The sequence below is a fragment of the Rattus norvegicus genome, chromosome 2 (assembly GCF_021556685.1).
Source record: "Rattus norvegicus strain SHRSP/BbbUtx chromosome 2, alternate assembly SHRSP_T2T, whole genome shotgun sequence".
NCBI lineage: Eukaryota > Metazoa > Chordata > Mammalia > Rodentia > Muridae > Rattus > Rattus norvegicus.
The window spans coordinates 234,293,594-234,365,682 of NC_141535.1; the positions used below are offsets into that span (position 1 = coordinate 234,293,594).

At 40.7% G+C, this 72,089-nt stretch overlaps 1 long non-coding RNA gene across 1 annotated transcript; it reads left to right on the forward strand.

Annotated features, from left to right (window-relative positions):
- The first annotated feature begins 2,122 nt into the window (after window positions 1-2,122).
- LOC147996587 (uncharacterized) lies at window positions 2,123-25,132 on the forward strand. The gene is made up of 3 exons (XR_015672596.1): window positions 2,123-2,309; window positions 20,174-20,246; window positions 24,459-25,132. It is a non-coding gene; the product is annotated as an uncharacterized LOC147996587 (long non-coding RNA).
- Window positions 25,133-72,089: the final 46,957 nt, after the last annotated feature.

A 72,089-nucleotide genomic window follows, 5' to 3' on the forward strand; every position in this document is an offset into this window, starting at 1 on the left:
CACAAACAATACCTATTACCCTTTCACCCAGTGCAAAAATGGACCAAAAAAATGATGTAATCTCCATCAGGAGATGACGCCTCCCAGTGACCGACACTGTACTCATTATGCTGAGATGCATCGTGAGAAGCATTCCAGAGATCTGAGGATTTCAGGCTGAGTTTCCCCGTGGAGAAGCTAATGTTTGCTCTCTGGTCCCTAAATCCTATTAAACAACTTTTTCTTAGCTCATTGGGTTTTATTCAAGATGCTCCCCTTTGACTCTGAAGTTCAGGCTGTCAGGTGTCTGAACTTTCTGGAGGACAGCAACAGCCACAAGTGCATGCTCAGTCTTTTCATTTCTCCTCCCAGAAAGATCCGTGCTTGCCGAACTCACTGGCAGGGAGAGCAGAGACTGATTTATAACTTTGTGCGTGTGTGCATGTGCGTGTGTGCATGTGTGCATGTGTGTGTGATATGCACACGTGAATAAAGACACACATGTAGCACTGTTTCCTTATGGAGGGCAGAGCACAAGGCTGGGTAGTCTATTCACACTTCCCACTTGGATGGAGGCGGGGTCTCATTTCGGCCCCTGTGCTATTTACATTTACTAGGTAGCTCATGAGCTTCTGGGAGGTTATCCCTCTGTGCTGCCCATCTGACTGCAGGAATGCTGGAATTACAGATGCACACAGCTGCCGTCAGCATTTTTATGTGGACTCTGGGGATCTGGACTTAGGTCACTAGGCTTGTGTGACAAGCACTTTCATCCAGAGTTATTGCAGCCTCAACTTATAAGCTCTTTAAGAAAGGAAAGTAAGAATTTTCTTTTATTTTTGTATGTATGTATGTATGTATGTATGTATGTATGTATGTATGTATGTATTTATTTATCGCTATCCTGACTCTGTGAATCTATTGCTACAACATAGACGGAAGCTTGTAGGGAAACTGGTGACCTAGCTGTGTGCCATACATTCCATGGTGCTCTATGCCCCACAGCTGATTCAACCCCTGCCACGAACTGGCTATGGAACAAGTGCTTGTTTGGTTTCACCTGTGAAGAAAAGAGAACCAGGGAATTTCAAAGCACATCCTAGAAAGAAAGCCACCCACGTGGCTGACCCCAATTCCCATCCCTGAGGGACTAGTACACGAACAAACTCGTACTGAGGATTGAACCGAGTGTCTTGTTCTTGTGAGGCAAGTACCTCTGAGTTACAGCCCCAGCTCTCCTTTTCGTGCCTCCTTTTCCTTCGAGAGAGGGTATGTCTAATAAGGTTTCCCAGGCAGGCCTTGAACTATTTTTAAATAGCTGGTATTATAGTCTTATGCCATTAAGCCTGCCAAAAATGGTCTCTAAACATTAATAATAGAGTTCTCAGGGAGACTATCAAAAGTGAAAGGAGATAGGAATGGTTTTAACCCGAAGTCAGTTTCTGGGGTTTCTTTTTGCTTGTTTTGAGAGATTTTTGTATCTCTTCAGGTGATGTCATTGGAATAGCCCTGCATTTGAAAATGGCTTTGTACATTTGCAAAGCTGTAAATCCCCATGGGAACAAAACAAACTTTTGATAGTAACGTGAATGAACGTGTTGCCAGGATATCCTAGCTGTATACAAACCCTTTCGCTGTCATGTCTGGGACTGCTGTATGCTTCAGTTATAGGTGCTTGGCAAGTGTGTGAGTACATGTGTGTGTTTGTGTGACTACTGTGTGTGTTGTGTGAGTATGTGTGTGAGTGTGTGAATGTGAATGTGTATGTGTGTGTGTATGTGTGTGTGTGTACATGTGTGTGTGTGTGTGTGCACGCATGTGCGTGTGCGCTCCTGTGTGCACTCGTGCTTCTGTGTATGTGTTGGGCAGGGAGAGGTTGAAACTTACATACGCTGCCTTATTTAGTCTAAGCCCTTCCAGGGACCGTAAACTTTCAACTGAGGCTAGAACCTGGCATTTGTCAACTTGCCAAGCAAGTTGTGAGAACAACTGGTGTTTGTGCAGATGCTGAATGCACGCAGGGAAGCTGAGCCCTCCACTCCACTCCACTCCAGTTCATACTCCGTGCCTCAGCCCCTTTTTGTTATACTGGTTACATAATCTGCAAAGTTAAGACAGCCAAATGATTTCACCTGTCTCGCCTGATTGCGTGGTTTGCAGTAGGGCTGCCTTTCATGGTAGGCAGTTTTTAATTCTCCTTCAACATGGAGCTATAAACTACAGGAGAAGCAACCGTTGAGACAATCAGGGAGAGTGAGGGGGAAGAAGGTTCCAAGATACAAATGGAGAAAACAGCCCGTGCCCTGGATCAGAACTTTACTGTGTTACTGGTAAGCTCACAGTTGGCTTGAACCTCTTGAAAGCTTAGTTTCCGTAGCTGTAAATGGGGTTGATGAACAGCTCTGAGATTTGGGGTGGATGTGTGTAAAGTGCCAGCTAGCATCTAGGAAGTCCCTGAGGAACGTCAGAGATGGCTATGATTTTTATTTTACTGAAAAATGAAAAGCACCGGAAGCCACCCTGTGGAGAATTGAAAGCAGGCCTCGTGCGATTCGAGCTGCTGATAGCCTCTCTATGCATTTTTCTTACTGCCTTGTCCTTCTAGCGTCCTCTGTTTACTTCTGGTTAAATTAATGTTTCAAACTCACACTTATCAGCCCCCCCCACGCCCCCATTTCTTTTCATTCTTTTGATAAATTCAAACGAAGCTGCTGGAGTTGATCAGACAAAATAGTTCCAGGCTTTGTCTGGAAGTTACGGTTGCCTTTCTTCTTTTTGCCCCTGCTCTGCCTTTCTTCCTTCTGGTCGGTACACTCGCTCCTATTGGTAATAAAACGTACGGTGAGACAGATTACCGAATGTTTCACCTTGACACCTCGGTGAGCAAAGACTTAGATTCGGGTAATAGACTTAACCGGAATGTCTTCCTGCGGGTGTCTGTTATTAACCAAACAATTGCTATCCCAGAAAATAACTGGTAGGTACAGGCCCTTTAGACGGAGTACAGGCCTTTAAGATGTGGGCCAAGGAAGAGCTCTCCTGAGAGATTCATTAGATTCTGATTAGCCTCCAATACATTTGCTCTGAGCAGCACGGAGGATTTCTCCCCCTGGCCAGGCTGAGATTCCAGCTGTGACAGAGATGGACATTTAATTTGTTTGTGATTGGGTCGTTAACACTGGACATTTGTCATCTGACATTTCTTCTTTGTTCCTTTTCTCCAAATCTACCCACAGCAAGGATGATTTTAAGAATAACTCCGGTTAAAAATTGACGTGTGGATGTAGACGACGTGGGCTTCTATTTTATTTTACTTCACAAAAATAGTAATTTTGGGATTCCGTGACTAAAATTTCCATTGATGTATGGGCAAAGCTCACAAAACACCCACGCATCTACGGCCTGTTTCTCAGAGAAGATTTAATGGCAGGCCTGTTCACTGAGGCTCATACAAGTTCATTACCGTTATAAAACAGTATATAGGAACTGTGCCGGTGTCCAACACACTGCCATTAATGGTTTTCAAGTACACATATCTATCAAAGAATGAAAGGCAGTCTGTCTGTGTTTGCCTTGCTTTTCCTTCTCCTTGATAATTTGCTGAATTTAAACACTGACCACCCAGGTTATATTAGTGCCCCACAAATGGGTTGCAGCCTTTCACTGGCCCTGGGGTAAAGGCTGTTCTAAGCCTTCAACGTCGTCTAAGTTGGAAGCTATGGGCTTTTTGGCTTTGAGTAGAATTTCAGCCGAGACTCCAGCACTGCTTCCAACATCCACGCTGCAGTGCAGAGGGCCAGCTAGAGTCCTGTGCCTCATATCCCATTCTCCCTGGCAACTTGGGCTGAAGCAATGAGAGGCTGAATTGGTGTTTAATGTCTTCTCTGCCCTCTACCTTGGGTTTCTGGTAACTTTATGTCGTCTAGGTGGTGGAGCACCATCGCTGAAATATTTATATGTTTGTGGAGGAAACTGAATTTTCATTTGCAAGTGGTTATCAATTAGAGGTGGTTCCTGGGTCAGGGATGGAGGCTTGCGCCCACTTCTCCCTTTAGCTCTAGCACCCCAACTAGTGCAGACCTGTGCAGTCCCTGCGTATGCTGCTACAAGGTCTCTAGGTTCATACGTGCGCTGACCCCATTTATTCAGAGAGCCTCGTTTCCTCAGTGTCCTCTATCACCTCCCGTTCTTAGACTCTTTCTGAATTTTCTTCTGTAGGGTTCCCTGAACCCCAAGGGGAGGGATTTGATGGAAATGCCCCATTTAGGGGTAAGCTCTAAGGTCTCTTACTCTCGGTATAACGTCTGGCTGTAGGTCTCTGTATTTTCATGTTTCCTCATCCCCAGCAGGAGGAATCATTTCTGATCATGACTGAGCAAGCTATAATAGAACGTTATTGAGAATCATTTATTGCTACCTTTTCTTCCTCTGAAAACAGTTGTAGTTGATTTTCCCCTAAGCCTTTGGGCTATCTAGTCTCCAGTTTTTGGTCACCCCAACACTGTCAGCTGTATGCAACTCATGGAGTGGGACTTAAATCAGACATTGGTTGGTTACTCTAGTAAATCCTTGGCACTAGCATACCTCACTGGTGAGACTCCATTGTAGATCAAAGGTTTTATGTCTGGGTTGTGTTTATGTCTCTCGTTTGTATCAGGCCAGTACTTTCTATTCCAGAGAAGGCTCTGTGTAGGCAATAGCTCGACTTCTCCATATTCAATGTGTTTTGTAGGGGGTGGTCTTTAGCAATGAGGCCTTGCTACCAGTGTGCGGAGAGCAACCTATGGTTGTAGCAGTTTCGGTTGTTTGGGGATTCCTGTGGGTTCCTCTTTGACCAACAACTCAATGAGATATAACCCAATTTCAGTACTGGAAGCTTCATTTGGTGACAAGAGATCTCTAGTTGGGGGGGCTGTGTCTCCCACATTCTTCGACAATTTCATTTAGATCACCTTCATATATCATAATTGTATATGCATATGTATATGATGTATGTATTTTAGGAAGGCTTCTACTCTACTCTTCAAATGGCCCTTAATTTTAGCTATCTCTCCCTGTATTTCTTCCCTTCTCAATCATGCTTTCCACTTGATCTTCCGGTTCCAGCCTACCCCATCTGTCCATCATTATCTGTTCTATTTCCCTTTCCTAGGGAGATCTAGTTCTCCCTACCCAACCACATCCTTCCTCTGCCCCTCACCTTTGTAGTTCTGTGGACTATAGCTTGGCTATCATTGACTTAACAGCTAGCATATAAGGGAATGCATACTGTATTTCTCTTTCTGGGTCTGGGTTACCTCCTTCATGATGATTCTTTTTTCTAGTTCCATTTGTTTACCCATGAATTTCATGATTTTATTTTTTAGTGGCTGAGGAATGCTCCACTCTGTAAAACAATGCAGCACATTTCCACCTGTGGAAGGAGATCTCGGCTGCTACTGATTTCAGGCTACTGTGACTAGCACAGCGATGAACATGGTTGAGCAAGTGTCTCTGTTGTAGAATGAAGTTATCTGTGGGTGTATGTCCAAGAGTGGTATAGCTAGATTTGAGACATTAATTCCCATCTTCCCGTGGCCCCGCTGCACTGGTTTCCACAGTGTCGGTGCCTGTGTACACTCTCACCTGCAATGGAGGAGTGTTCCCCTTTCCCCACATCCTTGTCAGCATGAGCTGTCATGTATTTTACTGATCAGAGTGATGGTGTAAGGTGGAGTCTCGAAGTTGACTTGATTTGCATTTCTCCTCCGATGACTAAGGATGTTGACTCTAAGTGCTTTGCAGCCATTCTAATTTCCTCTTTTGACAATTCTGTTTAGATCTGTATTCCATTTTCAAATTGGATTATTTGGGTTTTTGATATCTAATATTTTGAGTTCTTTATATTTTTTGGATATTAGCCCTTTATCAGATGGGTATTTGGTAAGAAAATCTTTTTTATTCTGTAGGCTGCTGTCACTTTGTCTGAATGATAGCATCCTTTGTGTGCAGAAGCTTTTCAGTTTCATGAGGTCCCATTTATTAATTGTTGATCTTAGTGCCTGTGTAAGCAATGTTCTGTTCAGAAAGTCTTTTCTGGTGTCAACGAGTTCAAGCCTATTATCCGTTTTCTCCTCTCTGAGGCTCAGTTAAAGGTTTTTTAAACGTGTGAATTTGTTCAGAGCCTTTATCTTTTATTTTCTCTCTCTCATACTTCCTTTATCTCTTCCTATGTGTCTCTCTTCAGTTTTGTCTCCATCTCTTTCTCTGTCTCTTTCTGACTCTCTGTCTCTGTCGCTCTTTGTGGAGCCAGTGTACCCAATCAGGTTACACTCAAGGCTCATAATATTTTAGGTCTACGATTTAGGTTTGGGCATATTCATAGCTAGTCTTGTTCCCATGAGGCCCATGGTACACACCACAAGAACAGTCTTAACCCTGATCTTCAAGAGGGTGAGAGATTGAACACACATGGAGAAAAATGAAAAAAGAAAGAGCATGTATCACAAAGGACAATGATGGGTAAACATACTGAAACGAACACCTGTGGGTGCTACCATGAGGCTTTGTGCACTCTGGCTTCAGGGCAATTTCTGCTCATGATGTGGCAGAGAGAATGTTCTAGCTGAAGAAGGAAGGTTAGTCCTGGCTTTGTTTCTAAGTACCTGAGTGACCCAATAAGTCATCTCATCTTTTGAAAACCCAGGTTGCATGTCTATCAGTGAAATTTCTGGATAATTTGCCAGTTTTTTTCCCAGTCCTAAAAAATAATCCTATGACTCTCATAAAAGGATGCTTTATTTGATTTTGATGTTTCATTTGGCACCTAATTCTGTACAGATGTCTTAACTCGGGGTAACTTGTGGTTCTTAGAGATTTAGTACATGAAATTTATCACTCTGCTAATGTCCCTTGGAGTGAAATGCTTGTCTGTGTATCCACCCACCCTCACATTTGTAATACATATTACATCGTTTTAATGTCCATCATGAGAAGTGCCAACGGACGGGAATGAAATATTGCTAGTTACATCCATCTCCACCAACTCCGTCAGGCTGCATGAAGTAAATAAGAAACGACATGCGTTCCAGAAACCACATTTGCCATTTTCTCAGGCGTCTGTGCGCCGCGCATAAACACACAGATCGAATCTGCTTCCGGTTTTCTTCACTCAGAGTCAGAAAAGTTTCTAACTTGAAAATAAATTGAAAATCAAACAGACAATTTGATTCTGAAATGCCTCACCATTGTCTGTGGTAGACAGCACAGCTGGGCTTCCTTAGTCTCTTTTGACCCGATTCTGGTGATTGAGCAGGTGAGCTGGGGTGAGTTGGCTCTGAGGAACACAGGTTACAAGAGTTTGAATAACGGAGAGAAGGACTGAGGATCAAGCAGGCTCTGGGGACTTCTGAGGATAGAAAAGGCAGGCTTCTTTGATCTTCCACTCCATATATACTTCAGAACATTTCACTTTTTTCCCCTTTTCTTTCTGTCCTTTTTTTCCCACTGCCAGCTGTCTGGATAGCTCATCTTACTCCTCTATAAAGACACTACAATCTCTTTTGGAAGTCTCATTTTAGCTTGAATGTTTCCGGATTTAAATGGTAAATTCACACCCAGAAAGAATTCTGCCTTGACATTTTTGCACATGAAGAATAGTGACCACAACGGGCAGGGGCTAGGGAACAGGACATGGGTGTCTAATCTGGGAAGCGGTACTTAAAAGTTTGCATTGGACTCATGCCTAGGACACGAGTTGCCATTTATAAAATGACTTGGGGTTTTAGAGAGTTTTTGTTTTGCTTCGCTTGGTAACACTCTGCTGAACTGCAAAATGACTTAAACAGGAAAAAGTGAACAAATCATAAATGGATACGGATTCGTGAAAGCACACACACTCTACACACAGACAGACAGACAGACACACACATGCTACACACACACACACTACATACACACACTACACACAAACACACACTACACACAAAACACACTACACACACTACACACAAATACAAACACACATACACTACACACAAACACACACACTATACACAAACACACTACACACACATACCACAATACACACTACATACAACCACTATACACAAACACACACTATACACAAACACACACTATACACATACACAGACTACACACACACTACACACACTACACACATAAACACTACACACACACTACACACACACTACACACACTACACACATACACACATTACATACACACAGTACACACAAACACACACTACACACACACTACACATACACTGCACACACATTACACACACATACCACAATACACACTACATACAACCACTATACACAAACACACACTATACACAAACACACACTATACACATACACAGACTACACACACACTACACACACTACACACATAAACACTACACACACACTACACACACACTACACACACTACACACATACACACATTACATACACACAGTACACACAAACACACACTACACACACTACACACACACTACACATACACTGCACACACATTACACACACACCACACACACACACTACACACACACACTACACACATACACACACTACATACACACAGTACACACAAACACAACTACGCACAGACTACACACACACACACTACATACACACAGTACACAGAAACACACTACACACACACACTACACATACACTGCACATACACTACACACATACTACACACACACACACCACACACACACACACACCACACACACACACCACACACACACACACACACACACACCACACACACACACACATACACAGTGGACATTTTATTTAATTTAGAATGCCTTCACCACTCTGTAGGCTATTTTGTGATATTTCTAAAATATAAGTTCACCAATTTATGTTATCGTCTCTTGTAACATGTGTAGAAGCAGGCTTATATAGTTAAATACAGAGACATTCGCTGTGAAAAGTTTTCTGTGACAGTTTTAGTTTAAAAAGCACCAACTGAGCACCAGAACATGCCTTTAAATGGGTTCTGATAATTGCGTGTGTACCATCCTAATATCAGAGGAAACTCTAACCTATAGTTATTTTATATTTTATTTTTTATCGAGGGTCATGGCAAGATACAGCAGAATCCTAGTCATATCTCTCACATCTTCACACTCAACCTCAAAGTCCATATTTGTGATTTTGTGCATAATGAGGTGATTTATCATGGCGTGTCGGCCACAGAGAGTCCGGCATAAATGAATTTGGTTTCTTTTTTAAATAGGTGTTTATATCTATAAGTACTTTTACAATGATCTGACATTGCCCTGAAAGGCGAATGCACGTTACTGTGCGATTTGCATATGAAGAAAGCGTGCATTACTCTTACTTGACTGACTGTCAGCTTCGGCCGCTGCACCTGGTGGTGGCCAGGCCGGTCATTGTTTCCCTGGTGTGGCTCATTTTTCAAGGGTTAATAACATAGACCTTAACATTCACTTTGGGTTGAAACTTGGCAGCCACTATGTGCACGCAGCCTTAAAGAACTGATTTTAAACAAAAATGCTTTAAATTGATTTACCCTTTTCAAATCAGAGTATGCCAGAATAATAGTACCTGACGTCACGTCTAATGCTTTGCGCGGTTTCATGTGCAAAGCAGTTATTCCCAGGTGGTGGTTTGGAGGTGGGCAGTGGTGGTCCGAGTTAAAGAGAGATGGATTTCCATTGAGAAGTCTAAAAGGAATTTGCCAATTTTGACTCTTTCTCTCACACCCTTGCTATTTTCAAAGAAGTATTATAGGCCTTCCCTTTAATAGAAGAGGACATGTGTCTGCCATTTGAAAAGAAGCTTAAAGGTGGCGGAATTCTGTGCTTAATTGCACAGTGTCCAGATCTTGGGAAGGACTCTTTTTAGCTCGGCATCCTTTAGAGCTAATTGAACTGGGTTAATTTGGGGGGGGTAGAGTTACTCATGGCCTTCAGTTGCTTGGGTTTTATGAGCTTCACATAAAAAAGAAAGGTCAGTCTGTGTTCCCCTGTAATACAGTTTTTGCTACCCCATTCAAATTTGCATTTCTGTTTTATATTCATTTGTGAAAATACAAACCATTCATTCTCTTTTCTGAGTCAACAGAAGTTAGAACTCCACACTCATTCTTCTTGCTTTAAAATTACTGGGATGTCAGCATATTTGTATGTCTAATGTACAGCTACATTCTAAAGAAAAAAATGATGCTGCTGGGCTGTTCCTATATTGGAGATACCTTCTTGAGGAGAGGTGAGCTGGACTAGTGAGGCCATAAGCCTGTCAGATCCAAACCATGATCAACTTTTGGCTGGGCATGATATAGACAGAGATTGAGAGAGGATGTTCTCATATTTTACTCATGGCAAGACTGGCTCTTATGTCAAGCTACAACTAGATTCTCGTACTGAACAAAGATATGACTACAGAGTAAGAACAGCCAAAAGGTAGTAGTTATTGGGGAGTAATTCTAAAGAATTGGAGACTCCGGAATGGAGAAGGGTAACCTAGTTGTCGCAAGGTGTTAAGGCTAAGGTTCTGAAGTCAGTTTTGAGTTAGTGCTGTTTTTTTCCAATCATCAGATATATGTATAACCTTGAGCACACTGATTGGCTGCCTTTGCCAATTCTCGGTAAGGTATGAATGGTGACTGTCTCCCTATGTTCTTATGTGAATGAAGAGTATTTGGCACTTAGTAGTTGCTTAGTAAAAAGGTTGCTGTTATCTTGAAAGTTATACATAAGCATTTCAAAAACAAACTTATGAGTAACAGAAAGTTTCTGCTGGTTACATTATCCCCATTTGTGAAGACCCAGAATATCTATACATATGCACTTATTCTTGGTAACAACTACTTTATATGTCTCTGTATGACTGTCACGCTCAAGAAAAAGACACATTATTCAAATGGCCTGAGAAGTGGTAAAGAGCAGAGCTATACACAGGGATATGTGTGGATCTATGCAGATGGCACTTGGCAGGCCAATCTGAACCTGAGGGAGACAAGCAAGAAAGGCAGAAGATAGATGTCATTCATAAGCCACAAGGAAGACAGTGAGAGGCCATGATGTCGTAATAATCAACTGATCAAAGAAGACAGAACCACTGTGAACAGCTGGACCACAATGATGGCAGAACCAGTGGGCCATGAACCATAGATAATTCTAGAAGGGAAACAGTGACCAGCTGTGGATCTGCCTCTACCACCCACCATTAGCATTAATGTTGATCTAAATATTAATATTGATATTAATATTAATAATGATCTTCTTGCCAGACTTGGCTTCTGATTGCATCTACATGATTTCTTGTCCCTTACTTTACCATTAGAGGTCTAGTCCTAATTTTACAGGTAACTTGAGTACATAATCTGAAAAAGTCAAGCAAAGATCCTCAGTGTTTGAGGTGTAGATCAAAGACACCTAGAAAAACAGTCCTAGCCTTGACCCTTGAGTCTCTGAAACATGGTTACATATAGCTCTGTGATCTTTGTGAGAAATGGTTTTGGACCACAAAATACAAGTCAGAAGGTGCGAGAAGTAAAGCTGTGCACAGAGAGCTCTTTAAAGAAAGCTTGAAATGGGAAGGAGGTTGACAAGCTGCTGGGGGAGCAAGGAAATGATTTCCATGAAGGAGACTGGCAAGTTCAGACCCTCAGGCATATCACCCTGGTGGTTTAAGTTAAGAGAGATAGGTGATAGGTTCAGAAACTGGGCAGGGTTGAGCCTCTGTGAATACTAGAGGTTGTTCACTGCCTGTAATCCCAGCAGCAGGAGAGGAAGCCCACTGAAAGTAGATACATTGTCACAGCCACAAAGAGGAGACACTGAGAAATGAGGAGTGGGTAGGGTGTATGAATTTTGTTTCAATGCTCAGCTGCTTATAATTAAGTTTACGTCTCAAGTCACTTCAGTTTTTCATGTACGTGTGCACATCACATTTTCTTTGTCGAGCTCATTCAAAAGGCAACTTTGAAGGGAGAGTCTTCATGAAAGCTCCACACAAGATAGTGGCACTGGCCTTGGACACCATAGTGTTACTCTAAACCCTAATTCATCCTTAGCTTGGTTTTACAACTCATGCCATCGTCTATTACCAAGCACTGATATTTTGTTTTTAGCTAAAGTAAATTCCATTTCAAGGGATTCATTTTTTGGTTTTGGAATATTTTGGGTCACCCAAGGACAAAAGTCTCTGATGTGACACTTGTTTTCTGACAGAAAATACATCCAAGCACAAACATCCAAAGCGAGTGTGTTTGCAGCGCCTCACACTCGCCTGTCATATGGTCAGTGTCTGTGTTAACTTCCAAAGAGAGAGAGGTCATTTTCCAGAAAATAAAAGCTTATCAGATTCGGCACCTCCAGCTCCAGTGGAAGGCCAAGTAGGTTCAGGCTCGACACCCTAGCAGAAATCTTTTAGTATATAAATGGAACTCTTGGCTTCTCTGTCGGCTCCCCCACCTTCCAGCTTGACCTGGGAGGAACTGTCAAAATGGCTGTGGAGGAGTTGCGAGGCAGCAACAGCTCTTTTAGCAGTAGAGAATAGAAAGATCTCAAAGTGAAGCCTATTGTCAGGAGACTCGCTTTGCCCTGGCTCTCTTCCAGAAGTGAGGGAGTTTGGATTCAGGTTGGGTTGAGTAGCATTTAATCTCTAAAGTGGAGACGGGAACCAAATTGTTAACCTTATGAAGTTTAACCAGGAAAAAAAGAAAGCAATGGTGGTGAGCTTTTTTTTTTTTTTTTTTTTTTTTAAACGTTAGCTAAGAATGTCTGGTTCGTGACAATCGTAATGGTACATATTCTCAGATTTCCTGCATTTAGAACACCTTTTAAAATTTTTGTCTGTAGAATATCATTCAGATTTTTTATGTGTGGCTGTCTGGAGATGGAGTTCTGAGCTATTTTATTATGAAACACTTTGCAGATGCCCGTGTCACTTTTATATATATGATTTGATTTGATTTGAAACTGTTTACAAATAGTTTCCCTCTAGATTTCAGTTGGCACGAGACTTATCTCTACTAGTCTTACAAATGGACTGACCAAAGCATCCTGGTGATCTATCGCACAAAGACTAACCCAGAACAGATGAGTGGCTGTCACATAAACATTTATGAGCTAGTGCAATAACTGTCCTCATTTGAAAGCAACCGGTATCAACTTGGCCCATGCCACAGTGGGTGTGAAAATTGCAAGGTAAAATAAAACAGATGAGACCATTTAAGTTTGAAATGGAAGAACAGATCACCAGCAACAGCTATTTACTTTCACAGTCACTAAAATAGGGTGTTTTGTTGTGAAAACTATCAATACACGGTGATGGATACCCTGCTTAAAGTGCCAATATGATGCCATTCTGAACTGCAAAACGATTTCATTACAAGTGTATGGGGAACCCTTAAACATGACATTACGATGCGACTATAATGTAAGATAACAATGGAAAAACAATTTCAGGGTAAGTATGAGGAGACCGTAACCATGCAGCTAGAAGGCCACTGGAATGTGAGATTATAATAGCGTAGCATTAAAACACCGAGAAAGACGTGGTCAATTGAATCCCTTTTTTCTTAAACTGAGGAGTAATCTAGACACCATTTATGCTCATGAATAGTGAAGCCGTAGACTGTGTTTGGAAAGGAAGAAGCTCAGCTCCAGCATATCCAGTTCTTATTCCCGTTCTGAGGCACAGTCCGTCCCTTTTCCATTTCCTGGGGTTGGGTTGGAGACAGTTTTTATCTGACCTTATCATTTTCCTTTGTCCGTACTGCTTTTGGGACTTGGCTGCAAGTTCTAAACCTTTTCTTCCACCTAGCCCCATGACATGGACACATTAGGCACACATGGGGTCTAACTGAAGGTCACCTAGGACAGCTGTGTGCTGTTCATTGTACCTCCTAAATCCCCGGCTGTCACTGGACTTCATTTGAAATCTCAGAGTGAGAAATTTGTTTCCTTGAGTCTAAAAGGAGTTTTCACTTTCAACAACACTTAGAAAATTAAACTCGAATGAAGACATAAGTCAGTAACAAGCTATTTGCCTGTTAAAGGGATGGTACATGTAAGAACATCACATTTAGACAACCCCGAGTTCAGAATCTATCTCCTCTACTTACTTGTGAGTGAACCTCTCATATTTAATATGAGGTCATTAACAGCAATTAGTTCTTAGGGTTAATTGTCACAGGGTCTAGGCCATGTGAGCAGTTGGTAATTACTTTCTCTTTATAGAAATAGAGAGGGAAAACCTGTGAGAGTCCCTAGCTTTGATCCCCAGGACCACCGAAAACAAAAAGTCTGAGTCACAAATAAAACAACAGCCAAAGGAATGGAGAGTAAGAGAGAGAGAGAGAGAGAGAGAGAGAGAGAGAGAGAGAGAGAGAGAGAGAATGGGGTGTAATGTGTGACAGTTATGTGAACATTTCTTCCCAATCTCAGACTCTCTTCTGAGCCACTCCAATTCAGTCTGACGAGACAGTCACTGTCTTGATCATCTAAGGCATGCTCACTCCAGTCTTCTCATCTCCTGCTGGCCTTCTCCACCCTCAGGTAAATGCGTTCGCTTATAGTCACTGATTCACGTTGTGCTGCTCTTTCTGTGGTTTCAGAACATTCTGTCCTTGTGTGGTGACTATTACTGTGGCCTCAGTGAGCATCCGGTCCTGGGCCTCTTGCTTCTAAGCCTCTAGTCTGCAAGTTGAAACCTTAAAAAAAATCTCTCAGATCATACAGTGACTGTTGCTTTGTTTCCTAAGTGCTGAGGTTACACAACCGCATGCAAACATAAGTGTTGTCAGAACTCCAATCCAGTTTTAAATCTATTCAGCTATGCCACATTTAAAGGACCGGTCCATTGAGATTAAACACAATTCTGTGAGTATAGAATAATAGCTTGTCTCCCTAGATGCTGTCTTCTGGTAAGGGTCTTGTTTTTAACTATGGTTAAAATCCAAAGCCTTAATAGCATCACAAAACATTCTCATGAAGGGGTAACTTGGCTGTTAAGAATACATTCTTGTATCACTCAGATTTAATGGCCCCATTCACTATCATGTGGGGTAATTTCCTTAAAAGTCCATCCACAGAGATGAATCAGCAGGGGCCATGAACTCCTTGGAGCAGGATCCATGGTGAACACACTTTCTGCTAGCAGTGCCAAGCATTGAAGTTGATGCACAAATTATTTGGGGAATGAATTTTAATATAGACTACAAACCTGTCCAAAGCACTTAAGGCAGTGTGATCTGAGAATGTATGGAATTCAGGGCTGCAGTGTGATTTCTGGGCACACAGTCTACAGTGAGTATCAGCTGTGTAGAAGACATGGCAAAGAGCATTAAGGACCCATCAGTACTTTAGACATAAAGGATAACTGTACTGCAATCCATAGATTCAAAGAAGCTAAGAAAGGAGGGCTCAAGGTGCGACTACTTGAATCTCACAAAGAAGGGGAAACAGAATAGACATTGTACTTAAATGGGGTAGGTGAATGGATAAGGGTCTTGGGTGGGGATGGGAACAGGAGGGATCATGTCAGGAGAGGACAAAGGGAAGAGAGTTCTGGGAGATACAACTGGAGCTCAGGGGCATTTCTGGGATGATCTAGAAACCTAGGGCAATGGAACGTCCCAGGAATCTTTGAAGGTAACCCTAGATAAGATTCTTAGCAATGGGGTATATGGAGTCTGGACTGGCTATCTCCTGTATTCAGGCAAGACTTCCAAAGTAGGAATGGAGACACCAACCTAGCCATAAAACCTTTGGACTACAATTTGTCCTGCCTGCAAGATGTGCTGGGATAAATGTGATGTAGAAATTGTGGGAGTGGCTAACTAATGGATAGTTCAGCTTGAGTCCCAAACCATGAGAGAAGCCCACCCTTGACACTGCCTGGAGGTCCAGGAACCAGAGGCTGGATAGTCTAGAGAGCCACAATACAAAAAAATACTAATGGGAAAAAATCAATGAAATGAATTCTAATGTTATTCTGCTATACTCATAGATTGGTTTCTAGCTCTATTATTATCAGAGGGGCTTCACCCAACAACTGATGGAAACATATGCAGAGACCCATATCCAAACATTAGGCAGAGCTTGGGGAATCCTATGGAAGAGAAAGGAAGGATTGTAGGAGCCACAGAGATCAAGGATACCTCAGGAAAACTGGCAGAATTAACCAACCTGGGTCCATAGTGACTCATGGAGACTCAACTGCCAACCAGGAAGCCTATATGGTACTGACCTATATGTTATGTGGTACTCTTAACAGAGGGAGACTCTGTTGTCTGCCTTTGAGACCCTTTCTTCCTATTGGATTGCCTTGACTAGCCTTAGCAGAAGAGACAGTGTCTAGTCTCACTGCAACTTGCTATACCATTGCATATTGATATTCATCAGAGGCCTACCCCTCTTTTGAAGACAAATAGAGGAATAGATGAGGGGAGGGGGAAAGAAAGGTGGGAAGGAGGGGCTGGGAGGAGAGGAGGAAGGGGAAACTGTGGTGGGGATGTTAAAAAAAATAAGCAAACAAATGAATGAATAAATAAAAGACCCACCAGGAAGGGTTTGGGGAACAAATACATTATAAAAATATGCGTACAGTATGTTGACTTCATAGACTTTATACTTAATTCATTTAATCTTTAAAATAACTGCACAGATATTGTTATCAATATTTTAAGAGCACAGACTAGGAGAAGTTAAGAGAGTTTTCTGACGTGACCTAGGTGGGAGTGTTCAATGGGGGCCTTGGACATCACCATGTGCTCAGAGTCCTTTCCCATGTCTTCTCTTTCACACAGCTTTTCATGTGTGAGAGGTTGCAACCCAGTTCTCTTAGTTACGTTCCTCACTTCTGTGATGAAATGCCAGAGAGAAGCAAGTTAAAGAAGGAAAGACTTATTTTGGTTTAAGGTCTGAGGGGATACAGTCTTTACAGTGGGGAAGGCAGAAGTGTGAGGTCACATTATGTCTTTAGCCAAGAAACAGAGATAATTCTGATGTCTTTCTCCTTTCTTTTTAGTCATGACTGGATTCCAGCTGTGGAGGGTGATACACATACATTTAGTGTGTGTGTGTGTGTGTGTGTGTGTGTGTGTGTGTGTGTGTGTGTGCGTCTTACTTTCAGTTAAGGTTCTCTGGAAATGTCCTGACAGACACACTCAGATGTATGTCTCCTTGATGTTTCAAAAGTAAATCAAATTGACAATAACTATCAGCTCTCAAACCACTAAAGGAGAAGATATGAAAGAAAGGCTAACAGAGCAGCCTATGATGAGATGGGAGTGCTGTGCTGGAGTCAGAAGGCAGTGACTTGGAAGACTAAGGAAGAGTAGAACACCAGAAGTCTCACTCTGTAGAGCTCTGGGACTAGAAGCTAGCAGTTTTAGAGACCACATGAAAAGAGCGGCAGGGTTTGAAGGAGTATACAATGGTTTCTGCCTGGCTTTCGTCTTCATTTGGTGCATATATCTGTTCCTTCTCCATCTGCTCTGTGGAGATACTATTTTCTCCAACTGGCATGCCTCTCAGTCTACACAGCAGCTTTGCCTAATGGAAAAACCCGTCCCTTGGACTCGTTGCTATTTTCCAGAACCCTCTAGCTTCATTTGTCTTCTAGCCTGGATGACCCCTGTTCTCTTTCCACTGAGTGTTAACAGCCTACTTACTCTTCAGACCATGTCAGATCCATTCTCTGGGAACTTCTCATTCAGAATTAGCCTTGCTTTCTTGTCTTTCTCTCTGTATCTTGGTTATGTGTCTGGTTGATGTTTGGTACCCACTGTCTGCTATAGCATAATAGCTCAAAAGTAGGTTTATACTCTTTTTCTTTTTGATTTGGAAAGTTCTGGGCACAGCTATTATACTACTAGGTTAGAACTGATAGAATGCACTTACCAGAGATCTCTGAGTGATATTAATGAGAGGCCTGTTTGGGAACATGGAAAAACTCAGTAAGAGAGAACTTAAAATAAGGCTATATTCAAGTAGTAGAATGGTGGGGTTCCCTTGAAGTCCAGCCTTCCTTCTGTCCCCCATGCAGTTGTGTCTGAGGCAGAACACAGTATGAGTTCCAAGAAGCTACAACTAAAACGTGTGAGAAATGTCATCATATAAAATCTCTGGAAGATTTTGGGGACTAGAAGGTAGCGTTTATCTACTCAAAAATGTCTGAATGTGTGTTTTTTTTAAAGTAATTATTGTTTTTGCTTTTTCTTTTTATAATTTCACATATGTATGTCTGGCATATTGACTCCTCTGATCTACATTCATACCACAGCTGTCTTTTGCTCTCTGTGAGTTAATGACTGTGGTGGTTGGGCTTTCAGAGTTTCATGTAGTCAAGGCTGGCCTGGAACTCGATACATTACCAAGGATAAACTTGAACTCCTGATCCTTCTGCTTCAACCTCCCAAATGCTAGGATTACAGGTGTGCTCAGCTTAAAACACCCTTTTAACCTTAAAATGTTTCTTATACAAAACTTGGTGCTGTTTTATATCCATAAATGTCAAGGTATCCTATAATACAAGTGACTATGAATTAATTAACTCTTACCAAATTTATGTATATTTTGTATAACAGTCCATGCATATTTGAAGGAAGTGCATTCATTAGGGACACATATTCCATATGGACAATGTACAAATGGAATTGCAGACTTCCTGCCATGGAGTCTTCTGTTCTCTCAAAAAGCTTTGGGTTCCTTTGGGTGTGGTGCTGCTATGCTGAAGCCTACAGTGGCTAAAACCAGACATGCTTACCCCAGCCCAGTGCTCTGTGGGTATGGAACCACAAGAAAACCATACTCAAGAGGTGAATACAGAAACTTGTAGCCACCCAAGACACAGAAAACAAGTGACAGATGTAGGCCCACCCCTAAACAAATCACTCACACCAACTCCTTTAAAGCTAATGGAAGAGGGGCTGAGAAGTGTGTCAGAGCCAAAAGATGGAGTAAAGGGCAACACATCATTCCTTAGGCTTGCAATCATTCATCAACTGAAAATACCTCGGTCCACGTAAGACCAACCCTACTAAGAAAGGAAGAGGGACTCATAGGTCCTACATCATACCTCCAGATGATTGGCTATCAATAATTTCTAAGAGAGAAAACTGCTGTCATTAGTTGTGTGCCCTCTACTGAACCTACCCAGCTCTGAAGGATAGATCCAATCCTACAGTCACACATATGGCCCTGGCTGATCTCAGTGCTTCATGAAATAAAAAAATCAATAAAAATGAGTGAATGAAAGGGATTATTGTGGAGCAAAGACATGGAAAGTGATGGAAGAAGATGGGCGAGGATGGAAATGAGAATGACGTATATACTGAATATATGTATAAAATTGTTTAATGAATGAATGAATGAATATAATAGGAAAGAAAATAAGAAGCCCCAAATATTAGTGGGGAGTGAATGTCATCTGGCAATGGTAAAAATTTCCACGACACTGACCAGCCCCATATGGACTGGTCTTTTTTTTTTTTTTTATTCAATATACAAATACTGGTGCCCAGCATTTATTGGGTCGATATTGAACGAATGAGTAAATTTGAGACTGGCAAATGTCAACCCCTTCTTGCAGTTGCCTTCTGATCCATTGTGTAGTTTCCTAAGTGTAGAACAGTTTTCTTGATAATAAAGAAAACGGTTTACCAGTTGTCATTCAGTCCGCACGTAAATACAACAGTTTTCTTTCAGTGCACTACTCTGTAGCTGAGTCTTTCTCTTGGCATTTGAACTCGTTCCCACTCAGCAAGTCAGTTGAGGCAGGAATTGTGATTTAATTTTGTTCACTTCACTGGTGGCTGTCACAACAAACTCTGATGTTTTACTTGCAAGAACAAGATGACCTGTGTCGTTTCCTTTCTTAGTTTTAAAATGTGGTTTGTAGAGAGTTTTGATTGGAAATAAAAATATCACACCATTGAAATATTCTCGGAGACTGTGATTGTTGGTTTCGTCAGTTTGAGACAATCCAGAATCACAAGGAAAGGGAGTCATGGTGGGTGGGGATTGTATAGATTAGGTTTGTCAGGTATTATCTTGATAATGTTAATTGTGGGGGGGGGGATTCACCTATTGTGGATGTATCATTCTCTAGGAAGGGAGTTTTGATTTGTATGATAGTGGGTGAAGAGAGTTAATTATAACATGCATGCATTTATTGCTCTCTGCTTTTGAGTATAGATGTGATGTGACTTGCAGCTTCAAGTTCCTGCACTCCTGACTTCCTTAAAATGATGGGCTACAACATGGGATTGTAAGTCAAATTCTTTCTCCTTTAAGTTGCTTTTGTTAGGCTGCTTTATCATAGCAACAGGAAATGAAACTAAGACTGAATACTAGGAGGAGGTATCAGCTTTGGCTATAGATTGAAACTGATCTCTTAGTATACTTCCGTAGGTAGGCCAGATATCTTACTCTGAACTCCGTGAGTATGATCAATGTTGGCTGCTCGGCTCCCTCCCCCAAACCCCTTTCTTTTCTTCTTCACTTCTGGGACTGTCAATTCCCAGAAAAACCAGGCAGACCCTTGATTGATAGGCACTCAGCGTGCACACATGCTACTGAAACACCATGGGAGAGACAATAAGAAGTGGAATCATGAAACTCAAAGAGAATCTCAGATGGTTCAAGACTAAAGGGAGCTCAGAGACCATCACAGTCCTATTTGCTCATTCCACTTATACAGCCCAAAGTATGAGACTTGTACATCAAAGGTCTTGTTAGTGCTAGATGTACAACACCAGAGGTTTTTCTGCTTCATCATCTCTCCTTGCTGTGGTCTTCACATTTTAAGTGTAAGTCCAATGCTACCTTTTCTACTGTCAGGTGACTGAAAGACTCTCTATGAAGAGGTTCTCTATTGGTTCCCCTAGAGCCATGACCTGCTCCAGGAAGCTGATTTTGAATAGAAGGTTCGGTTGCTCTCTGTCTGCCTTTCAGTTGCTTTGATTTAATCAATTGGAGACTTTGGCAGGACACTAGGAGACAGGAAGAACTTGAGATCAATGCAATTACTAGTCTGCACACCTGGACTGCAAGTCATTTGGGGCTATTTGCTCCTGAAATCCATACATCCTATTTGATGTAACAGTCAACATTTGGGGCTACAGTGCTAAAATGGTCATGGTGAAGTGTAATGATCTCCAACCTCCCTCTCATTTTGAACTTTCTGAGATTCTCTGTGAATTTCATGACTCCATTTACTCCTGGTTTCCCTCCTATGGGTTCAAAGGAGAGTTTTTCCTTCAGCTATGATATGAGAACTGCAGTCTACTCTCTCCATTCATCCTTAGGGGTAGTAATGGAGCATCAGTGTGCTACCTCTAGGCTCATACACTCTTGTTTGATTTCCTTGATGTTGTCTACACCTTTGAAACAGTCTCATATCATATCTTTACCCCATTCAATACAACATTTTCCCTTCAGTAAATATGTTTGTAATTGGAAATAGATTTTTTTCATGTAATATACTCCGATTATGGTGGTTTTCCCTTCCCCAACTTCTCCTAGATGCTCTCCACCTCTCAGTCTCTCAGTCTCTCTCTCTCAGTCTCTCTCTCTCTCTCTCTCTCTCTCTCTCTCTCTCTCTCTCTCTCTCTCAAACAGTCATTTAAAAATAAAAGTAAGATAAAATAAACACAGACACTAATAGGACAAAAACCCAAAACAAACAAATAAACCCCCAATTTCCCCAGGGAAAAAAAACAAAGACAGGAAAGAGCAAAAGAAAAAGTACAAGAATCACATACCATATAGATGCAGACAGCCAGACAGACAGGCACACATACACAAACACATACACATATATGTACACATTTTTTCATTCTTACTATGTTTTTCCCTTCCCCACCTTCTTCCAGATCCTCTCCATCTCCTCTACCACCTGTTCCACAGAGTTATCCGAGCCCTAAGATAAGGGACTTGATGGAGCCATTCCATTTAGGGGATTCCAAGGTCTCTTACTCTCTGCATACTGTCCAGTTGTGGGTCTCTCTCTGTACTTGTTTCTACTGAAGAAGGAAGTTTCTCTGATGATGGCTGAGTGGGTAAGACACTGATGACTGAATGTAGCAGAAAGTCACTAACAGTCATTTTGTTGCTATGTTCCTTTAGTAGAACTGTGGTATTTGGTTTTCTCCCAGGTCCATGGCCTATCTAGTCTCAGGTTCTTTGGTACTACAGTGGTGTCAGGCATCAGCTTCCTCTCATGGGGTAGGTTTTAAATCCAGCCAGATAGTGGTTGGTACTCCCACAACTTTTGTGTCATTTTTTCAGGCAGGTGGCCATCATAGATTGAAGGCTTTGCAGCTGCAGATCCATTTTTTTGTCACCCTATTTTTTCATTATAGCAAAAATTACAAGCCATACTCAACTGTAAAATCCATTTATTTACTTATTATCCAGCTTTCTCAAACAGGTGTTTCTCTTGATTACTGTTGTGTCTGACCCATAGTAGGGCCCCAATAACTCTTTGTTGAGTAGATCTAGGACAATAAACTTCTAATTCTAAATTATTTCTAAGATCTGTACGTGGAATGCTACATTACAATGGTGAGAGAAATTGAAGAAGACACATGTAATAGAAAAATAGTTCACGCTCATGGATGTACAAATTAATATTGATAAAATTTTCATAGTTCCCAGAGCAGTAGTCAGATAAACTTCATAAAAATACCAATAGCATTCATTACAGAAAAAATATTAAAAATTGGTATAAAATCACGAAAGAACACAAATAGCATTTCTAGAAAGAAAAAGAGACATCATTTCTTTTGTTTTAAGAATATCATACAAGCTTGTAGTAATCAAAATAGTATGGTGCTATCATAGAACAGACCTATAAACCAGGAGAAAAGAGCCTAGTAAACAGCCAGCTCATAAATCAATCCAGGCATATATAATCAACAACACTTTGGCAAGGGTACTAGGAAAACGATAGTGAAAACAAGTCTCTTCAATACATGGGGCTGGAAAACTCGTTGTCTACATAAAAAGAATAAAAAATAAAAGAAAACAAAAAACAAAAAAAGAAACTGAACTTTTATTTTGTACCGGTCTTAAAATTAACTCAAAGCTTCCTGTATTCTGGATTTTTCTAATACCTTTAACAGGAATAGGTGTTGGATTTTATCAAAGGCTTTTCTCTGAGTCTAATGAGATAACCATGTGATTTTTTTTCTTTTGGTTTGTTTATATGGTGGATACGTTGATGGAGTTTTGTATATTGAACCACCTGCATCTCTGGGATGGAGCCTATTTGATCTTTTGTTGGATGATGTCTTTGATAAGTATTTCTGGATTCGGTGTGAGAGAGTTTTATTGAGTATTTTTGCATCAATGTTTATAAGAAAAATTGGTCTGAAATTCTCTTTCTTTGTTGATTCTTTGTGTAATCTAGGTATCAGGATGACTGGGGACTCATAGAATGAGTTTGGCAGTGTTCTTTGTGTTTCTCTTTGTGAATTAGTTTGAGGAGTATTGGCATTAGATCTGTGAAAGTCTGGTAGAATTCTGCACTAAAACCATCTGGCCCCGAGCTTTTTTTGGAAGACTTTAAATGACTGCTTCTATTTATTTAAGGGTTATAGAGCTGTTAAAAATAGTTTACCTGATCTTGATTTAACTTCGGTAAATGGTATCTGTCTAGAAAATCATCCATTTGTTCAAGATTTTCCAATTTTGTGGAGCACAGGCTTTTGAAGTAAGACCTAATGAGTCTTTGAATTTCCTCAGTGTCAGCTGTTACGTCTCCCTTTTTATTGCTGATTCTGCTTATTTGTATACTGTCTGTCTCTTGGTTAGTTTGGCTAAGGGTTTGTCTGTCTTGTTGATTTTCTCCAAGAACTAGCTCTTGGTTCATTGATTCTTTGCATTGATTTCTTTGCTTCTAACTGATTGATTTCAGCCTTGATTTTGATTATTTCCTGCTTTCTACTCCTCTTTGGTGTGCTTGCTTTCATCCTTTTTCTAGAGCTTTCAGGTATACTTTTTACATAGCTGATATGAGAAATATCTAATTTTTTTATGGAGGCACTTAGTCCTATGAACTTTACTCTTAGCACTGCTTTCATTGTGTCCCATAAAGTTGGGTATGTTGTACCTTAATTTTCATTGACTTCTAGAAAGTCTTTAATTTCTTTATTTCTCCCCTGACCCAGAGTTGAGAGTTGTTCAACTTCCAGAAGTGTGTAGGCTTTCAGTCACCCAAGAATCATTGGGGGCTGACCTTAGCTGTAACTCACTACATTGGGGTTATGGAACCTGAAGAGGCCATTATTGTAGCCAGACAGAAACAACAGTGAAGAAATAGAGGCATCAACTCACCCACAAAACTTTCAACCCCTAATTTTTCCTGTCTATACGAAATGCAGGCACAGGGGATGGAGAAGAGACTGAGGGAACTTGAGGGAACTTGTACCAAGCACCAGTCCTCTACACTACTAATGATACTCTGTTATGCTTGCAGGCAGAAGAAAGTTGTCCTTTGAGAGGCTCCACCCAGCAGCTGACTCAGACAGATACAGACACCCACAGTCAAACAGTGGATGGAGCTTGGGGACTCTTATGGAAGAATAGGAGGAAGGATGGTGTGCACAGAAGGGGTCAGGAACTCCACAGGAAGACCAACCGAGTCAACAAACCTGGACCCTTGTGGCTCTCAGAGTCTGAACCATCAATCAAAGAGCATACACAGGCTGGACCTAGGACTCCCTGCTCATATGTAGCAGATGGGTAGCTTGGCCTTCATGTGGGTCCTGAACAACTGGAGCAGGGGCTGTCCCAAATGCTGTTGGGATATGTTCTACTAGTCGGGCTGCCTTGTCTGACTTCTGTGAGAGAGGAAGGGTTATAGCTTCACAGAGGCTTGAAGTACCAGGGTGAAGAGGGGGATACCCAGGGAGTCCCCGCCCACTCAGAGGATAAGGGGAAAGGCATAGGGGAAAGGATTGTGGAAGGGGGTGACTGGGAGGGGCTAGTGAGTGGAATGTAAAGTGAATAATTAAAAAATAAAATTAAATAAAAGTAACTTAAAGTGGAAAAAGTACCCAACTATAAAGCTGGAAAGATTTAGACAATGATAAAAAAAAAAACAAAAACAGAAGCTTAGATGAGAAGCTTCCAGACATTCATTGTCCCTTGGTGAGGATTCTTTTTAGATATTGTACCAAAAGCTTGGACTACAAAAGCAAAAATAAATAAATAGGACCACACCTTGCCAAAAGCTTATATTTAGTCAAGGAGACAACATACTATAGCACCCTGGGACATACATTCATTAGCTGTATAGTTGATCAGGAATCAACACCCTAACTATAAAGAATTGAGTCAATCATAGACAAGCAAATGATCTGATTCAAAATTGTTGAGAGATCTGGAAAGACATCTCTTTAAGAATTTACAGGTGACCAACACACACACTGATGTTCATCATCATCAGTTACCAGAGAAATAGAAACAAAACACTGCAGAAGAACACACTTCCCCAGCCAAATGGCTCACTTGGCGAGAGCACTTGATGATAAGCCTTACAAGCCATGGTTTGCTCCCTGGAATCTGATGTGGAAGGAAAGAACCAACTCCAATGAGTTGTCTTGTGATCTCCACACTTGTGCTTGCTGTAGGTTGATGTCATTATGCAGGTGAAGGCAGGTACAGGATAGAACGAGGCCTGTCATTGGATGAGAAGGAAGGATGGGCAGAAGAAAAGTTTTAAGGAGGCAGAGGAGGCCGAAGGAGGTGGAGAAGGCAGCTGAAAGAACATGGCGGTGGATGTTAAGATTCCTCTTTGCACACATTACAGGTTGTTATGACTCTTCTTAAGGAAGGGGTAGATGTGTACAGGATTTTGTTTTGTCTAGATGGACACATTATATCTTATCTAGGTTGGTGGTTTATATCCTTATCAATTGGTTGTACGTTTATTGTGTGGATGTATTGTAGATTGAGAATTAAACATGTAAATCTGATTGTCAGGTTACAGTTTATTGAGTTTTGATTTTACCAGGTGGCTGGAACCAGAGAGTTCACCGTTAGCAGAGAGCTGCTGGGAGAGGCACTAATCTGAGATGAATTAGCGCTACTTCCAATGGCCCATTGGAGCCTGAACTAGTGACCTCCAGGGCACTCACGGGAACCAGTTCCGCCGTGCTTTTTATTTTGACTGCAACAGCTTGGCATAGACTTATGTCCTCAAATAAATAAGTAAATAAATAAATAAATAAATAAATAAATAACAATGTGTATTTATTAGTATGCTTATTATAAAGATGAAAGATAGAAAATGCTGACAAGAATATGTAGAAAAGAGAAAAGCAGAGTTGAGTCTTCCGAGCAAATTGGAATTAGTATTCCCAAGGTTTCCCAGAAATATTCTTTTTGTACAAATACCAAAAGGATATGGAAAATGATCTCAGAAAGATATCTGCACTCCACACTCACTGAAACATTACACAAGTAGTGAAAATATGTCCTATATTGTCAATAGATAAGAAACCAAGGCATATATGGACAGTGGTATATCATGCACTTTAAATACATATTGGCGTTTGCTAAAATATGGAAGAATCTCGATATTATGCCAAGTGATAGAAAACAAATCCAGAAAGGAATCCATTCCCTGAACACATATGTGGAAGCTCTTCTTTTTCCAGTACTGGGTATTGAACTCAGTCTGGTACATGTTAGATAAGACCTGTACTATATAGCACATAATACATTTAAATTTGCAGACAGAGAACAAAGTGGTGGTAATCAGTGGGCAGGAATCAGGGTGAATAGGTGAATTAGCTTAGCTTCTTTGTTTCTGCAGTAAAATATTCTGACCAGAAGCAACTTGAGGAGGAATTGGGTTCTTCTTAGCTTACAGTTTGCAGTCTATCATCAGAGAAGCGAAGACAGGAATCTAGAGGCAGGAACTGAGGCAGAGACCACGGAGGAATGCTACTTATTGGTTTGTTCTCCATAGCTGTTCATCTTGATATCACTATCTAATATCTCTGTCTCTATCTATCTCTATCTATCTCCCCCAAGACTGCTTACCCAAATGTAGCATCACCTATAGTGGGCCAGGCTTTCCCTACATCAATCATGAATCAAGAAAATGCCACAAGCCAATATGATGAAGATATTTTCTCAGTTGTGGCTCTCTCTTCCAAGATGACCCTCGCTTATGTCAAGTTGACAAAACATGAACCAGTATAGGAGCAACTTGGGAGATGTAGTTCAGAGGATCCATAAGCAAGTAGCATAAAGATGTCTAGAGGTTGCACACACCGAGGTTGCAAGTAAGAAAATTATACTGTTTTGGGAATTCATGCTAAATGCCTAGATGTGATCTGTCCTTTCCCAAAAAAGTGAAGCTGGTAATAATTTCGATGATAGATGTTAATTTGCTTTATTATTATAATCTAGGAGGTTTACAACACACACACACACACACACACACACACACACACACACACACAGCTGTATGTCTTAAATAAACACAATCAAATTTATTGTGGAAAACACTTAAAAGTCTTAGACCAGAAGTGTACCTCAGTGGTTGAGTACTTTCCTAGTACCTACAAAGCCTTGCGTTTGAGAACATTTGTCCACAATAGGATTAATTCCACTGAACTTTTAGGAATAATTCTATGTAAAGAGAAATTATAATCTATCCTTACTCTAGTATGGGCTGCATAAGGTTTGTGTCCAGTCACAACTATTTAATCTGCTGTTTCTAGAGCAGAATATGCTTTAGATCAATCTCGTCGGTAGGGTAGAGTTTCATGACGACAGGGACTGGTGTGTTTTGTTCACGGTTGTGTACCCTAAGCTTTGTTCACTCCAGATTAGAGTGGATTCTCAGTGCTCTGAACACTAAGTTACACACTGGTGGCTTGGAGACACATGTACACAGGACATCTGCTGAAGGGCTCCCAGTGTGAGATAAAGGGTCTGACACACAGACAAGCCAGCTGCCAGGTGATATAGGAACATGTTTCCATTGTTTCAGGATCATTGGAGGGGAGAGCCCTGGGTGGCCTTGGCAATTAATGAGGGTGGATGGAGGGAAGTGGGCCTTCTTTTAACATCTTCCTCCTTGGAAATTGCTTATTTAGAAACATAAGTTCAAAAGGATTCCCAAGTGAGGTTTTTGACAGCAGCCATCTAATGGCTGAGTGTTTGTTACAAACACAAAGCCTTTTGACTTCTGTAGAGTCATGTTTGCCCCCTTTTAGCCCTTTATTTTATTCAGAAAAAAATGTGAAAAAAAATTAGAAATTGTTTTTGCATCTGGATTTTCTGAATATTGGTTACATTTAAATTATAATAAAATCCATCGAAAAGGTGACACAAATCTGGTTATTCGAAAATAATCATTTTAGGCCATCAGGAAACTTAGCTGAAACTGACTGCAAGGAAAAAAGAAAAGAGGAAACAAAAGAGGAGGAGGAAAAAGAAAGAGAGAAAGAGAAAGAAAAGGAAAAAAGGAAAACTTGTTACATTCCCCACCAGAGGGAGACAATTTTTTCCATTTGCCTTCAAAACCCTAAATTCCGTGTGAGGCAGATTTGAAGAGGCCAACGCACAGTTTACAGGGGTTGATTAATGTCCAGAGGGAGAAAACAAAGTTACAAATCTGATTTGTTTACTTGTGCCTTTTGATATCGCATTATTTTTGAGATCTGGTTCTCTTCTGCCAGCAGGGCTGATGCTGTTTGGCGTGCGAGGAACCTTAAGGGTTACTTGCTTTTTTTTGCTGTCGACTTTATCTCTAATTATGTTAGTATGGATTCAGATAGGACACTGATAATATAACAACATGGAATAACTTAGCATTAATTATTTCCTGTAGTAAGACATTTGCAAATCAACCCTAACCTAACAGACACAAGGGGCATGATGCTGGGAGAGAAAGGGGAAGCGATAGCAGTGCGTTTCCTTGATGTTGGAATAAATGACAGCTCTTAAAAAAACATTAAAATTGGCTTACAATGGTTACTAATTTAGAAAAATATGACACACAGGCTAAAGTTCTTCCCCATGGTGTGTCTGTGCTTAGGATAAGTAAACACTTTATCAAAACTGTGGAAAGTTATTTAGAGGTTCACAAGGCAAGACCTATTGTAGTTTTCAGGCAGACAATATCATGCCCAGTTTAATAGTGAGTGTTACATCCACACGTCCCACATAATTACCTGGCTTCTTCCCAAGGGCTCTTTACGGAAACCAGTTCAAACCTGACCTTGTAGAAATGACTAAAATTACTCCAAATAATTGTACAAATTCAATTGGTGCATGGCCGAATCTGAGCTCCGCCCTGGTGACAGGAAGTGCTGCTTAAACAGCCTTAAGGCTCACTACAGTTTCTACCTCCTCAGGTTCCTCATGTCCGGTGTGTGTCCTACCAAATGAAATATGCATTAAGTCCCAGACCGTACGTCCGAAGGTGGGCTACTGTGGCAGAGTCAAGTATCCGTCAGGTTAGGAGCAAAGCATCCGGATTCCGGGAGGGTGGATGGATGCTTTGAGAAACCATGAATGATACTTAACTTTCACTCGCCTGAGGTGTCGTTTAATCAGCAAGCACACTTCATAATTTTGCTTTCCTATTTGTCAAGATCTCAATATTTTTTCAATATGAGGTCTGCTCTAGTGTACTTTACATGACACTTTATAATTAGTGATACTTGAGAATTTGTCAGTTTTAAAAATTCATACAACATTCCTAGTTACAATTTATAAATGATTTTAAAGTATAATTAGCATTCATCTTTACAAGTTATATGCAAACAAATATGCAAATTTCAAAATAAATATGCAAACATATAAAATGTTTTTGAATTAAGTAGTCCTTAACATTTTTAATGAAATCAATATTTTATTCATATTTTGCACACAATTTTGAGTACTCGCTGATTTGGGGGGGTTCCTCCGCATATAGGCGTTTGCATACTACATCCTGTAACTACCAGCAACAGGAGGCAAATGAGAATGAGTCGCCCATCTCGATGGAATTCACAGAGAAATATGATGGGTGCTGTCAGGTGGATTGGTGATTTGATTAAAATAGCTTTGTGCTTCTTTAACTCTTAAACTTACAGACCCCAGGGAGGTAGGAGGTAAAGCTAAAACAGCCAGGAGACAATCCTTAACCTCTGTGCTGATGACTGATATAGACTAATAGGTTGAATTCATGGCTATGAATATTTTAATTATATTTCTTATTATTTACAATTTTTTTAAATTTAAGTATTTTTTTATTACATGGTTCTCCTCCAAGGCTTTCCAGATCCTCCCCTTCCCTACTCATTCAACTTTTAGTACTCTCTCAAAGAGAGAGAGACAGAGAGAGAGAGAGAGAGAGAGAGAGAGAGAGAGAGAGAGAGACCCAAATGCAACAACAAAACCAAGGAAACAAAATAAAGTACACCCAAAAAAGGGGAAAAAAAGGCGAGATTATAGGCTCAATGTTCAGTTATTATTTTTAATTTAAATTCTTCCAATAAGTAATTACTCAAAGTCTTCGGCCAGTCGTTCAACAGTACTCATCCTTCAGTCTTGGCTTTTTGTCAGCCATATTTCTTACTACCAAGGCTTTTTTTTTCTCTGAATGCATATTGTATTATAGGTTAATCAAAGATTTGTATGGGCATTCCCCGTGTTGATCATTCTCAATAGTCAAACTACCCAGAATGTTGTTTATGTAGGGCTTGATCTGAGATCCATAGCCAGTCTTTTATTATTTTCAAATATTTAAATTTGTTTCTGAGACATAGTATCACCCTCGTTTGTCTGGTAGACTAGGCTGGCCTTGAACTCACAGAGAAGAACCTACCTTTGTCTCTTTAGTGTCCCGACTAAGGCTGTAGACCACCATGCCTAGCTTCTATCTAGGATACAAAGAACATCAGGTTAAGACTTAACCACTATACTTGGTTTAAAGTCTAAAATGTTTATAATTTTATAAATGCCCATCATTAATCTTTTTAAATAGCAAAATCATATTTTTGTATTTTTGATTTTTTTGACAAGTTGAGATTTTAATACACAAGTATTGTATTTATGCAGTTTTCTCTCACCTTCCAACTCCTTCTGTGTCCCCATCCCATTCTGTCTCAAATTCTTTAGCTTGTCTTCTTGATTATTATTGTTAGGTACATATTTATGTATAAATACAACATGTCAAGTTTATTTAGTGTTGCTCACATGTATATGTGCTTAGGGCAGACTTTGGGATTAGATAATCTGCTGGTGCTTGTCCACAGAGAAGACAGATTCTTCTTTAATAGTAGCCATTACTTTTATGTAGCTTTTGATCTGGGGTGAGACCTTATGAGGTTTCCTCAAGCCACACTGATATGTTAGCTGATGTTATCATTGGGCTGGTCTTGTTTAGGAAGCCATATTGTTGAGGTTTCATGGGTGCAGCTTTCTTGTTATGTATAGAAGACACTATCTTGCTGCAGTCATCTTGGATATGTGTTCTCTCTCTCTCTCTCTCTCTCTCTCTCTCTCTCTCTCTCTCTCTCTCCCTCTCTGTTTGAATGAGGTCATTTTACTTGAGATAATAATGCTTTCCCAAGGAAAATCTTTTGTGCCAGGCATCTAAAATATTCCTTCAGGTTATTGTTCAGGAAAGTTCAAGAGACTCCCCAGATATCATAGGCTATTAGTATTGTCTTTGGTTACCTCCTAAAACTTGAAGGTAAAGGTAAGTTCCTCTTTTGAAGACAACACAAGCTTCAGACACAGGACATGATGAAATCTATCTGAAACTGACCTGTACACCTCTTCCCCATGGACTAGCTCCCCTAGAATCTGAAGGTGCCAATGGAGAAAAACAGTACATAGTCCTACTTACATTCAAAGCTTGTGAGCAGCTATGGCCAGCATGCCAAGGTATTCTGAACGATGCAATATTGGCACCTAGATCTTGGGGATACCCAACACTTATCTAGTTGGACTTAGGGTCAACTGAGTAAGAGGGAACTTGTACTTGGTTCTACAAGCCTAGATAATTACCCATGGTTGGTGAGTTCATAAACTTTAGAGGAGAACCTATGGGTATCCTTTTTCTAAACTAGTATAATTCCTAACTCTATTCTCCACACTGATCCTTAAATGACAATCTTGAAGGAAGAGTACATCATTTCTATAGAGAAAAGTTTGAATAAGGTTCTAATGAGTTAATGGCTATTTGCTGGGATGCTTTGTGGAGAAGGGTGCTAAGCTTGTGTCATGAGTGGTACTACCCATGACATTTTTGTTATCCTTGCTTTCCTTAGAATTGGAATGGAATAGTGATAGGACAGTAAAGGAGTTTTTATACTGGGGGATGAAATCTTTGCAATTCATCCACTTTCCCCATTTGAGATTATAAAAACTCAGTGGAAGGTTTTGATATCATTTTCTCCTCATTTATTGTTTGATTTTTTTCTTTTATTTTGGGTGAACATGTTATTATACTTTAGTTTGTTTTGATAGTCAGCCACTTTCAATCTTTTTGAAAGAAACCAATAAGTGCCTATACTCCTTTCTATAAACTTTATGGTGCCTAGCGCAGTCCCAGTACCCCAGGGAGGCATAGAATAGATGAACTTTCATTGCATGGAGAACACAGAGCTTGATGTGGTGGAGGAGGTGTCATGGAAAGTGCAAAATGACCCATGAACGAGTGAGTGAGTGAACGAATGCATTCAGAGGGAACTCAGAGCACAAGGAGAATCACGATGGGACGTGATTTATCAAGGAAAGCACCAGGCTGGGGAGGAATCCTGTCTAATGTCTTGCAAAAGGCATAGAAGGATGATTGCAAAAGGTAAAAATGACGTGGAAAGAAATAAAGATTTAAGAATTTAAAAAATCACAAGCCATAGTGTAATAATGTTTGACTCCTCGGCTTGGGCCAGTTTGCTTGTGTGGTAAGCAAGATTTCAGGGAATAAGAATTGTTTTTTTGGTGGGGGAAGAAAAGTATTAAAATTATCGAAGGACATACATTTGTGTAGCTGTTCGCGGTTTATGAGAGGGTCTTTTGAGGTTATTTGATGATCTAGCTAAGTACATTTATTCAAATTCAAAATAAGAAAATAGGATCTGATTATTTGAACTTGCTGATTTAGGGAGAAATAATTCGTTTAGATGCACCACAAATTAATCTTCTTTCTAAGAATCAGAATAAACAATTGAAATTCCATTTTGCAGTGAGCTGTTTAGTAATGTCTGTGGGGACCCATTTGTTTATTTGCTTCTGTATGAGTCTTAGGTAAACAGCACACAGCCATATCTATGTGTGTCTGGGTAGCCTTACCCATTTTTATTGTGCAACTTAAAAATTAAGAAACTAAATCTGCTGTACTTAGCAGATCGGTGAAATCACACACAGTGTAAAACACTCCCTCACCTTCTTGCCAAGGATCCCTGGCCTTTGAAGACCGTCCCCGAACAATCAGTCTCTTCTGTATGCCTTTCATTCTTACTGTATTCCAGGCTCCCCCCGTTCAATGTTTTGTTTCTCTGGGTTAAATTTCATCTCAGTTGATTGCCCAATTCACTTTTCATTCAGTCATAATTGTTTTTTTTTGAATTGTCTTAAATTCTCCAATGGATTATGACAATTTGAAAATTAACAATGGCGCCTTAATTGCATGGGGCCTTGCGATCTGCAAAACCCTGTTGGCGAATGGTTTCCCCCTCCCCTCCATCCACCTGTAATTTTTTTTTCAATGTGAAAAGGTAGGAACACATACAAGCATAATACACATGTGGTTGTGATTTATAAAAACATGTGACTTTCTAATATTTATAACTCAACCACAGATGGCAACAATGACCATGCCAAAGACCATGGCAACAATGAAGAAAAATCCAATTGTTTTCAAAATTTATTTTTTTTCTCTTTCTCTCTCTCTCTCTCCCCCCTCTTTTCCTTCATTCCTTCCTTTATATTTAAGAAAAGGATATATATATATATATATATATACATATACATATATATATACACATATATGTATATATATATCCCTTGTTGATTTGAACCTCTCTATGTAGTTCAGGCTGACCTTAGAACTCACAGAGATCCCCCTGCCTCTGCCTTGCTAATGCTGGGATTAAAGAAAGACATGTGCCACCTCACCTAGTCCTCAGTTTTCTTTTGTGGCAGTGGACACATTTACAGAATATCTTCCATATGTGTGAAGAAATAAGACCAGGAAAAGTACCACTACGCTGAATTACTTGCATCTGGGTTCTCAGTGGTGTGGCATTCCTCTTGCCTCTCCCTGGTAACCACTCCCTGGACTTCCTCTTCGGGTAGCTGTTTCAAACCTTTGAACTCTTGCCTTTCCTCTCAGGCTGGTCGCTCCTAGCCTTTAGCCTTGTTTCCAAATTGGCAGAGACTACAGCAGCTCTGAATTGGCCTTTTGAACTTTATATTCAGGTGAGATGGAGCTGAGGGTGAGAGTTGTAGGGAGTGCATTACACCACTCTGAGAGGAAAGAGAATATGAATGTTCAGACGTCATCTGCGATTGCCCGGTTAACTCTCCGTGTTGTAAGGATTAGTCTTGCTGGGGCAAGTAAGCAGGAATCAGGTCATGGAAGGTCACGTGATCTTTTCAAATTTTTTATTTATTTATTTATTTATTTATTTATTTATTTATTTATTTTTTGGAGATGGGTCTGCTGTAACCCAGGGTGACTTCAAACTCACTATATAGCTCTAAGGATGATCTTGAACTGATCCGTCTGCTTCTACCTCTCTAGTGCTGATCTTATATGTGCTACCAAGCCAGGCTTTTGGTTAACCTTTCGTTGCTCAGCATTGTGAGCAGCAGGTAAAGAATGAATGCTGTTTGCCTTCATGGCCTAACTTTTGTGGATTATGTCAGATAGTGTTTCTTGGCACACATTTCTCCTAGACCATCACTTCCACTCTGCCACCCTGCCATTAGTTAGTTACATGACCACTGAGCATGCTTCATGGTTTGGACATCTGAAGAGCAGTTGCAAATGAAATCGCATTCTTATACTTAAATCCCTTATCAATATTTATAGTGTTAAAACTGATGATGAATTTCCCACCATTTAGCTTTCTACTTTCTCCGTCAAAAGCACATGAAGTCAGAGATGTAAAACCACACAAACTGATTGTCACAGTTTCTGTAGCTTACGGTTCCTGGCAGGCTCCATTCATTTCTGTGGACATGGTCTTGCCACACCAACTCAAGAGGTCAACGGAGCTGGGATCTTAACAGATAGGAAGTTTTTGGAATCTACTTCCAAGCTGAATGGTTGATCAAATTCTGTTGTAACTTTCAGGCTTCTTCATTGCTGGGTGTCAGCCGGGAGCTGCTATGGCCGGCAAAGCCCACTTGAATTCCTTTTACCTGCTCTCCTCCATCTTTAAACCAGTAATGGCAAGTGAAGGGCTTCACCTCCTCAGAACGGTTCTGTTTGCCCTTTTCACTCTGCTGTCAGGTTTTCATAACCTGTGATCGCATGGATCCTACTGGAGAAATATAGGGTGATAGCCTTATTGTAAGATGAATTTGATGATAAGCTCAATTGCATAGGATCCTTCTGTCATGTAGTCTAACATATTTATGGCCATGATGTCTTCTTATCACACTCAGAGTCTGGAAACTAGGAAGGGACATGTAAGAAATTCTATCAATCACATTCTTATTTTAATTGGGAAACATTACATAATATCTAGAATCCAGTAACCAGAAATCTCTATAAAGTCACTTTTAGCCTTATAAATATATCCTTTGTCATCACTGAATCTTTAGCTTGGTTTCTTTATCTTTCCCCACTTCTATCTTTAACTATTGTGTTGACCAGGGAAAATCAGTTTTAAGTAATCTTCTTCTTGAAGATACCTGGACCAGTATTGTCCTAGATGCAAAATGTATGATTTTGTGACCAGAAGCATTTATAGAGAAATATTTTTAGCTCTAGGTGAGGGGTGAGGAAGCAGGGAGAACTGTTGTAATTATACTTAACTTAATATTTTCATTATTCTGAGGGATGGAACTCACAGGTCTTCCTTTGGATGACACAAAGTCCCTGGTAAACTTCCTCTTTAGGTACAACTTTTATTTATTCAATCAATATGTAACACATCTGTATAGGGTCTCAAGTGTTCCTATGTGCACAGAAATGGGGAGGAGAGTAATATTTGTCACCTTATAGTCTTGGAGGTGTTGCCTGTTACTTTGTGCTCTTCCAGCGAAAGAGTGAATGGTGAAAAGCTGAGGAATGGGAAGTGTTATCTTTTCCTACTGAAATGAAGGCTCTTTTCATTAGCTCTCAGAGAGCCTCCTGGACCCATTGCATTCTCTCTTGCTCTTTAAAATAGCTTCATACCATTCAGGCTGGCCTTGAGCTCAAGTATCAAGTAGGCAAGGATCACTTTAAACTTTCGATTCCCTGCCTCTACCTCCTAAGTGGCAGGAGATTACAGGGGTACACCAGCCAAGTGAGCATTCTATGTCCTGAGCTACTCCCTATCCCCAACTCTTTCTGAAAAGCACCTGTGAAGTCTGGCTAGCTCCCAGAAAGACTCCAAGGGAAAGGGGGACAGAGGGAAACAGGCTTAGCAAAATATTCAGATTAAGCACAGTGAGTTTTGCTTTCTCAATAAACTTGGCTTAAGAAAAGAAGACAGTGAAGTTATGAAAAATAAAAATAAAATAAAAATAAAAGAAGCCTAAGGAGAAAGTTTCAAGGATGACTTAAAAAATATACTTGAGAAAGTTCTAGTTTGTTCTGGAGAATTTTCAGAATGTCTGGTGATATAAAAAAATAGTTAAAAGCTTCTTTCCTTTCGCAGAGCATCCTGGTTGGTCCAACTGAGACTGGTAATGAGTTCCCAAAGACTATCTAGGTGTGAATACAAATCACCAATCTTGTAAAAACAGTTGGGCAATCAAATAAAGCAAACTCCTGGCTTGCCTTTCTTTCCTGCAATGCACAGGACACCAATACCATTGAGCTTGTTGAGAATAAAGATGAGGGAATTGTCGGCCATTAAGCAGAGCGGGAGCAAATGGAAACAGAATCCGAGAGGCCACTTATTACCAGTTTCAATTCGGCTTTATTTGTGGCTTCATACTCACCCTGAGTGTTTCTCTACTTTTTATATTTTCTTTCTCAGAAATGAAAATAGAGACAGGGATATCCATAACACTAGATATTATCATGATGGGAAAGCTCTCCCGTGTTAGAGTGTTGAGCAAAAAGGTAATAGACAACGTTAAGTCTGTGTAACCAGGGTCTTTCTGATGAATACGAGAAAGGGCATAAGAAGAATCCAGCATGTTTCTTGGTGAGGATTTCACCCTGCTTCAATGTTAACCTAGAGCTGCCTAGCATGATCATGGAGACTCTGCCACTTCAATCTTGAATTGTTTATATGCGTGGACCTTCTTTGAACCCGTAGCTATTTTCCTCTATCTTAATTTATTGTAATACCAGACATATGTTCTAGGCACATGCGTGTGAAGTGTGAAGGCACATGCGCATTCTATACTGTTATGATTTGGACCTGAAATGTCCCCAAGATTCCTGTGTCGAAGGCCTGTTCTGCAGATGCTTAGATGATTGCAGGTGGGGCTTTGGGAAGTGACTTGATTATAAAGGCTCAGATATGATATGTAATATGATATGATAGGACATATCTGAAGTAAGAATAATAAGCCACTGGGTCGTGGTCTTGAGGGGCTTCATTTGCATCTGGCCTCTTGCTTACCCTCTATTTCCTTGACCTCACAAGGTAAGCAGCTTTGTTCCATGATGTGCTACTTGGTTTTTTACTTCATCATGGCCAACAAACAGTTGAGCCATAGAACTATGGAGCCAAATACTAGAATCTTTGAATAAATTTGTTGACCTTTAAGTTGGCTCTGCCAGGTGTTTTATCACAGTGATGAAAGCTGACTAGTATAAATACCCACTATGTAATTCAGCACATGGTCTGTGTTCAATATATGTAAACAGTTATGACTGTTTTATATAAAACATCACTTCCATATAATTCTCAAACTTTCGAGAGTTTGAAATTAACTATTAGCAACAATGCATACATTTAGGAATGGTAAAAATATCGAAACATGTATTTAAGCCATAGCATTATGGTAAAAACCTTTTGTGCCTCTGGTTTTGTGCCATGTGATCAATCCAGTGAGGTGTAGGTTACCTTTTGCATAATGACCTGTAGGAGGTTACTTCAGAGTTCTGAGATTATTCTTGTCATGAGATGGTCAATGTCAAATGGCTACAGACCTGACCTTATACTAACAGAAGATCCTTTTTACTCTGATTCTCTGCCTGTGGTCTGGGACTGCCCTAGCCCAGCAAGGAGCAGAATAGAGTCGTGAATGAATGGCCCTTTGGTATGATGCTCATGTCATAGCTCATGTTGCCTCAGAGGGATCAAGTGTCTCTTCTTCGATAATCCAATTCCTTAGGTCCTCAGCCTTCTTTGCTTTGATTTTAGATGAACAATTTGTTTCCCTGTACTGTGTGTTATGTAAAACACCCAGCATAGCATCTGCATTGACTTCGGTTCCTGTTTTGTAAGGTGTGCCTCTCACAGCCCCTTGCCTTGTACTTACTCAATGCAGATGACAAATTACAGTCTTAAAACTGAAGCACATTTTTCCAGCCCACTCTTGTCTATCCTGGAGTAAAGAAGGTAATGAAGGCTCCAGTTGGCTCCCAAAGACGTAATTTTCTCAAGGGAAGGAAGGATGCAATTTTATATCTTCTTCCACTGTCTTCCCTAACACCCCTCCTTCCTTATGCCACCGTCGTGACTACCAAGCCACAGCCAACCTGGAGCATCATGGGCATGTCGCATTCATTGTTCTTTCCACAAAAGAGCAAGACAAAGTATGGGCATATCCAAGTACTTTATTCTGGCCAAAAGGTTCAACTTGGTGGTTGCTGTTCCTCGTCGTCCTTGTCATCATCATTGTCTCTCTCCTTCCCACACCCTTCTCTTTTGCTTACTAAGCCCTTTGTAGAATCAGCACCATGGACTAAATCTGATAGATCTGAGCACATAGGATAACTGTGTGAAGTACACATGTGTTCTCTCTTCTGTATACGTGCACAGAGATACAAACACCCATAACAACGTGTTTCTACCCCCATGTCAAAATCATGAAATTTGAAATGTTTCCTTTTTCCAGAGAGCAGTCAAACATGTCTATGAAATATCAGCCCAGTATTGGCGAAAGCTGACAAATTGCTCATAAATCTCTCTTACTGTGTACTTCAAAGGTTCTCCAAAGTTCTGTGGTGGCCTTCACGATCTATCTTGTAATCATGCCAAATTTATTCTTATGTCAGTAGGAATTTTACACACATGAGAAATCTTGAGTCAGGTCCTCTAGACACTCACAGAAGACAACATGCATTCTAAAGGTCTGAGGCAGTAAGAAATGTCAAACAGGTGTGCGATCCGAGAGCAAACATCCCTGGGCAGCCTTCAGCCGCAATAAGCAGAGGGCAGTTGGCAGGGTGTTGTTTGACATGGACTTGAGAAGCAGTTTGCCAAGCCTTCTTTGTGCTTTCCTCTTTTTTCACCCCATGAAATGCTAGTGAAAGAAAAATGAAGAACCCAGAAGATCCAACAATGCTAATATGATAAGGATGGGTCAGAGTATATACGATACATTGACTCAACACTTTTGCAGGAGAATTAACACTCTTGCTCCTGTGTTCTAAGTGCCGGCCTAGAACAAGCTAATCCTGAGACTTACCGTCCCATTTTTGGAGTAAATAACCATTGTAGTTACTATGTGTACAGGTAGAAGCAGTGCGGAGGGAAATTTAATTTAGCTCACTCTAAAAATTCCCTCATGGAAATATATCTTGTAAATTAGATAATTGAAATTGTCTAAAACATATTAACTCAACATCTCTTGATTGGTTCTTAAAAAACTTTACAATCAATGTCCTTTTATTCTTTTCTTTGCATTTAATTTAATTTGCATATGACTCAGGTTGATTCTTTTGGTAAATTTAATTTGCTAAAGTTTGGCCCCCAGAGCAGAAAGGGTTGGCTTCCGGTGACACAGAGCCACCAACAATAGTAAGGCTTAACTCAACTTAATTTGCTCTGTACACTTTTCAGACTTCTCAGATATGCCTATAGACATTTGGCCCAATGAAGGAAGCCCTGGGGACTGGGAAAATACACAGCATGCTACTACTGTACTGACATGCAGAATGTCTTACAGTCTGTCTTTATCTTCCATAGCTGCAGTGGTCTGGATAGATTAGACCACATTGGGCTAAGCACTGTCTTGGCCCCACTCACACAGCTGTTTTCTGAAGCTAATAAGAGCTGTGCGTGCACATCCAGGGGTGGAATTTGGCCCCCTTTGTCTTTGCAACAAACAGTTGCTTTAGTTGAGATGATTATTCCTGAGTGACTGTTTTACAAGCACTGTTTCTGCCCAGTTTTGATTCTCTTTCCACTTTATTCTTTATAGCTGAGACATTTATGAATATGGAAACATGTACCTTGAAATTCTCAATTTCCGGAAAAATAAAAATCTCCCCAATAAAACCTGTGAGGATCGCGAATGAACTGGGAAAGAGGGAACGACTCATCTAAATGGTGGCAAAGACACAAGTAACACCGAGAGAATGTGTTAGCATTCATTAATGGTAATAATCTGATTAAAATTTTATAACACATAGATCCTTGGCCCTGGGAAAAGGAAATCTGTCATTAAATAACATTTTCAAGGAAAGTACAAATCACCAAATATGTTTATTCATTCAGATGTGGAAAATATGAAATTAATTCTCTACCCAACTCCTTTCTTCTTAAAAAATATTACATGCATCTCACTGTTTTCCTAAGGCCAGACCTTTTGAAATAGAAAATCAGTGTGACCAAAAAGTTTTTATTGTTGAAAATTGCAACCTTGTCTCATCTTTGAATTTTTTCCCCCAGAAAATATTGCATGCACGCAGAGCCTTGAGGTTTTTGGAAAGGACTTCTTGCATAAATCAGCACAGGATGCGAGTAATAGAGAGAAAGGATACTCCAGAATCTCCCGGCGCTTTGAGGCACTTACAAGAGTTAGCTCATTTCCTTTATGCTTTGAGCAAATCTCCTTTTTATGTTCTTGTTGCACTTTCCCTGAAGATTATTAATTTAAGATTGTGTTTAGTTATACATTGGAATAGGGCCCTTAAAACGTTCATAATTATAAACACTGTCCATGCCAATAAATATCAATTGTCATAAGTTAAACATTTCACCTTTTGCATGTTTAATAACCCTTTATATAATAACTTATGCAAAGATAATCCCACTGAGTTTTTGAGTGGCTGGAAATTTCTCTAAAATAGTGAATTTTTTTTTTTACTACCTGTCAATGTGAACAGATTTTAGGTATTTGAGACCCATCGTATCTCTGCTTGAAACATTTTGAATACCAGCTCCAAAACCTTGACATTAATAAAACATTAAAGTTCCAACTTACACCCATAAAAGTCAAGGAATCCAGAGTTAAGGTCGACCCAGCTCTCTTAACTCTGTCCTCCTGCATGTATGCATGGGGGATGGGACACTGGTGCAGGCTGTTGCTTAAATCAACCTTCCTGAATAACCTGGAAATGTAATTGAATTAGTGTATAAAGTATTTACATACCCTGCAGTGGGCAGCCCCACACAGTATATTATCCATGTCTCTTCTCAGGGCCCTCATTTTAGCTCCTCCTTGCAGTGTTCCTGTGAGGCTGCCTCAAACATTCAGAAATCGGACTTGCAAATACAATTTCCCTTCTTTTATGAGGCTTCAAGATGAGTGATGCTCCCTCGGCATTCTCGTTGCCTTTCAGCTCCTGGCCAGACAGATAGAGTTTGGGTAACATTCTTACTCTTGGCTCACATCCTCAGAGTTGCTGAGTATTAGACAGTCTTGTTCTGTGGCCAAGGATCATTTTATGGTCAAAGTCAACCAGGTGTAGGTTCATTTGTCACATGAATAAGAAAACTGAAGCCTCAAGATTGGGTTTAGGAACAGACTGTAGAGGAGTTAAAGACACTGGCTTTGACTTCAGCTAGACTTGCAAACATGTTGCTCTGCTAGTGAGTGTCATGTAGTCTTTTTAGACCTCAGTTTTTCCCCTTCAAAATGGGGATGACTGTAGTCTCCGTTCCTTTTAGGATTCAGTGAAAATTTTGAAGATTTAAAAATAAAATGTATGTAGAAGATGTTTATTCAGAAGTTACTGAATAAATATGTCAGTATCTCACTCACTGCAGAAGGAAACAATATATTACTTCAGTTAACTCATTGATTTTTTTTAAATAAAGCAGAATCTCACCATGTATTCCTTGTTGGCCTGGAACTAGTTATGTAACCAGGCTGGCCTTGAACTCATAGCTTCTCAAGTATGTGGCCTTTTGATTCACTTCTTTTCCACCCAGTCTCACAGAGTGTGGGGCAGGATAGTAGAATGTTAAACTGTTAAAAATAATAAAAATGACATTTAGTTATGAACATAGTCCCTTTTAGCCATAGTCAATAAATGTGCAATACTATTTTTTCTTCAAGATTGGCAAATATATTGGAAAAAATTAATGCTTATTGAGTATAAGGAGGTAAGTTTTCTTGGACATTACTATCAGTACAAGCTGGTATACCATTTGCAAAGACTCTCTGGCATTGAAACTGACATGTCTGGCTTGTTCAGTAATTCTAGAAACCAAGCTTGAGGAATGATCAGCTAAGAAGCTAAGACTACTTATTCACAAAAATCTTACTGAAAAATTGGAAACAATCTATTACTATGCGACTGTCTTAAGTACTCTTCCTGATTCTATGATACTCTGATAAAAGCAACTTATGGGGAAAGGGTTTATTTTGGTGCACATTTCAAAGGAATAACCTAGCACTGTGGGTACTCAAGGGGATGGGGGTAGTGGTAGGGAGCTCAGGGTAGCTGGTCATATTGTATCTACAGTCAGGAAACAGAGGATGGGGAAGGATTGTGCTCAGTTCACTGTCTCCTTTTTATGTGATCCCCCAACTACAGCCAAGGAAATGATGCCATCCACAACGGGCAGGTTTTCCTTTCTCTATTAACTTAATTAAGATAACCTTACCAGGCATGCCCAGAGGCCATGTACCAGGTGTCAATTGTCATCAAATTGACACTTGACATCTACCATCACAAGGTCTGCTAGACTTTGTGCCATCACACAGCAGGAATCTACAGAGCCTTTACAAGCAAGTGTGTTTTATATGTGAAATGGGTTTGTAGTATAGGTTAAGTCTTTGAAATGATTTCATTTTCTCCCCAGCAGCTGTTTCCACTTCATTTTGTGGAACTCCATTTCTGGATAGCAGATTTCCTTAAGAATATCTAAGCCTTTTCACAGAACTCTTCTTGGCGGTTGAGGTCTATCTCTATTGTTCTTTCCTCTTCCCTTGAGACAAAGTCTCACTAAGTTGCCCAGATTGGCCTTGACTTTGTGATCCTCCTGCCTCTGCCTCTTGAGTAGCTGGAATTACAGGCTTGTACCACTATTTTTGGCCTTGAACTTGTGTTTCCTACATGTGCTTTTTGTTGGGCCAGTTGATTGTAAGCATGGGTTATAATCTATCCCATGTGTAGGTACTGTTCTCTGCACCACATAAGCACAACATTTTCATGGCTCCTGAGATGTGATGTTCAGTGAGACTCAAGAGAGTCAGTATGAGGGAGGTTCATTTGTAAGTGAGAAAGCCAACTCATTGGCAGTCCTAAGAGACTATGCTGTTGTTTCAAACTAGACTAGGGAAACATGAGTCATCTAGAAACTCTACCATATTCTGTGAAACTTGTCATACTTTTGTGTATCTGCCAATTACTTATGTTGAAATGGCAACAAAAGTAAGGAGAAAGCAGTACAACACATAATCACTTTCACTTTAAGTCTTCCCTTATTCATCAGTAAGTTGATGAAGGGAAGAAATGTGTCAAGAGGGAAATAAAGGGTTTCGTTAGTTCCCATGATTCTGCTAAGATTGAAATACACTGAAGTTATGAGTCATGAAATATGAATCCCATAATTTAGGGGATTCTACACTGGAGATAAAAATCTTTTTTATTTATATTTACACTGATATTAAACAATATAAAGACTAATGGGAAGATTTATATGAATAATTCAAATTTAAAATTGTTCTCTAGTAATATAATGACATTTGGTAGCAAAACCCAAACCGTGATGTTTAAGGAGATCCTACAAATGAAATAAAAGAGAGTTTGACATTTTCCTTCTGTTATCACAGTCTACTTTTTAAATTTGTTTTTCAAGGGGCACTCTTCCAAATTTTGTAACTCATGTCAGGGGTGAAAGAACCAATCAAATTGAGAAACTTGCCCACCTTTCTGTTGACAAGAGTGTAGCACTCTCAGATCCCATACTCATAGGCTCATCAGAGACTTAAGGCTGCTTGGTTAGAAACAGCATTTTCCTAGTCATATCATTAATTTGGGGCTCACCAGTTGAACAATGGTCAAGCCATAGGAATCATAAAACATGTAAGAACAGGGAGGAGAAATGGCTTAGCGGACAAAGTGCTTGGTGTGTAAACATAATGATTCTCAGGATCCATATAAAATAAGGGTTGGTAGGTAGCATACCTTTGTAATCCGAGCTTTACTGAGTGGAGATAGAGGCCTCCCAGTTGTTCACTAGCTAGGTCTCCTAGCCAAAATGGTGAACTTTGTGCTCAGTGAGAGGCCCTCTTTCACAAAGTAGGGTTGACCACAGTAGAAGACACTGATGTTGTTGACATTTGGCTTCCATATGAACACACAGAGGCAAAGGCACACCCTTCACATCTCCCAGGCCCAAAAATAGGCAAGAAGAGATTCTTTGCTTTTAGGTGCTAGATTTAAACTTGGGCTGCCCGAGGGCACCTCATGGAGCTTGAGTGACAACAATACAGAATGTGGCAAACTCCTGACTCACTGACACCGGAAGCTAGCTATTAGTTATGTTTTGCTTTTTTAATGCTCGGGGTGATTTGCGTTAGATTTCATCACTGGCAACAATTATACTCCTTTAAACACATTTTTATTTTTAATCAGACATGTAATAATTGTACACATTATTGGGGTAGGGCATGACATATCACTACCTGTTTATAGTATATAATGGCCATCTCAGGGTAACTGTCACATCCATGATCTCAAACATCTACTAACTCTCTGTGTGGAGAATACCTGAGATCTTCTCTGCTGCCTATTTTGAAGTCTTCGCGGTGTGTAATATTCTTTCGCTGTTTGTGCCAAAAAGTAAGTAGTTCCTAAAGTTATCTGCCAACCGGTCCTGGTGAGTATCCCAACTGGGAAAGATGACAAAGAAGCTTTTTTATCTACATCTATATTGCTCTCCTCCATTACAATTTTGTAAAGCTTCTATTTATTGCTTGGAAATCAGCAGAAGCAATAAAGGTGTTTCTATCTTGGGAAAAAGAAATCCAAGATGCTTAATCTTTTTTAGTGTGGTGAAAAAAATGCAGAACACAGAATTTACAATTTTAATGACTTTTAGGTGTAAAGTTCAGTAAGGTTCTGAATATTTACCTTGTTGAGAAACGGTGTGGTGCTTAGTTCTACAATAATAACTGCCCGGTTGGATGCAGAAGCAGATGCCTTGAAGTTGATGGCTTCTTAGAGGACAGAGTGGGGGGCCAGCGTTCCCTCACCAGCATCTCTGTAGAAGGACACAGGCATGAGGAGCAGTTTCCATGCTATCACACAAGCCTTTCAAGAGTACTTTCACTGGTTGGTGCCATGCAATTATACTGCAGAAAACGGCAAATAGAAGAAGATTAATGAGTTTGCCCTTACGAACCATCTGAAGGTGAAGGATTTAATTCTCAAGTAGGTGAGCTTTTGTCTGGTGCTCTAATGCACGTGTGTGAACAGAAGGAGAAAATTTGGGTTCACAGCAGAATCAAAACTGAGGCACCATGAAGACAGAGAAAGGGCACAGTTAGTCTAAGCTGAGAACAGCCGCGTGCAAAATATTCAAAGAAACGTGTGGAACATATTTTCACTAGCCCAGGTCCTGCTGGGTGAAATTGTTCTACCATTTCTTTGAAAATACAGTGTCAGCATTTTGGACATATTCCCCTATGTTCAAGAGCAGACATCGGCAGGACAAGAAGTGGCTGGGTGCAGTACTTTTCCCAGAGAGGGGCAGTGTCATGCCTGGCTGACACACTTAGGCCCCTACGTTTGCTGAACTCTGGTGCAAGATCTTATTTCTTCTTTCAGGATGGGCACAGTTACATTTATTTTATGTAGCGCAGAATTCACACAAACACCCTTTGCCACTCAGGTGTTTAAAGGTAGACTCTCACATGTCCAAGGCTTGTATGAAACTAGCTATATAGTTGAAAATGACCTTGAACTTCTGATCCACCTGCCTCTACCTAGAAAGTGCTAGAATGTAAGGTGTGTGCCACTAGGCTGGGTTTACAGGATCCTGCATGTCTGTCAACTAAGCTACATTCCCCAAGCCCTGCAACTCATTGTTTGAGAAAAACTTGTTCCTTGGGTTGGCACAATGAAGATTTAAAAGGACTATTCAGTTTGACATTGTCTTTTGATATGTGTGTAAGAAAGCAAAAGAAAGTTGTTATTCCTTTATATTCAACAAATCAGAAGGCTTTCTGGAAGTTTCCTTTGACAGGTGTAGGTTGGGAGTGACTGGCTAAAGAGGAGGGCACAGAGAGACCTTTGAGTAGGAACAAAGAAAGCTAGGATGAGACTCTGGAACAAAGAAGCCAGTCCAGGGTAGAATTTTTGTAGCATTAACCTCTATATCATTGTGAGCTGCCATGGTGCTTGGAAGTACAAACACTGCTTTGTCTTCTTCGTGTTTGTTCTTGTCATTAAAGTAATAAGAGAATGAGATAAACTATTCAAGTTTGATGAGAAAGAGCCCGAGCTGAAAAAAGGTATATGGTCCATAATCTCCCCCATATGTGGATAGAAGCTCCCCATTTTCATGCACGTACAGTTATGTGGAAGGGGATGGGGGTACAGATCATGAGACCAGAATGGAGGCCCTAAAGGATCATAAACATATGGGACACGAAACTCGGAGAGAGGTGGAAGGTTACAAGTTGGGGGCTGGGGAGCAGGGTAAGGAAGTAGGGGAGAGGGTCAACCAAAGCTAAGTATGTCTGAAAATGCCAAAAAGGAAAGATATTACTTGGTGTCCTAATTGAAAACTAAAAATGTAAGAAAATAATATTTTAAAAGAATGCAGTAAAAAGTAATTCCTCTTCTTACCCTTTCTCTCCTCTCCCATCTCTAGGGGTCCCTTTCCACTGGGTAATGCTTTGTGGGTGTCCTGAACTCTTTTGGCCTTCCTTCCCGGTTCCTCTATGTGCTCTTGTCTCAGCTTTGACCTGTTAAATAGGGGCTTCAGCTGCAATTAGGAGGTGACATCAGCTTTGCAGTTTAGCGTTCTTTCCTCAAGCCAAGCTCTTTCCTCCAGCAGAGTGAGACGATGCACAAGGCAGCCTATGCCACATCTCGAAAGCCTTCACTCTGGGTGATTAACTCCCTCACCCGCTTTTCGCACCTTTTCTTGCAGAAAGCCACACAGGTAACTCGTACGTTCTTTCAGCCACATGTGCTATTTCCAAGTCGCTGCAAAATGAAGTTCAAACTGCTAAAGAAGCTGGTTTTTAATTACCACGAGATGGAAGTTGCAAGGACTCAGTCCCGACAGCTCTCATCAATGAAATCGGTAATCTGGAAGAAATGTGGCCAGCTATGTCTTGCCATTAACATAAGCAGTATGATCAGATGCCATCATAATTGTTATTATTAAAAGACCACAAAATTCTATAGTAACAGAAAAATCAAATACTTTGGGGTGAAGGGTTGGGAAAAAAACACCCCCAAACTCCAGACAGCTCATCTATAAGACAGGTGCCAGAGGAATGAGGATGTATATACAAGGGGTTCCCAGGGAAATGAAACAGTAATTGAAGACTTTTCCATGATATTCACATCTAAATTAGGAAGTGGGCAGAAGAAATCCTAGTGGATCAGTCCACAATGAATTAGAGATGGAAATAAATAGCAGTAATGTTGTTCTAATGTCTGTAATCAACACTAGGTAACAATATTAATTGTTTTTCTCCGATACTTATGTATCCAAGTATATTTTCATAATAGATGATGAATAAATGTAAGCAATGGGTCCTATGCAATCTAAAGCAACTAAGAAAATGGGTTTCTTCATAAAGCACTAACACTGCATTTTCCTTTAGGAGGTGTAGGTGTGTTCGTGTGTGTGTGCACCCACTCTCAGAGCATTGTCCTAGCTGATCACGAAGAGGGCTTTCAAAGGCTTCTTTTCTCTCAAGTTTCACATATTAAAGTGAGATTCAAGGGCTTCAGAGCAGGTCTATAATGTGAGTTTTGAGCAGCACACTCACCAGAGCATAGAGAACAGAAAAGGTGTGTGTGTGTGTGTGTGTGTGTGTGTGTGTGTGTGTGTGCGTGTGTGTGTGTGTGTGTGTGTGTGTGTGTGTGTGAGAGAGAGAGAGAGAGAGAGAGAGAGACAGACAGACAGACAGACAGACAGACACATTTAATTGTTTCTTTTCTTCTGAAATAAAATCTATGCTGTAGCTACCTTGGGATCTGAGTTGTCTGTCCTCTCTGCCCTTGTATTAATCCAGAGTCTGTGCATAAAACAGAACATGCTGTTCAGAAAATCCAATCAGTCTGGAGTAGGTCCACACAAGGCAGACAACACTCACCAGAGCCAGAAGGCAAGGTAAGGGTTAATAAAGAGTGCACAGACTTGGTAGACCAGATAAGCTAAGGGAAAAAAATGGGGGGGGGGTAATTTCATTTCAGGTGAACCTCTGTGACCTTTCTTGTACCCAACAACAGATCAGAATGATTCTAATGCTCTGACTTTTGGCCGCTTTCCTTCGAGTGTTGGTCCAGCATCCAGTGTCCGTTTTTGCCAGATCATCACCTGCATCTGTGAGTAACTCAGAGGAGGCTTCTCAGTGTTAGGAAGATGTATGAGGTGACTCACTCACCAATAAATATACATACACGGAAGTGACAGAGCTCTAGCAGCCTTTCTATCTGAACAATGACTACATTGGAGCATGATTTAGAAAGGAGTGTTGCCACATTTCCGTAAACGACAGTTAAAACTGTCACAATGTTTCCTGATGAGGTTTCTATTTATCTTAACATCTAGGAGTTAAGTGAAAAATGGATTGGGGATTAAAGTTTAGGCAGTTCTGAGCCCAACTCTAAGACAACATTTTGTAGCAAATGAAAGTGGCATAGTAGCCTAGGAGCCCTAAACCCTCCTCAAAGGTTAAAGTGGGGACGGCCTCAGCGGCTTAAATACAACTTCATTTCTTTTCAGCATGTTTGCTCTAACAATTGGACAACTGGAGAATTCAAGTAGCTGCCTGGGACTTGCTGATCTGGGGTCTGACTTTCTCTTATGAGAGCGATGGTTTGGATTTGTAACCCTGGACTTAGGAAACTTGGTGAGCACCGTCCGTGTAGGAAACTGGGGTGATGGGGAGTCCCATGCTGGTGTGTGTCATTGGTGCTGGGATCTAGACTGTTCCCTTCGCTCTTTCCTTTTTTCACTGCAAACCTGGAGAAGTTTGGCTTCTTCTAGCATCTTGAAGTCTCAACTCAAATGGCCCAGAGGAGCTTGCCAAACGCATGCAGCCTCTTCTGTTAGCTTTTCTGTTCCTACCTGTTCAGGTGTGCCGGGTATTTCATAGTGTACTTCATATGCCATGGAGCTGTGCTCTGGGAGGTGTTAGGCTATTTCAAACAGCTCCTTAAATAATACAATTGAAAGGCTGTGTTGCAGAGGTAGCCTGGAATAAAACACTGGAGTGGAAAGTTAGATCCTGCTTTTCCTTGAAGATGTAGTAGAACCCCGGGGTATTCAGTTTTTAGGCTTTCTCTATTTGTTAATTTTGGAAATAGACTGTTCACAGCTCCTTTTCCCTTTGGCATTATATCTTTGGATTTTGCCTCTGTGCTCAAGACTGGATAGAAACCTCAGGGTTGTGAGTGCGTGTGGGCATGTTTTACTTTAGATTCTAAACGAAAGGCCTGGAGGCTAAACAGCAGCAAATACAGCCATTACAAGCCAGAACGAAGCCCGTTACCTGTATAGTATAGCCACTGTCCCTTGCCTAATTAAGTAAGGGACCAGAAAGGGTCTTGAAGATTGGCAAACCCTTGTAAGACTTGGGACTCAAAGAAGATACAAGGAACAGAAACAAAGAAAGAATCAAATAAGCAAACAAACCGTAAATCCTAAGTGGGTTTTTTTTTCTTTTGAAAGCAAAGAAATATATAACTTTCAGAGGAAAATGAACACACAGATTCCCTGGGGCACAGTTTAGATTTATTATCCACATCTTTCCTTAAAGCCTCAGCAAGTTTATCCTAGCTATGAAGACAAATGTCTCACAAGAAGTACAGCATGACTTGTGGTCTTCAAACATCCATGCTGAGGCACAAGGAAGCTGAGTTTTAGGACTCCTGTGCCAAGATAAAATATCATGACCACAGTCCATCTTATAGCCGTAACATCCTTCTTAATGGAAGACTGCCTACCAAGCACTGTCATTCACACGCAGTCTTCATGGCATTTGCTATGGCAAAATACCACCAGTGTTGTTAGAGTTTTCCTTTGGGTTCATTTTAACATGAGGATATGGGCATTGGAGAGAGAGAACAACCTTTAATGGAGACACACCTTCCTCAGCGTGGGGTTATCTTGGCTTACTTCATTTCACTCAAGGTCAACAAAGGGGAGTTTTTGTCTTGGAAGACTGAAGTCAAATCTAGGAGTTATTGGAGTTTTTCTTATGAGCAAATGCATTACCTAACAAGCACACAGGGAAGATGTGCACATGGACAATGACATAGATGCTCCAGCTTAGTCCTCACAGTGGACCCGGGGACTCTGAGAACAAGTTCAAGCCTCTTTATGAAAATCAAGTGTACATCTGTTCATCCCAGTACCGGGCAGACATTTTGTGAAGTCCTCACCATGACTTGAGGTGATTTTAAACCTCTTTCTCCTTATCTTCTGACTATTTGAATACTACTATCTAATTTCCCAGGTACAACGTTGCAGTGTTTAATAATGGCACTGGATATCAGAACCAGTCTATGCTTAAAGTGGCCCTGTGAAAACCGAGAGTATAGTTTTTATATATTTCAGCTTCCAAGAGCCCAGTACAGGGTTCCAGGCATCTTAAAGACTTTCTGAGCCTCTTCTTGCTCAGGAAAGGCTTTATTCCTTAAGCCAGTGACTCTGATCTTCCCTTAAGGGAAACTCACAGTTCTCTTCTTCAATCCCCTGCCTCACTTCTGCTTTCTAGAGCCACAGATGTAGATCAAGTCAGTTAAAAATTTGAAAACATTCCAGACAGTTTTCTTGCTTTTCCTTACCTCTCAAGTATAAGGAAAACTTGTATAAATACTCATTTAGCAAATGTTTACAGAGTTGCTACAATAAACACATGCTGAGAGTGGAGTCAACAGCAGATAATGGGGGAAGATGCAAGCAACCATTTATTCCTAACCTTCCTCCAGAGGAAGCATCTCATTAGTTGTTTATTGAGATCACCATGGCAGCAGAGAGACCAGGGCTTCACCCAATGGTCCCCTAAGCCTGCAAGTAGACAGCACGTCATGAAATGTTCTCTGACTTTTTTTTCAATGAAGACCTCTATATCTAATCACAGTTTTATCCCACTGTTTAGGCCATGATGCTGGGCATCATGGGGACCACAATGCCTGTCCCAGTACTGGCATCATGAGGGGCTCACAAGCCCTCTGTGCTGGAATTTTCTTTCAAGATATTTCAGTTATTGCTCAATTCTTACCATGGTTTCAGATGAGAAGATGAACCTGGAAGGATATAAAAGGATCCGCAGATTCCAGGCATACGTGTTTCCTATTTTCTGTCAATGGCCTTTGCTATACCGATATGAAAATTCTATAAAATTAAGATGTATTTTGACTTAAATTAGATATTTCCCCATGTGATATATCATACCCCATGCAAGACACTGATCCCTTTCATTTGGTAACTCAACGGGTAGAATTTGGTCCACACTACATTTTAGACAGTATCTTAGATGTTATGCTTGCATTTGCAAATTAAAACTTTGATGTATGTGTATGTGTGCTTGCCCGCTTCTCTCTGTGTGTACCATCTGCGCATGATACCCTCAGAGACCAGAAGAAGGGGTTAGATCCCTAGAACTGGAGTTGTAATTATAGGAGTTAGAGCCATGATGTGGGTGCTGAGAACTGAGTTTGGGTCCTATAAGAGCAGTAAGTGTTCTGAACCACTGAGCCGTCTCCCCAGAACCCACATTTGCACCTTTTATCGCCTGTCTCCTTCTCATAGTTTTTCTCCTTCCTGCCTCAGTGTTATATACGTTTTAAGACAGGAGGAAAAGATGTATTTAAGAGTAAAAGAAAAGCTGGATGCAAACTCCTGTTTTTCCCCACCAGCGGTATGACTCATTTCCAGAGGCTGATTTACACACCCATGAAGTAAGTCCTTCAGGTGAGGATGGTACTTAGGAGCTGAATTACAGGATTTGCCTCCCTTTCCTCTCTTGCTTTGGGCAATCTCGTGTAATTACAGTTACCTGCCTTTCATTGCATTCAGTGTGTTTTAGCTATGCCTAGGAAAGTTAATCAAAAAACAAAGAGAAAAATCTGCGATGGGTAGGTAATGAGGCTGCTACGGACGAGTCTGCTGCTCTTTAGTTAGCCCGTCTTTGGGGATGGACTCTGAGTTGCTACCTTCGAAATAGCATCCATTCAGAATGCCAGTCATTCTCTCCTAGCAAGTTCATTTATTTAGACATTTCAGAATTAGACAGCAAAAGGAAGGTGGCGGGCATGCTTTGTATTGTCATTTGTCCCTTCCACCTATCAGCTGTAGGCTGATAGAGCTGGACCGCAGTGTGTTGTCTGTGCAAGCATTTTGTAGCCATTCTTGTTAGACAAGAAGAACTTTCTGGAGAACACATGTCAATGGCTCCTGCAACCTAAATGACCCCATGTTTTCTCAGCTGTTGGAAGCAGCTGTGGAGGGATGGCATGCTTCTTCCCCTCCACACAGAGGGATTTGAAACTGCATGCTGAAGGAGGAGTGGCCATTAGTCTCCAGCAACAGACAACTTCTTGGGATAGTGACAATGGTGGCTAAGACCTTATTGAGAAAAATAATTCAGTTGCTCAAATTTGGGCTTAGATCATGCTGTATCTGGCTCAGTCCGTGGCAAGGAAACATCCATTTACTTCGCAGAGAGATGTCCAGTCAGAGAATGATGTGGATGCAGCCTTCCTTTACCGATCCTCGGATATGATAAGAGTCGGTTAATATATATCACTCACAGCATGTGAGCCCAGAAGTTTTTTTTCCCTCTTAAATTTATTTAAACTTATTTCCTTAACAACCCCAACGATAAGAACTGTTAGTCTATTAAACACACGAATACTCTGTCAACCTCAGCTTCATGAACAAAAGCAAGCACTCAGATTTTCTGGGATTGAACGGAGTCCAGGTATTTCTGTGTTGTTCCTATTTCACCTTCTTGGATGATACAAATTCGGTGTGCCAAGTTTCAGCAAGCAGGTGAGCCCATAACTTAGAAGCCAGTGTATCCAAAGTTCCAGCTTTGATAGCTTCAAGGTCATAGAGAGATCTTAGCAAATAATGAGACAAGTGTGGTATGGAGGGCGACCAGAAGCACGGAGTGAAAGAGGCTGGCACGAGTGGCCATATTTTAAAAACTCAGACCTAGTAAATTACCCGGGACTCCAGTGAGGCAGCATATTTTATTACTGTAAAATTTGGGACCTTATGGAATTAGGATAATGTTAATTACAAAATCAGCACTGTGGTGTTATGAAAAGATCACTAACTCAGGAAATTAGGAGACAAGTCTTAGTCTCAGCTAATAATCATTAATCATTTCGTTTCTGAGCAATTACTGTTTACCGTGGTAGGCAGTCCTGCATGCAACTGCTCTAGCCTGCACACTGAGGTGGCAGGGAGCTGTTATCATCACCTGCTCAACCTGAAGAAAAAGTTCAGAGGTTGACTCTCCCAAGGTCACTAAGTCATAAACAACACAACCAGAAACGAACTTCTACTAGCTAAATCTAACTCAGGGCCTGTGGGTCAAGGATAGCCTTGAATGAAACCCAACTCAAAATTATGGGATTCCTTTTTTGATAAAACTTCTCTTTTTTATTGGATATTTTATGTTTTCCCTGTTCACCCATCTCCCATACCCCCTCCTCCTGCTTCTATGAGGATACTCCCCCTCCCACCCACCTACTTCTACCTCAACACCCTGGCATTCCCATACAGTGGGGAAATGAGCCTTCATAGGACCAAGGACTTCTCCTCCTATTGATGGCAGACAATGCCATCCTCTGCTACTTGCAGCTGGAGTCATGGGTGCCTCTGTGTATACTCTTTGGTTGGTGGTTTAGTCCCTGGGAGCTTTGGGGGGGTGGTCTAGTTGGTTGATATTGTTGTTTTTCCTATGGGATTGAAAAGCCCTTCAGCTCCTTCAGTCCTTTCTCTAACTCGTCCATTGGAGTCCCCTGCTCAGTCTGATGGTTGGCTGCAAGCATCTGTATCTGTATCTGTAAGGCTCTGGCAGAAACTCTCAGGAGACATCCATACTAGGCTCCTGTCAGCAAGCGCTTCTTGGCATCAGCAATAGTGACTGGGTTTAGTGACTACATATGGGATGGATCCCTAGGTGGGGCAGTCTCTGGATGGTGTTTCCTTCAGTCTCTGCTCCACCCTTGGTCCCTGTATTTTTTCCCATGAGAGTCTTGTTCCCCCTTCTAAGAAGGACTGAAAAATCCACATTTTGGTCTTTCTTCTTGAGCTTCAAAGACGTTTTTCTTAAAATTTGACTGTGATGGTCTTGACCATGAACTCTGTAGATTACAACTGTTGTCTTGTGATGTCAGCAGGTTGGACATGTTTGCCTGACTCCTGAAATGACATCACTAGACTCTTTCCTCTCAGACACTCCTCTTTCCTGAAATGCCTTGTCATAGCTTTGGTCATTCCTTAGGTCAGGCCCAAGGTTGACTTTTTCAGGACTTTCAGGACAAACCTACCCAAGAGCTTACTTCTCTGCAACTTTATGGTCATTCCTAATGAGCTTCGCACTTCGCAGCTGTTTGTGTCTCCATGGTTTTTGCCACTTCTCTTCTTTGGAGATCCTATTTTGATTGTGATTTCCCCCCACCCCAAAACCCCAAGCTCTCAAAAATTAGAAGAAAAAAAGGTGTTAAAAATCAGTATGTATCTGATTGACAAAATTCACCATTTAAAAATACTGGCTCCAAGTATCTTTCTTAAGAACTAGCACTTTATAGACCAAGTTAAAGTTTATCATGTGCATGCATTTGTTCTCATGTATTAACTTTGTTTTGGCAGTTTCTCATGTGTACATATTTACAGTATGTTCTGATTGTTGTTGCTCCCTTTCATCTTCCCAACAGGCCATAATCTTCCTTCTCCCTAGAAGTCCCATTTTCAAAGCCAGATGGCCTCAGTTTCCCCAGAGGTGGTCACTATTTAAATTTGATGTCTGACCTTCAGGTCTATATTCTCATACGTGTAATCAATACAAAATGCTATTTGAAGAAATAATCTAAATACTGTCATTATTACATATTTTAAAAACTCCATATGTCTTAAAATGGGTCTCATTGGTTCATTTAAGCCTTATATAGTCATTTAAGTTGTACAGTATTGATTTTCATAAGCATTAATGTACTTTTTTAATCCTTCCTCCATGGATATAGTATTCACTTAATATAACTTTTGGAGTTGTAGTACACTAGTTTTCTATGCCTGTGAACGGTCTGAGAAGTTTTAGTGGATTTTCACTTGGTCCCATTACTTTGAGCCTATAGTGGTGTGGTGTGATTTGACAGCAACATGTGGTGGTGAAAGCCTGTTTACATTGTGTTAACCAGGAAGCTAAGAGACAAAGAGGACAACATTTGGGATACCAATATCATCCTCCTCTGTATACCATCTTCACCCATCTTCTTTCCTCTTGGCCTTATCTTTTTACGGTTCTACTATGTCCCCAAAGTGTCACAGGTGACAATCAAACTTTTAATATTTGGGGTTCAGGAGGCACATTTCAAATTAAAATTGTTTAATCCTTCGCTATTCAAGACCAAATCCATTGATTAAGAGATTGTGGTTCATATTTCTATGTGGTTAACATGGACCTGTGACTCAGTAGGCATCCAACAGTCGTGTACTGAACAGATTGTTGCAATCTCTGTGGGAAGTGAGTGTCTTTGGTCTTTATTAGGCTAAATGATTAGAGCTAAAGGGTGTTATTTGAAATGGCTCCACTTTTGCTTTTTAAAGATGAGAAGGTGCAGTAATAAGGTGGTATTTATTCTTGGCCATACTAATATTTTTAAAGAACAGTAAGAGAAAATATTGATGAAACTATGAGCCATGCTATTTTTTTTATTTTCATTCTTTTTTTTTTATTAACTTGAGTATTTCTTTCTTTTTTTTTTTTATTAACTTGAGTATTTCTTATATACATTTCAAGTGTTATTCCCTTTCCCGGTTTCCGGACAAACATCACCCTCCCCCCTCCCCTTCCTTATGGGTGTTCCCCTCCCAAACCTCCCCCCATTGCCACCCTCCCCGCATAGTCTAGTTCACTGGGGGTTCAGTCTTAGCAGGACCCAGGGCTTCCCCTTCCACTGGTGCTCTTACTAGGATATTCATTGCTACCTATGGGGACAGAGTCCAGGGTCAGTCCATGTATAGTCTTTAGGTAGTGGCTTAGTCCCTGGAAGCTCTGGTTGCTTGACATTGTTGTATTTTTGGGGTCTCGAGCACCTTCAAGCTCTTCCAGTTCTTTCTCTGATTCCTTCAATGGGGGACCTATTCTCAGTTCAGTGGTTTGCTGCTGGCATTCGCCTCTGTATTTGCTGTATTCTGGCTGTGTCTCTCAGGAGAGCCATGCTATTTTTTAAGTGCATTTGAATGTACCTGACAGTCTCATAACACCTGTGGCCAAACTAAGCCTTTCTCATGGCTTGCCTTGGAGAAATTTACTTACTCTTGGATATGTGATCTTCAGCCTGTCAAAACCAACATTTCTTAACATAGTTTTGAGTATTCCTTTCAGTTTTGAGTATTCTTATCCACTCACAATTTTTGTTACTTTCTGATTATCATGCATGTGGAACTTATCCAATAAAGAAGAGAGTAGTCAGGTCAGAATAACGAGTTAATGTAAGGAATAAGTGAGTTAAGTTAATAAAATTTAGAATAATATCTGGGTTTTACCGGGAGTCCCAAACCCGCAGATCCCGGCCCGCAGCAGCTCTCTGCTCCCAAACCCCGTGGGAGAGAGACCTCACCGCCTGGTCAGGTGAGCACTCCTGAGGCTGCAGAGCAGAAAAGACCACCAACACTGCCCACCCCTGCCCACATCCCTGGCCCAAGAGGAAACTGTATACGGCCTCTGGGTTCCCATAGAGGAGGGCCCAGGAGCAGCAGGTCCACTGCATCTGAGACACCGCCAGAACCTGAAGGGACCTACCAGATAAACAGTTCTCTGCACCCAAATCCCATGGGAGGGAGAGCTAAACCTTCAGAGAGGCAGACAAGCCTGGGAAACCAGAAGAGACTGCACTCTGCACACATCTCTGACGCCAGAGGAAAACACCAAACGCCATCTGGAACCCTGGTGCACAGAAGCTCCCAGAAAGGGTGGCGGAGATCTTCCTGGTTGCTGCCACCGCAGAGAGCTTGTAGGCAACACCCCACGAGCAAACTTGAGCCTCGGAACCACAGGTAAGACCAAATTTTCTGCTGCAAGTGACCTGCCTGGTGAACTCCAGACCCAGGCCCACAGGAACAGCTGAAGACCTGTAGAGAGGAAAAACTACATGCCCGAAAGCAGAACACTCTGTCCCCAAAACTGGCTGAAAGAAAACAAGAAAACAGGTCTACAGCACTTCTGACACACAGGCTTATAGGACAGTCTAGCTACTGTCAGAAATAGCAGAACAAAGTAACACTAGAGATAATCTGATGGCGAGAGGCAAGCGCAGGAACCCAAGCAACAGAAACCAAGACTACATGGCATCATCGGAGCCCAATTCTCCCACCAAACCAAACACTGAATATCCAAACACACCAGAAAAGCAAGATCTAGTTTCAAAATCATATTTGATCATGATGCTGGAGGACTGCAAGAAAGACGTGAAGAACTCCCTTAGAAAAACACAGGAAAACATTAATAAACAAGTAGAAGCCTACAGAGAGGAATCGCAGAAATCCCTGAAAGAATTCCAGGAAAACACAATCAAACAGTTGAAGGAATTAAAAATGGAAATAGAAGCAATCAAGAAAGAACACATGGAAACAACCCTGGATATAGAAAACCAAAAGAAGAGACAAGGAGCTGTAGATACGAGCTACACCAACAGAATACAAGAGATGGAAGAGAGAATCTCAGGAGCAGAAGATTCCATAGAAATCATTGACTCAACTGTCAAAGATAATGTAAAACAGAAAAAGCTACTGGTCCAAAACATACAGGAAATCCAGGACTCAATGAGAAGATCAAACCTAAGGATAATAGGTATAGAAGAGAGTGAAGACTCCCAGCTCAAAGGACCAGTAAATATCTTCAACAAAATCATAGAAGAAAACTTCCCTAACCTAAAAAAAGAGATACCCATAGGCATACAAGAAGCCTACAGAACTCCAAATAGATTGGACCAGAAAAGAAACACCTCCCGTCACATAATAGTCAAAACACCAAACGCACAAAATAAAGAAAGAATATTAAAAGCAGTAAGGGAAAAAGGTCAAGTACCATATAAAGGCAGACCTATCAGAATCACACCAGACTTTTCGCCAGAAACTATGAAGGCCAGAAGATCCTGGAGAGATGTCATAAAGACCCTAAGAGAACACAAATGCCAGCCCAGGTTACTGTATCCTGCAAAACTCTCAATTAACATAGATGGAGAAACCAAGATATTCCATGACAAAACCAAATTTACACAATATCTTTCTACAAATCCAGCACTACAAAGGATAATAAATGGTAAAGCCCAACATAAGGAGGCAAGCTATACCCTAGAAGAAGCAAGAAACTAATCGTCTTGGCAACAAAACAAAGAGAAGAAAAACACACACATAACCTCATATCCAAATATGAATATAACAGGAAGCAATAATCACTATTCCTTAATATCTCTCAACATCAATGGCCTCAACTCCCCAATAAAAAGACATAGATTAACAAACTGGATACGCAACGAGGACCCTGCATTCTGCTATCTACAGGAAACACACCTCAGAGACAAAGACAGACACTACCTCAGAGTGAAAGGCTGGAAAAAATCTTTCCAAGCAAATGGTCGGAAGAAGCAAGCTGGAGAAGCCATTCGAATATCAAATAAAATCAATTTTCAACTAAAAGTCATCAAAAAAGATAAGGAATGACACTTCATATTCATCAAAGGAAAAATCCACCAAGATGAACTCTCAATCCTAAATATCTATGCCCCAAATACAAGGGCACCTACATACGTAAAAGAAACCTTACTAAAGCTCAAAACACACATTGCACCTCACACAATAATAGTAGGAGATTTCAACACCCCACTTTCATCAATGGACAGATCATGGAAACAGAACTTAAACAGAGTCGTAGACAGACTAAGAGAAGTCATGAGCCAAATGGACTTAACAGATATTTATAGAACATTCTAACCTAAAGCAAAAGGATGTACCTTCTTCTCAGATCCCCATGGTACTTTCTCCAAAATTGACCATATAATTGGTCAAAAAACGGGCCTCAACAGGTACAGAAAGTGCTATCAGACCACCACGGCCTAAAACTGGTCTTCAATAACAATAAGGGAAGAATGCCCACATATACGTGGAAATTGAACAATGCTCTACTCAATGATAACCTGGTCAAGGAAGAAATAAAGAAAGAAATTAAAAACTTTTTAGAATTTAATGAAAATGAAGGTACAACATACCCAAACTTATGGGACACAATGAAAGCCGTGCTAAGAGGAAAACTCATAGCGCTGAGTGCCTGCAGAAAGAAACAGGAAAGAGCATATGTCAGCAGCTTGACAGCACACCTAAAAGCACTAGAATAAAAAGAAGCAAATACACCCAGGAGGAGTAGAAGGCAGGAAATAATCAAACTCAGAGCTGAAATCACCCGAGTAAAATAAAAAGAACCATAGAAAGAATCAACAGAACCAAAAGTTGGTTCTTTGAGAAAATCAACAAGATAGATAAACCCTTAGCCAGACTAACGAGAGGACACAGAGAGTGCGTCCAAATTAACAAAATCAGAAATGAAAAGGGAGACATAACAACAGATTCAGAGGAAATTCAAAAAATCATCAGATCTTACTATAAAAACCTATATTCAACAAAACTTGAAAAATCTGCAGGAAATGGACAATTTCCTAGACAGATACCAGGTACCGAAGTTAAATCAGGAACAGATAAACCAGTTAAACAACCTCATAACTCCTAAGGAAATAGAAGCAGTCATTAAAGGTCTCCCAACCAAAAAGAGCCCAGGTCCAGACAGGTTTAGTGCAGAATTCTATCAGACCTTCGTAGAAGACCTCATACCAATACTATCCAAACTATTCCACAAAATTGAAACAGATGGACCGCTACCAAATTCCTTCTATGAAGCCACAATTACTCTTATACCTAAACCACACAAAGACCCAACAATGAAAGAGAACTTCAGACCAATTTCCCTTATGAATATCAACGCAAAAATACTCAATAAAATTCTGGCAAACTGAATCCAAGAGCACATCAAAACAATCATCCACCATGATCAAATAGGCTTTATCCCAGGCATGCAGGGATGGTTTAATATACGGAAAACCATCAACGTGATCCATTATATAAACAAACTGAAAGAACAAAACCACATGATCATTTCATTAGATGTTGAGAAAGCATTTGACAAAATTCAACACCCCTTCATGATAAAAGTTCTAGGGGCTGGGGATTTGGCTCAGTGGTACAGCGCTTACCTAGGAAGCGCAAGGCCCTGGGTTCGGTCCCCAGCTCCGAAAAAAAAAGAACCAAAAAAAAAAAAGTTCTGGAAAGAATAGGAATTCAAGGCCCATACCTGAACATAGTAAAAGCCATATACAGCAAACCAGTTGCTAACATTAAACTAAATGGAGAGAAACTTGAAGCAATCCCACTAAAATCAGGGACTAGACAAGGCTGCCCACTCTCTCCCTACTTATTCAATATAGTTCTTGAAGTTCTAGTCAGAGCAATCAGACAACAAAAGGAGGTCAAGGGGATACAGATCGGAAAAGAAGAAGTCAAAATATCACTATTTGCAGATGATATGATAGTATATTTAAGTGATCCCAAAAGTTCCACCAGAGAACTACTAAAGCTGATAAACAACTTCAGCAAAGTGGCTGGGTATAAAATTAACTCAAATAAATCAGTAGCCTTCCTCTACACAAAAGAGAAACAAGCCGAGAAAGAAATTAGGGAAACGACACCCTTCATAATAGACCCAAATAATATAAAGTGCCTCGGTGTGACTTTAACCAAGCAAGTAAAAGATTTATACAATAAGAACTTCAAGACTCTGAAGAAAGAAATTGAAGAAGACCTCAGAAGATGGAAAGATCTCCCATGCTCATGGATTGGCAGGATTAATATAGTAAAAATGGCCATTTTACCAAAAGCAATCTACAGATTCAATGCAATCCCCATCAAAATACCAATCCAATTCTTCAAAGAGTTAGACAGAACAATTTGCAAATTCATCTGGAATAACAAAAAACCCAGGATAGCTAAAACTATCCTCAACAATAAAAGGACTTCAGGGGGAATCACTATCCCTGAACTCAAGCAGTATTACAGAGCAATAGTGATAAAAACTGCATGGTATTGGTAGAGAGACAGACAGGTAGACCAATGGAATAGAATTGAAGACCCAGAAATGAACCCACACACCTATGGGCACTTGATTTTTGACAAAGGAGCCAAAACCATCAAATGGAGAAAAGATAGCATTTTCAGCAAATGGTGCTGGTTCAACTGGAGGTCAACATGTAGAAGAATGCAGATCGATCCATGCTTATCACCCTGTACAAAGCTTAAGTCCAAGTGGATCAAGGACCTCCACATCAAACCAGATACACTCAAACTAATAGAAGAAAAACTAGGACAGCATCTCGAACACATGGGCAGTGGAAAAATTTTCCTGAACAAAACACCAATGGCTTATGCTCTAAGATCAAGAATCGACAAATGGGATCTCATAAAACTGCAAAGCTTCTGTAAGGCAAAGGGCACTGTGGTTAGGACAAAACGGCAACCAACAGATTGGGAAAAGACCTTTACCAATCCTACAACAGATAGAGGCCTTATATCCAAAATATACAAAGAACTCAAGAAGTTAGACCGCAGGGAGACAAATAACCCTATTAAAAATGGAGTTCAGAGCTAAACAAAGAATTCACAGCTGAGGAATGCCGAATGGCTGAGAAACACCTAAAGAAATGTTCAACATCTTTAGTCATAAGGGAAATGCAAATCAAAACAACCCTGAGATTTCACTTCACACCAGTGAGAATGGCTAAGATCAAAAACTCAGGTAACAGCAGATGCTGGCAAGGATGCGGAGAAAGAGGAACACTCCTCCATTGTTGGTGGGATTGCAGACTGGTACAACCATTCTGGAAATCAATCTGGAGGTTCCTCAGAAAATTGGACATTGAACTGCCTGAGGATCCAGCTATACCTTTCTTGTGCATATACCCAAAAGATGTCCCAACATATAACAAAGACACATGCTCCACTATGTTCATAGCAGCCTTATTTATAATAGCCAGAAGCTGGAAAGAAACCAGATGCCCTTCAACAGAGGAATGGATACAGAAAATGTGGTACATCTACACAATGGAATATTACTCAGCTATCAAAAACAATGACTTTATGAAATTCGTAAGCAAATGGTTGGAACTGGACAATATCATCCTGAGTGAGGTAACCCAATCACAGAAAAACACACATGGTATGCACTCATTGATAAGTGGCTATTAGCCCAAATGCTTGAATTACCCTAGATGCCTAGAACAAATGAAACTCAAGACGGATGATCAAAATGTGAATGCTTCACTCCTTCTTTAAAAGGGGAACAAGAATACCCTTGGCAGAGAATAGAGAGGCAAAGATTAAAACAGACACAGAAGGAACACCCATTCACAGCCTGCTCCACATGTGGCCCATACATATACAGCCATCCAATTAGACAAGATGGATGAAGTAAAGAAGTGCAGGCTGACAGGAACCGGATGTAGATTGTTCCTGAGAGACACAGCCAGAATACAGCAAACACAGAGGCGAATGCCAGCAGCAAACCACTGAACTGAGAATAGGACCCCCGTTGAAGGAATCAGAGAAAGAACTGGAAGAGCTTGAAGGGGCTCGATACCCCATACGTACAACAATGCCAAGCAACCAGAGCTTCCAGGGACTAAGCCACTACCTAAAGACTATACATGGACTGACCCTGGACTCTGACCTCATGGGCAGCAGTGAATATCCTAGTAAGAGCACCAGTGGAAGGGGAAGCCCTGGGTCCTGCTAAGACTGAACCCCCAGTGAACTAGATTTTTGGGGGGAGGGCAGCAATGGGGGGAGGATGGGGAGGGGAACACCCATAAAGAATGGGAGGGAGGAGGGGGATGTTTGCCCGGAAACCGGGAAAGGGAATAACACTTGAACTGTATATAAGAAATACTCAAGTTAATAAAAAAATAGAATAATATCTGGCATACAGGCAGAGCTTAAACACTAAGGTTGTGGGGGATTTTTTGGTGGTTGTTGTTTTTTTTTTTAGGATTTATTCCAAATTACCTAGGATTAGTCTAAAACTCTTATTTCCATGTTTCTCCAAAACAAGATGATTATTTTTTCTGAGGATGATAGTGAGTGAAGGTCAAGAACTTCCCCAATAAACCATTTATCAGGCAGGAGTGTCAGGTAACTAAGAAGAGATAGAAGGGCAAGGCATTGATTGACTCTTTAAAACAAAGCTGTATTGGGCTCATGATCACAGATGTAGCTTCATATGATGTTTATAATCTGATGATGACAGGACCATTCTTCTTCCATCTACTCACTTACCAGATATTAAAATATTGAATAATTGTCAGGTGTCTAAGATGGTTTCAGACACTGGCAATGAATTAACCAACAAAGAGAAAAAGACTATATGCTCCCTTGTAACTTATATTTCAACAGAACAGGCAGAAAATAAGCTTAACATACAACAGTTAAATTACATAGAACATTAGCAGGTGATACGTGTTATGGGAAAAGACATGTAAATCAAGGTAATGAAGATGAGGAGAACCTGGGGGTTCAGTTGTCAGTATTAAAAAAGATACTTAGGGTAGGACTCATGTAAGAGATGAGAGTATACAAAGACAGGAAGGGGATGAGGAATTAGTTGTGTACATTTCTTTAGAAGCTAGCATCAAGTCTTGGCTCTTGTATTTCAAGTAAGGAGACATAGAACTGGACAGGAGTGAGCAAAGTAGAGAGTAGGAGGAGGATTTTGAGAAGTTATGGATAACCAAACATGGAGAGCTTTGAAAGCTATTGTGAAAACTTTGACAATACTTTACATGGGCTTATGTTAGGATTTTAAGATCACTGTTGCTTCTATGGTGGTGACAAATTTTAAGAGGGAATTTATAGGAGCAGAGAGACAGTTTCATTGCACACAAGAACTGGTAATGTTTACCAGAGGAGAATGATGGTAGAGGTGGAGTTATATACTGATTAATTACAAGTACTGTGTGAAGGAAACGAGAAGCCAACTATGATCCAGAAGATGGTTTTGACTTAGCACCTGATAACACTGGACAGCTGCCACCAACTGCCTTAGTTGGATAAAGCTTGGACAAGAACATCAAGTAATCTTACTTCTCAAGATCCTTGAATCTTTTGGACTTATATGTCTGGCATTCAGTGAGGAAGCCTTCGTTAGTGAGGTAGGTAGAGAAATCAGGTGTCAGGTGAAAAGGCATATATAGGAAGAGGTGGCTATAGTCATCAAACACTGAGGACAGTTCACATTGATGAGGAATAACGGATTGCTGAATGCAAATTGGAAAATAACTTGGCAATCTTGAGGCCAGTGTTTCCATTGTATGTGTAGGAAACAGGAAAAGAGTAAGTTGGATGAGGTGAATCAGAGACCCCAAATTATACAGTATGAAAAACAGATAAATGAGACTAGTCTCTAAATGGGATTTGGACATCTTTCTTTTTGAATTCTCTTCCTTTTGTCCAATAACATGCCCTAAACACCAAAGTTGGATTTCCCTGTCTTACTTTCAAAGAACATCTGTATGCAATCACTGTCAATGTCAGCACCTTAGAATGAGAAATGCTAAGTTTTTAATGTAATTACATGGATTTGTCTATTTGCATCGCACAACTGAATTGGCATTGAAACTGAAAACTTTTGGAAGTATAAAAGCCTCTTAGACATGACATAGTCAAACCCATAAGTGTCTGAGGTAGAGGTAAGGAGAGTAAGTGACTTGCTCTAGGTGTCATTGTTGGATGGCAGCAAAGGCTATGGAATCCAGGATTTCTATTCTAGTGCCTTTTCTGATGTACAACTCCATGCACATGTTTGTAGAGGGAATCTTTTGTGCAATGTATAGAAAAGTTTCATCTGTCAATTAAAAAAGAAACATGGCCAATGAGCACTGAGTCAGGAAATAAAAGGTGGGATTTCTGGAAGAGAGAGATATTGAGAGATTGATTGATTCTGGGAAAGGGAGGCAGGGGAGATTCATCTCAAAACTCTGGAAGAAGATGGCCAAGTGAAACTGAGGACCAGCCATGTGGCAAAGCTTAGAACAATAATGGCATGATTAAATTATGAGCTAGTCATGGAATGATCTAAAGCCTTTGACCTAGTCGTTTATTCATAAATAAGAAGTATCAGAGTAGTTACTTTGAGGAACTTGGTGTGGGCAGAAAGACCCATGGTTGCAGATGGCTCAACTACACACACACACACACACACACACACACACACACACACACACACACACACACATGGGTTTGATGCAACATGTACAGATTGAAGACTCATGGAAGTGTTAATATATGGACAAATGAATGAATGAATGAAAGTTGAATACAGAGGATACAAGTCATGTGAGAAATCCAGTGTAGGACCCTCAACACATCTGAATTTGAAGGTTTGCTCTGGGGTGCCTCTGGAAGACACACACAGTTCAGGGGGACAAGAAGCAAGAATAGCAGACTCCCACAGGAGTCCTCTCTGCTTTGAGATCACCACAGGTGTTTAAGATCATTTCAGAAGCAAATGCAGACTATTAATGGATGTTAACGGGAGACACTGAGCATGGTAAAATGCTTTCCTAGTAAGAATTGGAACAATGGCTCCTTTAAAAAAATTCCCTGGCAACATAAGAAAACTAGTGACCTGGAGGCAGCAGGCTTACAACGCACAGAAAATAACCCGATACAAGAGGTTTCAACTTGCTGGAACTCTTATTATATGCTTGAGTGGCCCCTGAAACAAAAGAAGACTGCGTATGATTGTTTAGGAAAGTATGAAATAAACAGAGCATACATTTTCTGACATCTTCTGACTGTAATCCGATAGTGCTATTATATTGGTCTTTGCTCATTTTAGGGTCACGTGACAAAAGAGGATTTTAGTGGTTCTTAAGTTCTGCACATAAATAAATAATGTTAAGGCTCTACTTTAACTCATGCCCCTCAATTTTTCATACATACTTGCTGCTTTTCTTCAAGAGAGGAAAAATGCATGTTACTGTTCTCTTGGAATCATTCCATGCCCTTTTTTTTATGTTTTTCCTTTCTCCTTTGAAAGATCCCCCCTCACACCGCATAAATAGAAATGTCCCCGAGATTCATTTGATTTCATGGATGGTAGAGTACTCATTTCAAATAACTTTGGGAAAACCAGATAAACCAGCCAGACTTGACTGCATTACCTGATTTAGTGCTGGTGCCTGAGACTAGATGGCTGTAAGAAATTGGGGCAGGAAGCGGGAGTTCTCTTGCTCTCCAAGTTCTATGCTTTAGATCTAGTGGAGGACGCTGTAGTCAAAAGTTATCACCATCTGATTGACTCTACCTACCTCTGTTGCAAGGGAAATCAGTGCATTGCCCTGTTTGGCAGCTGGTAACAAGGAAAATGCTCTCACCCTGGTGCTAAATGGCAGCATGCAGAGAGCTAGCTGGAAGAGGTGGCTACTCCTTCTGTCTTCCTTCAGCCACTGCTTTATCAGGGTGAAGGCTTATTGAAGAAGTAGTTGAAGGAACACCTCTGTTTATCAGGCTGTATCTATTCTTCGGAGAAAAAGAGCCCATCTGTTTCCTGAGCTGTCAATCTGGTACCCCTAGCCACCACTAAAAACCATTTCAATTTATTTCTTCAGTTCCTTTCACTTTGCTGAGTGTTTATTGTAAAGATGTATTAACCAGTAAGGTGCCTGGAAGACAAATAGCACTCAACTTTGGGAAGAGATAGCAACTTTTGCAAAAGGCACCAGTGATGGTTTAAATAGTAGAAAAAGGTAGCTCTTAGGCTCTCTGTCTCTGTAGCCCAGCCATTCTGCTGGCTTGCTTTCAATGCATAGCCTTCATCTTCTGTTTACTCTGGGTCAGTTACTTCTACTTCCTTATAAGCACCCAGTGCCACTTACCCAGGTCTCATTCACTTCTAATGTTTTTACTTGTGGTAGCTACTCCACCATTTTTCTGCCTATAAGGAAGACGCAGGTACTCATGTAACAACATTGGACCTCTCTGCTTGTGTGTGAAAACTCATAGCAAGGCAGGCTAGTATTCCGAGAGCGGGCATAGAACCCGTGGTTGGACTAGCTGAGATTAGCTCATTCTTTAGCTTCAAGTTGCTTACATGAGATTCCAAGGTATGCTGTGGACTGCCGGTTTCCCTTGACGGAAACAATAGTCCTAAGTCAGAGAGAAAGATATTTAGTCCCTTTTCCTCTGCTAATGCAAAAAAAAAAATCATCCATGATAGGTTTACATGATCTAAATGGGTAATATTTAGATCCGTATACAGTTCCTCATGTTTTCGTGAGCCTAACCATAAAGGTACTTTCATTGCCACTGTTAAGAATAGTAACAAATATCTGTATTTTCTGATGTCTGACCTTCAGAGGGCTCACAATCACAGGCTGAGACGCACTGGTTTAGATGGGTCCTTGGCAGCATCTATGCAGGTACAGTATTCCACAACTTGATTGAGTTACGCCTATGGCCTAGGCATTCACTAATTGAAAAATTCATGAATGAGAATCTCTTGGGGGACGTATGCCTCTTCCTTGCCGAATGAAACACTCCCATGATTTTGGACACAAGATCACATAGAACCCACACTGGACTCAAGCTTGCTGTTAAGCTAAGGGTGAGTGAGCTTCAGCTCCTCAGTTTTCTGCCTCTGCCTCTAACTGCTGACGTTATCGGTATTTATCACCACAGGCGGTATATGTGATGTTTGGGGGTCTAACCCAGCGATTCCTGTCTGCTAAACAAACACTGTATTCAAGACCCAGTTCCCAGAATTTATACATTTAGGGGGAAAATCTGTATGCTTTTCTGTTTGGCAAAATTTTAAGTTATCTTATTTTTAAATTGCAGAGGAATGAACAGGTGACACAGCTTGTCCCTGGCTGTTTGCAGTTTGGTGTTGAGTTATGACTCCACTCCGAGCCCAGACTTCGCCAACCAGAAAAATCATGCTTATATCTTGTTCATGTATAGATTCTCGGGCTTCCTTAAAACTCTGAAGCATTTTTCAAAAATTTGGACAATGGGTACATGTAATTGAAATATGGGCCTTTCTTTATGTTTCTCTATTTAGGAATAAAAGTTTGGAGTACTTTGATCTTGAGGGTCGTTTCTACCTCGTGTCACAGAATTCACATTCTAAGCTGGTGAGAGGCTGTCCATGAGTGACGTGGCCCAGTTAGACCTCCAATTTCTTTCGCCCTCTTATCCTTTAGGATTCCCCCAAATGTCCATCTGGTAGAGATTCTATTTTGAAGGCTCTGTGAACATGGCTCAGCTCTGTGCTTTCCACATTCCTCCTTGGGATCTCTTTGCCTTACAGATTGGCATCTCCCACCTTTTGGGTGTGTCCCAGCACTTGGTTCCTCAGTGGCTCCATGGCCTAGGAGTCTCTGCTGAGTTCAAGTCTGATTTTCCACAATCACCGAAATCTCTCTCCTCTTCAGATAGTTATAGTGTTTATATCAATCATTATAGACTCCACGTGCCTTTGCATTTTTATCCAATGTTTTACATCCCACAATAACAAGAGCTTCCAAAGGCTACGATGAGTCTTATGAAATACCTATTAGATGCTTTATAAAGAAAATAAGTCAATTGAGTACTTTGGCCCCTCCTCACTCTCTTGCTCTCTCTGCCCCTTCTCTCACTGACTATCTTCTCTCTCTCTCCCTAACCCTTTTCTCCCTTTTTTCTCTTCTCCTCACCCCTTACCCCTTTCCATGTGTTACTAGCCAACTCCTAAACTAACTCTCTCTCTCTCTCTCTCTCTCTCTCTCTCTCTCTCTCTCTCTCCTTCTCTTCCTCCCTCCCTCCCTCTACTCCCTTCTCAGCTCCTCTTTTCTGATGCCCCCAAAATACTCTATTCTGTACACTGTATGGTTGGTACCTCAGGGGAAAGGGATGTCTCAGCATGGGCCCACTGAGGCACCCATCCCACCTCACCATACGGTGCTTTATCAAACATATCCTGATCTCTTTTTCATAAAAACAACACTTCCCTTTCATCTTTTCAATCCATGATATTAATTAAAGCACTTGGGCAGAAAATATATGCCATCTTCTATTCATTAATGCATTCTTTCTGTTCCAGATTTCAGAGCTTCACCAAGTAAATGCAAATTCTACCTTAACAAACAAACAAACAAATGAACAAACAAATCAGACAAACAAAAATACCCCAAGCGAGTCTGCCATGATCTTGATTTTGAAAAGATTCTCCATTTTGCTTAGTGATACTGAGATAGGGAAGAGGAGTATGAATGATATGATCATGAGAAGTGCCGTGGTCTAGAAGGGAGAGCTCTGCACTCTCGGCTAATTAAGTACTTTTTACTTGGGTGTATGTGTGCCTGTTTGCTTGTGTACATCTCATGCATCCAGGCCCTGATGCAGGCCAGAAGACACTGTCCCATCCCCAGGCCCTACGGTTACTGGTGGTTGTGAACCTTTTATTGTGGGTTCTGGGGATTGTGTGGCTATTGCCCCACACTCTAGCTTCTTTAGCTACTCTTTACTTATTTTCTTTTAAAAGGGTGGGGCTTTGGTATGTATGTCTCTTTTCAGATGAGGGTGAATTCTTGTCTAGCCCTAAGTTCGGTTCCCCGCACTATGAATAAATTAAAAACTAAACAACAGTAGGTTTCAAAAGGAAATGGAAGGAAGTGAATTATATTTTCATGTTTATATTACCCAATTTGCTGAATATAAAGAGTTTTATATCAATACATCAACTTTATGAGGGAGATGTAATTAATCCTATTTTACTAAAGGTTAGTTAACTACTTTACCTGGGGTCACTCAGCTAATAAGTACTGGGAAAGAAGCTTAAACCTTACTTTGTCCCTCCACAGTCTTAATTGTAGCTCCCTCCACTAAGCTTACTGATACCTGGACTTGCTACTGAACTTTTTGCATAGAGATGTCAAATATAGAATAGCTTTTAGTCCTGTGTGCTTAATGGTATGCACATCTTACCAGAGGAAACACCTGAAAAATTCTGCTAACATTTGACAGAATAGAAGAGTGGACAAACCAAAGATTAGAGTATTCCCTAAGAGTACTACTAATAGTTAAAGATGCACACATAGAAACATCATTTAAATTTCTACTTTCCCTGTGGGTAGCCTAAATAGGCACCTCTGTTTAGAGCATGGTCTTTGTTTAAGGAAATCCTTCTCCCTTAGATTCCTGCCACCCACAGTTAGAAGGTGTTTTGCACTTGCTATGTGTCCCTGTCATTGCCACCTGTGAATCTTCTCTTCAAGAGTGGCTTTGGACCCACAAAAAAGATTATCATCTGTGAATACACATGTTCGGGATGACATGAAGTCACCATGATATGAACCTGAGAGAAATCAAACTGCGGTTCCAGCCGGACAACAGAAGCACTAGGCTAGCATTTCCTCATTTCCAGAGTGTGTAGTTAATCTGAGAGTGCTTGGTAAATTCCTAGTCGGAGAGATTACTCTGTGAAGTCTGCTCTGAAGACTAGAGTTGTCTTCAAGAACATTATTGCTTCTACGGTTCTAGAAATCTCAGCTACCAGCCCCAAGTCTTGATTTGGTCACATTTATCTGCTTGAGGCCTTTTTGTATGTGTGTGAGATTTTAATTGGCTGTGTGCAGAAGTTCGGGAGCCACCATGCAGCAGTTAGTTCTGAGAAGGCATGGTGCGGTGAAGGATGCGTTGTTTTGTACTTTTAACTTGCTGTTTCATGTCTTTGTCTGAGAGTTTTTGATGATGCAAATGGTTGTTAACCTTTGGAGTCCAGAGCCTTCTGCTACAACTAACAGCATTGTTCCTGGAAAATCGCCTGTATCTACAATTTCAAATGGTTCACATACCGTCGAATAGACTCCCAGAAGCCCAAGACTGTAGGTTAAGCATCTCAGGACCAAATGATCTTAGGGTTCTCTTCTAAGTCAAATATTCTATTGTTCTAAGTTTCCTGTGATGATTTGGATGACTGTCAGGATGCAACTAAAAGTTAGATGTAAATTATTTAGGTAGATTTTAACTTTGTACCTATAAATGACAAAATATCATCCTAGTCTTTTCTC